This window comes from Perognathus longimembris, chromosome 6 (assembly GCF_023159225.1).
Source record: "Perognathus longimembris pacificus isolate PPM17 chromosome 6, ASM2315922v1, whole genome shotgun sequence".
In the NCBI taxonomy this organism is placed as follows: domain Eukaryota; kingdom Metazoa; phylum Chordata; class Mammalia; order Rodentia; family Heteromyidae; genus Perognathus; species Perognathus longimembris.
Genome location: NC_063166.1, coordinates 86388358 through 86450652, shown reverse-complemented (window position 1 = coordinate 86450652; position 62295 = coordinate 86388358). Strand labels below are relative to the sequence as shown.

General features: G+C 52.1%; 1 protein-coding gene across 4 annotated transcripts; it reads left to right on the top strand.

The window, feature by feature from the left end:
* Positions 1-19074: 19074 nt before the first annotated feature.
* On the top strand, positions 19075-61710 carry Zbtb46 (zinc finger and BTB domain containing 46). Of its 4 annotated transcripts, XM_048349754.1 has the most exons (6): positions 19617-19885; positions 31346-31500; positions 31617-32582; positions 41622-41906; positions 56233-56408; positions 58267-61710. In XM_048349754.1, the coding sequence occupies exons 2-6, from the start codon at positions 31350-31352 to the stop codon at positions 58666-58668; spliced, it is 1980 nt and encodes a 659-aa protein (XP_048205711.1). In that variant the 5' UTR covers positions 19617-19885; positions 31346-31349; the 3' UTR covers positions 58669-61710. The 4 variants fall into 4 exon arrangements, with proteins under 4 accessions (XP_048205712.1, XP_048205711.1, XP_048205713.1 ...); XM_048349755.1 differs by lacking the exons at positions 19617-19885; positions 31346-31500 and adding an exon at positions 19075-19123; XM_048349756.1 differs by lacking the exons at positions 19617-19885; positions 31346-31500 and adding an exon at positions 27928-27996.
* Positions 61711-62295: the final 585 nt, after the last annotated feature.

The following is a 62295-nucleotide window of genomic DNA, read 5'->3' as shown; positions in this document are numbered from 1 at the left end:
AGAGGCGAAGGCTGCAGGAGAATGGAAGGTTACCCTCATATGAAGGACTTAGGTCGAACAATCTTATGTGGATGTTGTGGACACCAAGAGATGAAGTCAAAATGGTCATTTTAGAGTATGTGTTTGGGCAACAACAGGCTCAACCTGAGAATGGGTGGGAGAATGTGAGGTGGAGCAGTCTATATGACATCCTAGGGTGGTTTAGGATTTATTACCTGCCCTCTCTAAAGAGACAAGGGTGAGGTCTCCAACCAGCTACATCACCTACAACACCTCCATCTCCAGCTACACCCACAGCCATGCCCACTGCCACCTGCCCCCACTCACCATCCATGTTACTGCCTGCATTGCCTCCAGTTCCATATTCACTTCTCCCTTAGCACCACCAAACTTATCACCTAGGCACTGCCATCACTCATAATTCACTCATTCAGCGGACAAGTCGATGTCAACAATATTCCCTTGGAGCTAGGTGTGGTGGCTCATGCCTATGACCCTTTTTCCCCCCCCCCGCTGGTTCTAGGGCTTGAACTCTGGGTCTGGGTGCTGTCCCTGAACTTTGGTGCTCAAGGCTAGGACTCTACCACTTTGAGCCATAGCACCATTTTTGCCTTTTTGGTGGTTAATTGGAGATAAGAATCTCAAGGACTTTTCTTCCTCTGCTGGCTTTAAACTAAGATCCTCACATCTCAGCCTTCTGAGTAGCTAGGATTATAGGTGGGAGCCACTGATGCCCCACAATCCTGTAATCTTTACTATTCAGGAGGCTAAATTATGAGGATCACAGTTGGAAGCCAGTCTGGGGAGAAAGTTGGTGAAGCCTCATTTCACCCAATTAGCTGAGCCTGGCTGTGGAGTCTGTGATCCCAGTAGTATTAGAGGCCACAGGTAGGAAAACTGGGGGCAGAGGCTGTTCCTGGCCAAAACCATGAGACCTTACCTGGAAAAATAAGTACAATGGGGCTGGTAGCATGCCTCAAGAGGTAAAACACCTGCCTAGCAGACTTGACACCCTGAGTTCAAACCTCAATACTGTCTAATAAAAGCTGTGAAGCCTCTCCTCCAGGGCAGTAGATTTGCCTAGAGGAATGGGATTCTGAGTGAGAGCTGGAGGCAAACCCAGCAAGGGCCATCTGGGCCCTATTCCCTCTCACGTATTGTGGACTTCTGAGGATGGGTGCCAGAGGCGGTACTGCACTGGGCAGCTCCACAACCTGACTGGCCATGGTGGAATCCAGAGACTGGGATGCCCACCTGTCATCCCCTCCATTCGCTTGAGGTGCCCTGGACCGGCCATTGAGGCACGGCCCCAGGCCCCAGTGACCTGCCCTGCCCTGCTCCCCCTCCCTCCGTGGACTTGACACTGTCTGGTAACCTCCTGTGTCTTGTCAAGAGGCTGTCCTGTCTTCCTCCCAGGAGCTGCCTGGGGCCTCCAGGGCTGAAAGGTAGGTATGAAAGAATTGGCCTCCTGAGCCCCATCTTCTCCACCTCCCTCTTTTTGCTGTGTGAAGTGGAGGGGCCCCCAGTGATCCTCCAGTTCCCTTTCAGGTCAGGGGTTAGCTGCACTAAAGAGTAAAGGCTGACATGTTTTCTCTCATATGCTGAAGCTAGATCTAAAATACACTGAGAAATGCCACCCAAAGGTAATAAACCAATCACTAAATGGGCAAAGGACCTAAGGAGAGAATAAGAATGGCAAAGAAACACATGAGGAAATAAATGCTCATCATCCCTGGCCATGAAGGAAATGCAAATCAAAACAACTTTGAAATTCATCTTGTCCCAGTTAGATTGGCCAACATAGAGAATTCCAACAACAAATGCTGGTAGGGATGTGGGAAAAAAGGAGTCCTAGGGGCTGGGAATATGGCCTAGTGTTAAGAGTGCTTGCCTCATGTACACAAAGCCCTGGGTTCGATTCCTCAGCACCACATATATAGAAAAGGCCAGAAGGGGCGCTGTGGCTCAAGTTGGCAGAGTGCTAGCCTTGAGCAAAAAGAAGCCAGGGACAGTGCTCAGGCCCTGAGTTCAAGGCCCAGCACTGGCAAAAAAAAAAGGAGTCCTATTGCACTGTTGGTGGGAAGGTAAACTAGTACAACCACTCTGGAAAGCAGTCTGGAGGTTCCTCAGAAAACTAAACATAGACCTTCCCTATGACCCAGCCATACCACTCCTGGGCATCTACCCTGAACATTATGAACCAAGATACTGTAAAGACATGCACATCCATTTTCACTGCTGCACTATTCACAATAGCCAAGTTGTGTAAACAGTCCCAATGCCCTACAATAGGTGAGTGAATCCAAAAATGTGGTACCTCTACACAATGGAATTTTACATAGCCATTAGAAAGAATAATTTGTCATTGCAGGGAAATGGATGGGCCTAGAACAAATCATGTTAAGTAAGGTAAGCCAATCTCAGAGACAAACAGTACATGTTCTCTCATATGCAGAAAATTAGATCTAAAATACACTGGGATATGATAAATTATACAGGACTCTAGGCATTCACACAGTGAAACTAAAAGCAGATATTCTCTGGAGAGGAACACTGAGGTGCAATGCCTATGTGCATTTGCTCATACAAATAATAGTTATCAACATGAACTCCAGGAAATGATAATGAGGTTTTTCTTTGTTGTTTTCATTTTCTTTTTGTCTTGTTTGTTTATATGTCTGGGAGGGTAAGAAGAGGCACAGAAATGGAGGGACAAAGGATAAACAAATGCAGCAAAGGTACTCACTGGACACTATGTTGAAAATGAACTATTTAGGGCTGGGAATATGGCCTAGTGGTTGAGTGCTTGCCTTGTACACATGAAGCCCTGGGTTCCATTCCTCAGCACCACATATATAGAAAAAGCCAGAAGTGGCACTGTGGCTCAAGTGGTAGAGTGCTAGCCTTGAGCAAAAAGAAGCCAGGGACAGTGCTCAGGCTGGCGCAAAAAGAAAAAAAAAAAGAAAATGGACTATATAATTTGTGAGTGGGGATGGGAGGGAAAAACGGGGAGAGGGGGGAGAGGTATCCAAAAAGAAACATACTCTTTATCTCACATAGGCAATTGAAACCCCTCTGTACATCATCTTCATAATAAACACATTAGTAAGATAAAATACATCAAAACATGATAAATTACACAAGACTCGATGCATTCACACAGTGAGACCAAAGGAGGATGCTCTTAGCAGAGGAATACAAAGATGCAATGCCTCTGTGCCTCTAGTCAAATAAAATTTTATATAATTTGTTTTTTTGTCAGTCATAGGATTTGAACTTACAGCTTGGGTGCTGTCCCTGAGTCTCTCTTGCTTAACTCTAGCACTACCACTTGAGACACAGCTTCACATCTGTCTGTTTTTTGTTTTTCTTTTTCTTTTTTTCCTGAATAGTTTATTAGCGATTAGAGCTCATGGACCTTCTTGCCAGGACTGGCTTTGAACCACAACCCTTAGATTTCAGCCTCCTGAGTAGCTAGGATTACAGATGTGAGCCACTGGTCCCCAGCTAAAATACTTATCAAAATGAACTCCAGAAAGTAGAAACGAGGCTTTTTCTTTATTGTTGTTTTTGCTTTCTTTTTGTCTTGTTTATCTGTCTTAGGTAAGGGGAGCAGAGAAATGGAGGCACAAAGGCTGAACAAATGCAGTTGTACTCAATAGGCACTGTTGAAAATGAACCATACAATTTGTAGGTAGGGAGGGAGGGAAGGGGTAACATTGTCCAAAAAAAGTTTCATGGGCTGGGAATGTGGCTTAGCGGTAGAGTACTTGCCTAGCATGCATGAAGCCCTGGGTTCGATTCCTCAGCACCACATATACAGAAAAAGCTGGAAATGGCCCTGTGGCTCAAGTGGTAGAGTGCTGGCCTTGAGCAAAAGGAAGCCAGGGACAGCGCTCAGGCCCTGAGTTCGAGCCCCAGTACTGGCAAAAAAAAAGTATTCATGTTGGCTGCTGGTGGCTTGTGCCTCTAATCCTAGCTACATAAGAGGGTGGCATCTAAGGATCACAGTTCAAAGCCAGCCTGGGCAGGAAAGTCCATGAGATTCTTACCCACTATTAACCACCAGAAAACTGGAAGTGGAGCTGTGGCTCAAGTGATAGAGTGCTAGCTTTGAGCAAAAGAGCTCAGGAACAGCATCCAGGCCCTAAGTTCAGGCCTAACAAACAATAACAAAAAATGTGCTCATCACCTGAAATATGAAACAGTAACCCCTCTGTACATCACCTTTATGATAACAAAAATATTTAATTTTTTGCCAGTCCTGGAGCTTGAACTCAGGGCCTGGGTACTGTCCCTGGCTTCTTTTTGCTCAAGGCTAGCGCCTCTTGAGCCACAGTGCCACTTCTGGCTTTTGCTGTTTATGTGGTACTGAAGAATAGAACCCAGGGCTTCATATACACTAGCAAGCACTCTACCAAGCAGCCACATTTCCAGCCCTTGTTTAATTTTTTAAAGAGCAAAGGCCAAGGAAAGCAAAGAAGGATGGATGGAACAGGAAGAAGAGAAGGGAATATGATGACGCTCTCTGAGCTGAGCCAACCTGCCATCCCCTCTCTTAGGGTTTTCTTTTCTGAGCATGTGGGGACAGGGACATAGCCTGGCACAGAGACTACCAAATTATCCCAGGTTCCAGTGCAGTCCTGCCCCTCATGGTGAGAGAGAGCTATTGGTGCTAAGGTGGGAACGGAATGTCCGTTTCCACAGCAATCCCTCCTCCAGACTGCAGGGAAAGTAGGCTGGTTCTCTCTCTCTCTCTCTCTCTCTCTCTCTCTCTCTCTCTCTCTCTCTCTCTCTCTCTGTCTGTCTGTCTGTCTCTCTCTCTCTGTCTCTCTCTCCTCCCCTTCCCCCTCCCTTCCTCTCTCTCCCTCCTCCCCTCTTCCTTCTCCCTCTCCTCCTTCTGCCTCTCATTATTCTGGTCTTGAGACTTGAAGGTAGGCCTGAATACTGTCCTTAAGCTTTCTTGCTCAAGGCTAGCACCCTACCACTTGAGCCACAGAGCCACTCCAAGCATTTTTAGATAAGCGTCTCATGGACCTTCCTGCCCAGGCTGGCTTTGAACCAGATCTCCTGAGTAGGATTACAGGCATGAGCCACCAGTGCCTACTTCTGGTTCTCTTCATAGTTCCCCAACAGCTGATGGTCTTTGGCATCTGCTTGTCTTTGTGTCTACCTGTGCCCGTGTGTATGTTTACATGTACAAATGTCTATATTTGTCTCCATGTGTCATGTGTGTTCATGTGTATGTGTGTGTGTGTCAGGCACTATGAGTGTCTCCAGGTGGGCGTGAGTGCCTAGGTGTTTTTGGAGAACTGTGTCTCTGGGTACCCTCATTGTTCACACCTGTAGTTATCTCTCAAGTTCCTGTGAACCTAAAATGGCCTGGTGTGTGTGTGTGTGTGAGAGAGAGAGAGAGAGAGAGAGAGAGAGAGAAGAAAGGAAATGTGGATATATGTCAGGTGTGTGTGTTCTGTGTTTGTCTCAGGCATGCTTCTGAATCTCAGATCTGTCGTCGTTGGTCTTTCTGGGAGATTGTGATGGTGAGTGGAATGTTATCTCCTCTCTAAGGGCAAGAAAGCCCAGTCTACCCTAGAAAGCCTGATACCCAGGGAGGGTGGGGACAGGGCAGCAGCTGCTAGGCCCTCTTTCCTGAGCACAGCCCCCCCCACTTGGTCCACCTTCAACTCTGGAAGCTCAGCCAAGTTAAAAATAGCCCCAGGGCCTCTGGAAGCGGAAGGGGTAGAGGCTCCAGAGGCCAAGACAGGAGGGAGGAGGCGGGAGACACCCCTCCTCCCCCAGCAGATGGCAGGCAGGTCTCCGGTCCTATGCCAGTGTGCCCTTGCCAGCTGCCCACTCCAGCCAGGCAGGCTCCTCCAGCCCCACCTGTGCAGCTGTGAGACCTCCCACCCAGGAGGCGCTTGAGACCCTGCAAAGAGGGCCCTGACCAGAGAGGCAGAAATGGTCTCAGGTTGGTTAGTCAGGACAACCAGGCCCTGCTCCAAGCCACAGCTCCTTGACTCACTCTGGGGTGCTCCTTCTTCTCTCCCTGCCCCCTCCTTAGAGGGTCTGGAACACCCTGGCCTCTTCCCTGGCTCCTAGCCCAGGGCCGCCCTGCAACTTCCCCGGAGGGAGAGAGGTCGCCTCAGGGGCTGGCCCAGGCAGGATGCAGGACAAACAGGCCTCAGAGAACATTCTTCTCTCAGGAAGGGGCTGGTAGGTTTTTTTGAGTGTTTTCTTTTTCTCTATGTAATTTATGATCACATGCTTGCAAAAAAGTACCCATAGCAAAGTATACAGCATAATGAAATTATGAAGGCATCTTGTCACAAGCACCTAGATCAGGAAAGCGTGTGTGTGTGTGTGTGTGTGTGTGTGTGTGTGTGTGTGTGTGTGTGTGTGCGCTCAGGCTGATGTGCAGGGGGCAAATGTACCCGGGGTGGAATTGACGTTGATGTGGTATACATCCCTGTGAGAATCTGACAAGGGGTACTGTGGGCTCCCACAGAAGGTGCTGGCCCTTGTGATTTCAGGGAGTGTGGTCCCAGGCCTGTGAATTGGCTTGTTTTTGTGGGCTGGGTGTTGGGCTGGGAGAGCCTGCCCCACCTCTAGGAGGAATAGCAGCACATGTGTACCCTCCACTGGGGCAGGCGCGGCTGTCCACCCAGAGGAGGGAGGTGGCTGGCCTGGAGCACACACCCACCCTCCCTTCCTTCCTCAGGAAACCTGTGGTCTGATGAGGCCTCCCACCTCCACCCCGGCAGCAGGACCCTGGGGAGGAAACAGAACCCCACTGCCTGGAGAGTGGGTCAGGGAGCATGACCTTTGGCATGCTGGAGCTTCTCACAGGGCTTCAGGAGAAGGTGCTGACACTCCAGATGGGTCTGCCGCAGAGGGGACCAAATCGGGTGGAATACCACTGCCGTATGCAGCCTGGTCCAGGAGCAGGCCCTTCCCTTCCCTGGAACGCCCTTCCAGTCCCTCACAGGAGCCTGTCCTGATGTGGACCCTTGGGGACAGAAGGCTCAGAGGAGGGGACCCTCGGCTCTTACTTGCTGCCATGAGTCACCTAGCTTCCACAACCAGGCAAGCCCTTTCTTCAACATGGGCCTTGGTGGTACCTGTGCTGTTAATACCTCCAAGAAACCCCTGGACCTGTGCTGTTAATACCACTGTACAGCTGCTTGTACCTGTGCTGTTGTCAATCTCCCTGAGACAGAATGCACACAAGATGGGAGAGATTTGAAAGTGCCTCATCAGGTGCAGACTGACTGCCATGTACCATACCATTGGCAACTCCAGCTTTGGGATGGCTCCAGAGCCTCAGAACTCAGACACACATGAACCAGGAAACATCGTGGGAAGGGACAGGTGTTAAGCTGTACATTCTGATGTTCAGAAAACAAAGTTGGGGGCTGGGAATATGGCCTAGTGGCAAGAGTGCTTGCCTAGCATACATGAAGCCCTGGGTTCGATTCCTTAGCACCACATATATAGAAAAAGCCAGAAGTGGCGCTGTGGCTCAAGTGGCAGAGTGCTATCCTTGAACAAAAAGAAGCCAAGGACAGTGCTCAGGCCCTGAGTCCAAGCCCCAGGACTGGTAAAAAAACAAAAAACAGAAAACGTCAGAAGTAGCACTGCGGGCTAGGGATATGGCCTAGTGGCAAGAGTGCTTTCCTCGAATACATGAAGCCCTGGGTTCGATTCTTCAGCACCATATATATAGAAAACGCCCAGAGGTGGTGCTGTGGCTCAAATGGCAGTGTGCTAGCCTTGAGCAAGAAGAAGCCAGGGACAGTGCTCAGGCCCTGAGTTCAAGGCCCAGGACTGGCAAAAGAAAAAATAAACTAAGGTTGGGTATCTGCTGGGGTCGCTGAAAATCACTGAGGGTGAACAAAGAAACAAAAAGGACCTTCATGACTGGAAGCTTGGCTCAGGTGGTAGAGTGCCAGGGAGTGAGTGGAAGCATCAGATACAGAGTTAAAGTCCCAGTCTTGGAAAAAAAAGAAAACAGATCTTCAGGTTTAATGCAATGGTAGGCACAGGGGCCAAGTGTAGGGAAGGAAGCCAGGCACCAGTGGCTCACACCTGTAATTCTATTCAAGAGGCTAAGATCTGAGGATTGTGGTTTGAAGGCAGCCTGGACAGGAAAATCTATGAGACATTAACCACCAAAAAGCCAGAAGTAGAGCTGTGTCTCAAGGACAAGGCCCAGGCCCTAAGTTCAACCCTAGTACTGGCAAAGAATAAAGGTGAGGGGGATGGAGGATCAGGTTGGAGCTGGGGCAGGGACATGGTGAGTTGCAGAGCTGGACCAGTGAACTGACCAACTCACTTGTAACAGCGTGGTAAAAGGCCTGGGATTCATGTTTCTCAAGACCAGTGGCAGGGGCTAACAGGATGGGTGGTAAGGGGTGGTGGGAACATCTGAGCAGGCTGATGGGAGTGGTATTGAATCTAAGGGTGGTGAAGCCAGAGGAGCCTTTCCATTTTACCTCCCCCTCTCAGACCTCAGACCTGAGGATCTGGAAGAAGTCCTGGAATCTGAGCCTTGAAGCCTCCAGAGGGGGCATCCAGCTGGTGGGGGTGGGAGGCTCAGCCTGAGACTTTGAAAGGGAGGAGATGGAAGGGGAATGATCTGGGCCCATATGGCCAGGACTGAAGATCATTTTGTATCTGTATTTTGCAGACACACAGAAGCGTAGAGAGCAGACCCTGATGTTCTAATCCTCACGCAAGGAGGGAGAATCCTGAATCCTGCTACAGACAACCAGGCCCCTGCAGTAGCACCATTTGTGGTCTGTGGCGGCTTCAGACAACTACTCAAGGCCCAGATGTCCTGAGGACAGTGCTCAGCCTGGGCCTCTACATGATGACCACTCTCCCAAGGGGAGAGAGAAGGTCCCTGAGGTGACCCCATCTCTCTATACCCTAGGGGTCTCAGTGTCCCATGCCCGCCCTCCTTGCTGTGGCTCTGGTCTTCTCCACGGCTTCCCTCCTCTTCTCCCCCAGTTAGCCTGCAGTACTGGCCTCTCTTCTTCCAGCCTGGCTAGTAACACCTGTGTGGTACACCCTCTTTGGCTTCTGGTCCCACAGTCAGCCATCACCTGGCTGCCTGTTTTCCCCTCATCCTCCACCTCTGCTCAGTACTAGGACACATTAGTCCTTCTCCTTCAACATTTCCTTCAATTAGTCATTACTAGATCACATCTATCTTTTGTTCAAGTCCTCAGGGGCATCCTATTGTAAAGCCCATGGAAAAGCCCAGAAGCTCCATTCTGGCCTTTGTTAGAGTCTGGCACCAGGAGGCCTTTGACTCTCATCTGACCCACCACATGCATGCTCAGATCTCAGTCCTATGGAGAAAACTCCTACCTGGCCTATGCTGAATACTTCCAGGCCCCATCCATGTACACAGCCACATTGAGCAGGAAATGGCCCCCAAGTCCCTACTTCCCCGCTTATAGATGCCTGTTGCCTTCAGCTCTGAGACTTGGTTCAAGCCTCTCTTCCTGGTGGAGTGGAGCCCTTGAGGTGGGACTGTTTCCTGCACATGATCCAGAAATGGGCTTGGCATGGGGCATGTGGGAGAGGAAAGTATACCTGAGTGTGTGAGGCACATCCTCAGACTCCAGTCAAACTTAGAGGTCACTTGTGAACAAGCACACACACCAGGCGCAGATGTATGCAAGCACACACAAACAGTGCACAAAGGTGCAGCAAAGGTTCATGAGCTGTCAGAGAGAAAGTCCAGACACTTGCTAAGGGCTTCAAGATAGACTGACTCAGAGCATGGCACTAGTGAAGATGTTACTGCAGACTCCCTGCCAACCCAAACAAGGCAGCTAAGGCATTGCTTTGATTTTTGAGTGAAACTCGGAGGGCGTTGGGCTAACCAAGAGGATGAATGTGGTCCAAGTAGATTGCAGCTATGAAAAGAGGACATTGAAATCTGTTGAAATTATTTTAATGAGTGAAGTGGGGACAGAACAGTGACAGAAGGGGTGAGATGGATTGGAACATATAAACAAGTGTGAAAATGTAACAAACAGGAGCCCTATATAGCTAATCTAAATAATTAAAAATAAAGGGTCTGGGAATATGGCCTAGTGGTAGAGTGCTTGCCTAGCATGCATGAAGCCCTGGGTTCACTTCCTCAGCACCACATATATAGAAAAAGCCAGAAGTGGCGCTGTGGCTCAAGTGGCAGAGTGCTAGCCTTGAGCAAAAAGAAGCCAAGGACAGTGCTCAGGCCCTGAGTCCAAGCCCCAGGACTGGCCAAAAAAAAAAAAAAAAAGAAGTAGCACTGTGGCTCAAGTGGTAGAGCAGCTTCTTTTGCTTGAGGCTAGCACTCTACCACTTGAACCACAGCTTCACTTCTGGATTTTTGGTAGTTAATTGAAGATAAGAGTCTCATGGATTTTACTGCCCAGCCTGGCTTCAAACCGTGATCCTCTGACTTCAGCCTCCTGAGTAGCTAGCATTACGGATGTGTCACCAGCACCTGACTGACACTGAAGTTTTTTAAAGGGAAAACAGATCCAGGGCTGTAGCTCACACCTGTAATCCCAGTACTCTGGAGGCTAAGGGGGAAGAACTCTGAGTTTGAGGCCAGACTAAGCTACATGTGATAACCTACCTCAGATAACAACAAAACAAAAGAGAGAAAAGAAAGGGACCAAAATAGGCTAAGAAAATAGAAAATTACAGAAAGGGAAAGTGGAAAATCAGTAAAAATTTGACTTGATAATGTGTGTTGAGATGAAATATATTTAGCTGTTTGGTAGCATTGTGTTTCCTTGTACAGGAGCTGGTGGACATGCTACTACAGGTCCTGAAACTCCAATTATTTCTCCTTTCTCCTTTCTCCACCCATCCCATCTCTCCCTCCCTCCCTCCCTCTCTCCCTTCCTTCCTTCCTTCCTTCCTTCTCTCTCTCCTTCATATTCTCTCTCTTTTTCCTTTCTTGTGCTGGTACTGAGTAGTTAGGATTACAAGCATGAGTCACTGGCATTCAGCCAACTTCTAAAACTATAAATGATTATATGGGCTGAGATAGACCTGAAGGCTGTTCAATTTCCAACACCAGAGCCCCAAACTAGTACTTTTCGTTGTTGTTTGGTTCTCTTTTTTCCTTTTGATAGTACTGAAGGGCCTTGAGCTGGCTGGGAAGGCCATGCCTCCAGACCCTTTTCCATCGATTATTATTTTATTTATTTATTTATTATTTTTTTTGGCCAGTCCTGGGCCTTGGACTCAGGGCCTGAGCACTATCCCTGGCTTCTTCCCGCTCAAGGCTAGCACTCTGCCACCTGAGCCACAGCGCCCCTTCTGGCTGTTTTCCATATATGTGGTGCTGGGGAATCGAACCGAGAGCTTCATGTGTAGGAGGCAAGCACTCTTGCCACTAGGCCATATTCCCAGCCCTTTTTCCATTGATTATTTTCAAGGGAGAGTCTTGGTTTATGCTTGGGCAAGCCTGGACTACAAGCTTCTTGATTGTACTTTCCCTGTAGCTACGATAAAAAGTGCATGCCACAGCCATTGGTGGATTCTCATATATATAATTTTTTTAACCAGTCCTGGGGCTTGGACTCAGGGCCTAAGCACTGTCCCTGGCTTCTTTTTGCTCAAGGCTAGCACTCTACCTCTTGAGCCATAGCACCACTTATGACTTTTTCTGTTCATGTGGTGCTGAGGAATCAAACCCAGGGCTTCGTGCATCCTAAGCAAGCACTCTACTACTAAGCCACATTCCCAGCCCCTCATTAATCTTTTTATGTCTGGACTCTTCTTGAACCACAATCCTCCATCTCTACCTCCCAGGTAGCTAGGATTATAAGCTTAGAACACCATGTCTTGCTCTCCCAATGCTATGTTGCACCGCTGTAGTGCACTTGTCAGCACTGAGATGTCTGTGTTGGTGTGTCTCTCCACTATGGTCAAATTTTCTTTGGATGTAGTAGTTCATCCTGAATGTCCTCCTGTTCCATGGTCCCCTATGAGGTACCATCATATCCTCCTTCTGTTCTGTGGTCTCTGTAAGGTTTGTCGGGAAAGAAAACCTACTGCATGGCTCAGGCAGAAATGAGTTTATTGAGGGGAGAGCAAACACTCTGCCTGCACAAGATGGAGGTGTGGGAAGACAGAGGGCAAGGATGAGGAGGGGGGAGGGGAGGGGAGGGGAGGGGAGGGGAGGGGAGGGGAGGGGAGGGAGAAGCGCTGGGGATATGGCCTAGTGGCAAGAGAGCTTGCCGCATATACATGAGGCCCTGGGTTCAATTCCCCAGCACCACATATACAGAAAAAGGCCAGAAGTGGCGTTGTGGCTCAAGTGGCAGAGTGCTAGCCTTGAGCAAAAGGAAGCCAGGGACCGTGCTCAGGCCCTGAGTCCAAGGCCCAGGACTGGCCAAAAAAAAAAAAAAAAAAGAAAGGGAATGAGAGAAAAGGGAAGAAAGAGGGGACTCGTGTTGAGCCGGATTATACAGGGGAAGGTGGGAGGTATGGCCAGGTGGAATGGATCTATATGATCTCAGAGAAGGGGGAGGTCACTGCCTCTAGGTGTGCCAGTTACCTAGGTAACTCAGGTACTAGGCGCAGAGTTGAACAGGCAGGAGGCTTCTGCATGGAGCCTCCCGGGGATAGACCTTACAGCCTCATCATGCTTAGAGCTGTCACATTGTAGGTTCTTCTAGGCAGAGACAATTTCGCAGACTTCCCTTGTTTTTCATGAGCTTCACAGTTCTGAGGAAGGCTGAAGAAAGTCCCTCACTTATCACGTGTTATTTCTCATGACTAGATTGAGGTGATGAATTTTAGGGACAAATCTCACAAAGATGAGGCACTCTTTGGTCACATATAAAACTCCCATAATCACCTGGTGGGGCTTATCTGTATCATCTAGGTAAGGTGGTACCTGCCAGGTGTCTCCACTGTAAAGATGGTCACTTTTCCCTTTTCATCCCTGTTCTTTAAAAGGGAACCCTCTACCTACTCCTTGCTGGAGGTGGTGGACACGGGGCTCTCCACTTGCTGGAAGGGGAAACTGATAGATGCTCTCTATGGAGGTCTCCACAAGGAAGGCCCATCTCCTTCAGCATGTGGTTGCTTGTGGTTTTCCTAGCAGTGTGCACTCAGACCTGGGTGTATGCAGCCCTAGGTGACCGGTGTGAACGACATGTCATTGGTCTTCCTTGCCCTTCATGGACTCCTCCTGCCTATCCCCAGCCCTTTCTCTGAAAAGTCCCACCCCAGGTCCTTGTTATAACTGGAAATGCTCTTTATTTTTGCTGGCCATCCACTGGGTCACTCTCCCCTTGCACCCAGGGGTTTCATGGGTTCTGCAGCACATCCCGGCAGGAATGAGGCTACATCTGTTGCCCAATATGTGAGTAGGTGAATGAATGAATGAATGAATGAAGTCGAGGCAGCAGGCCAGTACTACATACAACTGGGGCCCCTCCATACTTTAAAGGACCTAGGACATCTCTTGGTGGAAGGGGAAACACCTGAGTCCTGGGCAGATCAGAGTCCTTCCCCCTCAGGGGGCCATGGCCACTCCTTTTGTTCCTCCTTTCAGGTCTGAGCATAGTAGGATAGGTCATATGACCTAAGGAGGGCAGGCCATATGACCCAGGACATGTGCTTCCCTTTCCTGCTCCTCATACAAGGAGTCTCTTGACGTCATGTTCTGTCTCTCCCCTTCCTCCTGGAGCCAGCCTGACTCAACAAGTTGCCACAGCCACCATACCTCCTTCCTCAATACATTCCAGCCTGAGGGGCTGACTGCTAGCTAGGCCTGGCAGCTCCAGAGCCAGACACCGGGGAGAGCCAGGTGTCTCTTGCCTGTAGTGCTATCTGCAGAGTCATCAGCCTGTGCAATGTGAGCCTGCTCATGGCAGCCCCTGGGGAGCAGTGACAGCCCTCAAGCCAGGACTAAGGCCCAACCCTCATCACTCCTCCATGCTACTGAGCTGGAATTACAGACTGGACAGCAGTGCCTTCCCTAGGACGCTCACATCACTTGCGTATGTTCCCGAGCCAGCCAGGGCCAAGGATGGAACCCAGTAGGCTACAGATAAGCTATGGAGGTTCCCACATGGGAGGGCAAGTGTCCCTCAGTGGAAGAGATGCCTGGCAGAGCCACTGAATGAAAGGGGAAGAGAGGCCTACAAGGGGTTGGAAAAGGGCTGGTGAGGGACCTGGGGAAGTGGCCAGAGACTGTGATGAGTCATCCTAGAGAAGGCAGCCTGGGCTGGCCCGGGACAGCTGAGACCCAGGAACTGGGTCCATCTTCAGTTGAGGAAGCCCTGTGGGCACCTTGGAGAGAGGTGGGAGGAGTAAGTGTCCTCCAGGACTTTGCCAGGACATTCTACGGCTTGGGGTCCAGTTGAGCTGTTCACAGACCCTCAAAGGAAAGGCCCACAGACAGGCTTCAGCTCCGCCCCATGGCCCAGGGAGGCCGACTAGACTGAAGCCCTCTCAGTCCGGATGCTTCCTGGCCCTGTGCTGGACCTGGTTGTAGCAGCTGGCACAGAGATCAAGCCCCTTGGGCTCAGATTCTGCCCCCTCGTGCCTTCCCTGCTGTCTGCTGGGGCCTACCCTCTAGCCTCCTCATGGCTTTTTGTCCTGCCTCCTACACAACTGCTCCCCTGGTCCTCTAGGCCTCCCACCCCCATCCCACCCTCACCAGTGGCCTCTCTGTCTTGGCAGTGAACCGGAGAAGTCTGGAATGCAGAGTCCTGGGGGTGGGGGGTGTGCGGAGTCCTGGAAGGGGCAGGGCTTGGGAGTTGGCAGTGGCACTTTGGAAGAGAGGATTGGGGTGAGCAAGTGCTTGGAAAGGAGATGGGGTGACAGTTGGCAGTGGCAGCTGGAGTAGCAGTTGGGACTTGGCAGGGGCATAGGCCCAGAGGACAGTTGGGGTGGGGCAGCCGGAGGGTTGGCAGGTAGCCCCTGGTGCAGCTCTAGAAGGTGGTCTTAGGAGGGAGGCCTGGGTAGAGGGCAAGGGTCCAGCTGGCACTGGATCTGCCAAGCGATGTCCAAGAGGAGGCCCACCTCACTCCAGCCTGGGTGAGCTCCACCCCTAGCCCGTGGGTGGGTCTCTACTGCAGCCGAAGGTCTGCCTCCAGGCCGCTACCACAGAACCCAGAATGACGTGTGGTGTGGTAAGTGTTTCCCTGGGCAGCCCCAGCACCCTCCTGAAGGCAGCAGGTATCGCCCTACCCTCCCTGCCTCTGCCTTTCTCTGTGTGAGCTTTAAGCAGAGGCCTGGAGAGGTCAGGGGCAGGCTCTGGACCGTTCCCTGAGAGAGGGCAGGACTCCAGGGGCTGTTGCCATGGGGATGACTGAGCAGTAGCCCTGGATGGAGAATAAACAGGCAAGTTCTGTGACCAGTGATGGAGACAGAGTAGCCACGGAGAAGCTAACTGGGGGTGGAGGGGCGGGTGAGGAAGTGCTGCCGGACGGAGAAAGATGAAGGCGTTGGTGAAAACGTTGGGGAAGGAGGGAGGGGTGTCCCCAAGGGACATTAGGGAGGAAGATTCTTGGAGGATACTTGCTGATCCTCTGTACTTTCCTTTCCCAAAGCTCCTCCCAGGCCATTCCTCACAAAAGCCCTGAGGCTGGGGGCAGGTGGTATTCTTAGTGGTGTCAGAGCACCTGGCATAGGGCTAGCCCCCTTCCTGCTTTCTTCCCTCTTGAAGCTACATGGTGGGGGTGGAGGGCAGGCAGTCGGCTGGTAGAACAAGTAACACGCCTATGTCTGTGGACATAGGCTTACAGAGGTTGTGTGGGCCCAGCCAGCTACATGGTCTCTGCTTTGTGGAATTGTTCCAGGTCCCTGGGGTAGGAGTGTGGGGGCATGTTCTGAGGGGCTGCCATTGGCCAGGATATTCACAGCCGAATCAACTTCTGTAACCTAGTGTTGGTACCCAGCGTGCCTGTCCTGACTGTCCTGACCACTGTCCATTCCTCACTTGCTTAGGGGTGTCTCTTGATGGGCTCTAGACATGCTCACAAAGGTGGATGGCGTGACTTTCTGCAATGACTATAATGCATAGCATGGGTAAGTATGGCCTGCAGGACCCTGGCCCACCATTCACCTGTCTTCTTCACTCACTTGGTGAGAGCAGGAACCATGTCCAGTCTTCATGGCACCTCAACTGGTGCCTAAAGATTGGGATGCATGCTGTGGTCAGAGTGCCACTGAGCCAAGCCCATACACTCATCTTCCAGGTTCTGAGAGATGTCTCTAGGGCAGGGCTGCTAAGGGCACTGCGGAGGAACTGGTTTGCAGATCACCTCGGGAGGAGCACCCACGTTAACAGCGACAGTTCTTGCTCCCCAGCAAGAGAGCGGCTTTGAAATTCAGCCTATAGCACCTGATCCTGTAGCAATTTTCTCAGACACTAGCCCCGATGAAGGTAGGTCCCTAAGCCATGTTGGTGGCTTGACTCAGCAGATGCATCAAGGTGGCTGCACCAGTCCACTACAAGACCTACACCCTGCAGGCACTGGGGTAGATGTCTATAATCCTAGCCTAGGAGACTGACACCTGGAGGACTGCAGCTCAAAACCAGTTTAGGCAGAAAAATCTACAAGACTCCATCTCCAAGCAACAAGCAAAACGCTGGACTGGATGTGTGGCTCAAGTGGTAGAGTGCCTGTGGTGTGCAAGAAAGCAGGAACAAAGAAAGGAGACCCCTGGCCCCATGTCTGTTTGAGGCTGCCGCAACTGCTACTGGCTTAAAATGTTAAGGGGCAGGAGACAGTGGGTGTCTCGTGGGCAGCTCAGGAGGCTGAGAGCAAAAGGATTTAGGTTAAAGGCCTGCTGGGACAGAAAAGTTCACAAGATTCTATCTGAAAAATCCACAGCAAAAAAGCAGGGCTGGAAGAATGGCCTAGCAGGTGAGGGGCTTTGAGTTTAAACTCCAGTACTTAAAAAAAAAAAATCCTAATAGGGTTTACTAGCTTGTAAAACAATCAAAGTATGGCTTTGTGTCTGAGCTGCCTGGCCTGTTGGTTTTTGGAGCAGAAGAATCTTGTTCCTTACTCACTGCCGGTCTGCAGGGGAGTGCTGCCTCTGCTCCCAGCTCATTCTATAACTCAGGGAGTTTGTACCAAGGGAGACAGCTCCCGCACAGCAAGGGAAGTGGGCCCTGGAGTTGTGCTGTTCAAGCTTGTTTTTCACGGGCAGGTTCCCAGAGCAGGGGCTGGGCACCACTGTGTGATCTGACGGTGGGACACGGCAGATCACTATCATTCTCTGGGGGAAAACACTCTCTCTCAGGAAGGAGAGTGATTTAAAAGGTCTCTTCGGCCCTTTCTTCCTTAAGAGCTGCAATGTAGCTCCAGATGGGCAGGGGGTCGGCATGTAGGGTCATCCGCAGGCAGGGTGGGCGCAGGGCCTGGAACACCCTCCTGGAGATCTCTAGGCGGCCTCTTCTCCCCGTGACTGGGCCCAGGCCACACTGGGGACCCCTGGGCTGGTTGCTTCAGACTGACCAAGGCAGGGGGCTCTAGCTGTCGGGGCCAGCGGAGCCGGCTCGGGCGCCGCCGGAGGCGAGGTGGGGGCGGGGGCGTCGGCACAGCCTTTTCCAGGCGCCAGCGCGCAGCTAGGGAGTGTCCCCGGCTTTCACCCCGGCTGCCCGACCTCTCACCCGGGTCCACTCAGGGAGGATGCCGCCCAGCCTGCCCTCCCCCGCTGCCCGGCCAAGGCCTCCTTACACATCACGAGGAGGCTTCCATCACGGCCCGCAGCCTCCCACCTCCCTAAGAATCCGAGGCGCGGGCCCCGCGGGGAGGCCGGGCGCCGCGGGGCCAGGGCGCTCCGCGATTGGTTGGCTCGGCCCGGCTGGACTCCTCGGCGCGGCCGGCGAGCCACGGTCACGCTCCCTTCCCGCCGCCGCGCCCGGGCGGCGAAACCCCGGAGGCTCCAGCCCCACGCGGCCGGGAGCGCGAGACCGCACTGTGGGTCCCTCCCACTCGGGGGTCGAGGACAGCGGAAGCGGGGGGGGGTGGCGTGTGGGCCTCACCCCACCACTGGGGGCGAGGTGGGAGGGGACCCAGCCCCGGCCGCACTCAGAGAGATGCGGTCTCCGGCGGCGGGCTCCCCGCACGGCCCCCCGCTTCCGGAACCCGCCTGCCCCGCGGGCGGCCGTGAGACCCGAGGGCTGACGAGCCACCGCGGGTGCTGGTACTCGGCCAAAGCCAGGCCCCGGTGGCGGGCGTCGCCACGTGTCCCGGGCCCGGCAGCCGCCCCGGGGCGGGGGCGCGGTCCGCCGGGGCGCGGGCGCAGAGCCCCCGGGGCGAGGCGCGGAGCGAGGCGCTCCCGGGCCGGGGCGCGGTCCTCGCGGGCCCGGGCGCCTCTCCGCCGGGGCCTCGCGCGGACCCCGAGTCTCCCCGGGGCGCTGGGAAGTCGCGAAGTTTGCGAGACGCGCGCACCGCGACGACTCTCGGGTGTTCGGGGACGGCTGCGAGCCGGTGCGCGCGTCCCCAGCAACAGGCCCGTAGTCAGGCGGGGCCGCCGGGCGCCCAGACCGCCTCCCTCATCAGGTGGTCTCTGGCTACGCGACGCCCACGGGTAAGGGGCGCCGGGCCCAGAGACCCCCGGCGCGCTGCCCCCGCGCCCGACAGCCCCGGGGAGGGGGCTTCCCACAATGCCCAGCGAGCTCCAGCCGGCACTTCCGCTGTCCGGCGGCCACGGGGGTGGGGGGCGCCGCGGGAGCCCCGGTGGCCGCGCGGTCCCCTCCGGCCGGCGGCTCGGACCCAGCGGAGGGGGGGCGGGGCCGGCGGCCGGCGGCGGGGGCGGGGCCGAGGCGGCGGCCGCGGCCCGGGCGCAGCGCGGACCAATCAGCGGCAGCCTGGCGCGCGCCGGGGGCGGGGTCGGGGTCCGCGGGCGGGGCGCGCGCGGGCGGCGGGGGCCGCGGGGCTGGAGCGGCGCGGGGGCGCGCGCTGGCCTGACGGACCGACGGACGGACGGACGGACGGGCGGGCCGGCGGACCGAGCGGCCCTAGCGAGCGCGCGAGCCAGAGCCGCCTGGACGCGGCGCTCGCCCGTGGCGGCGCGATCACCGGCGCCGGTCTGCGGCCCCAGCGCCCGCCCGCGCCCGCGCCCCATGGGGTCACAGGTAAGCGGCGCCGGCTCATTGTCCGCTCGACCGCGCTAGCGCATCGCCGCGGGGCCGGGACCCGGCCGGGCAGCCTCGGCCCCGGCGGCCGGCGAGCCAGGGCGCGACCCCGCCCCGCCGCCCGCCCCGCCCCGCCCCGCCCCGCCCCGCGGGGGCGCCCTCCGGGGGGCGAGGGGCGCCGGTGCGGGCTGGGGGCGGCGCGGGGACGCGGGGCCCGAGCCGGAGTGGCGTGGGCGGGGCGGGGCCCGCGGGGCCGAGCGTGGCGGCGGCGGCCGCGGCGGCGGCACCGGCGGCCGCGGCGGCGGCGGCGGCGGCGGGGTCGGCGAGCCCCGGGCCCGGCGCCTCCCGCCGGCGCGGGCCCTCCCCCCCGCACCTCGGACAGGGAATTTTCCAGCTGGTAATTTCTGCTGCGTCAACGCCCGGCCCCGGGAGGCGGCCGGGGGCGTCCCGGAGCCCCCCGCCCGCGCCGCCCCGCCGCCCCCGGACCCGCCCGCGCCGAGTTTGCCAAGAGTCGGAACTGCGGGAGGTGGGCGCGGACGGGTCCCCGCGCCCTGCGGGGCCCGGGGTCATTGTCTCCCCCGAGCTGGACGCCGGTGGAGTCTCCATTTTAATTACTGGCCGAATCGGAGCTCCTTCCCCCCGCCCCCGGCGGCGAGGGAAGCGCCGGGCGGACGCGGCGCGGGGCGCGCTGCGCTCGGGTCGTGCGGGGGAGCGGGTCCCCCGCCGGCCGTGGGTCCTCCGCAGCCGCGTCTTTGTTTCCCGGTAAATAGACTTGTCAGTTCCCCGGGGCGACGTGGGTCAGGGTCTGACCACTCCATCCCGAGGGCTGAGCGGGGACTTGGGCGCCTGGGCGCCGGCGCCGGCTGCTCGGGCGTCCCCGGTCCCGCTGAGGATTTCACGATCTGCGGGCTCCACCGGCCACACACAATAGGGTTGGACCGGGGCGCCCACTGGGGCGAAGAACAGACAATTTTATGGTGGCAAAATAAAAACAAAAGAAAGTTTGAGATCCTTAGCGGATTCCTCCTCGATCCCACGCCACCACCTCTGCGAGCACTGGGGACAGTTCCGGTGGCGAGATTCCTGGCGGCCTGGCTTCAAGAAATGCTGATTGGGAGGTGTGTTTAGCCGCGGGCCTGGGCGCAGACACCTGTGCCCGCCGAACCCTGCCACCCGAGCTGCGTCCGTCATAGCGCGCCTTCCACGTTCTGCAGGCAGGGCACAGACTCCCTCGTGCTGTGTGCTGGCTCCCTCGTTGCGTGTGCAAGGCAGTATTTACACTGGCTGGAGTAGGATATAGTTTGCTCACCAAAGGAAACTTCCAGAAGAGGGTTTTCACGCGAATGATGCAGAATTATTCCATTTGAGGCATTTTGTGACAGTATTAGATACTTAAGACTGAAAGCTCTAGGACACATCGACCTTACTGAAGAAAAGGTTAAATAATGGGTAAACTTATGCATAAGTTGTTGCAGATGTTAAGTAGGAATTTAGGAATATCCCCTAAAAAGCGTGTAACTATTTGCATGTTATTTGCTGTAGAGTAGAAGATAGGGGAGTTCTTGAGTTTTCTCTTTAGAGTGGTGGAATGCACTCACTTTGAGGTGTCAAAAATCCAAAGTCAAGTCTTGCCTCAGTCCTGCCTGGGGACATTTAATCTAGCCTCTCTCACGGACATTATCCTGGATGTAGAAGTTTTGCTTAATTTCTGTTCAGGTTTAGCTTCTTCTGTGTGAACATAGGTTGTCGCTGTGCTGGGACTTAAGTGCTACAGCTTCCTTCTGACTGGTCAGCAGCTACCTGAGAACATTGTCTCCTGTATCCCACTTCATGCATGCCAGAGTTAGGCTGACCCACTGCCCTAGTGACACGAGATGTCCCTTGCTTACATGGACGTCAGGACAGAAACACCACTAGTAGCGGTGACACTGCTCCAGCGATTCAGAGAAGTACTCTGAAAAATGGATAGTCACAAACTATAAAACAAGGGAAGAATGGACAGTTATTGTAAGACATAGTATTTACCAAGACAGTAAACTGAATTACAATTTAGTGGCAAAGTTCCCATTATTCTCCTTATGTGGGGTTTTGTGCATAAAGGGAAATTGGGCCACTCTGTCCCTGTGGTCTGGTTTCTGGGGCGCTGTTCACTGTTGTGCTCTGCTCTCCATCAGAAGACTTAGACCAACCTCCAAGAACTGAGGAGACCCATTTAGTGTGTAGTGCTAAAGAGCACCAAAAACCCATGAACTTGAGCTTGTTCTTCAAGGTCAGTTGCTTTCTGTGCTCCAGTGCCCCACTTGGCCATTGTGTTAGCAAAAGGAAAGTTCTAGAAAACACTATTGCCACTCACCTTTACACCAAAATTCAAGCACCCACCACAGGCAGCTCTGTTTTGAGGCCCTATTATTCCCAGCTCTCATTGGCATAAAAACAGAGTTTTTCCTTTTGCTTTGTAAACATTTTACCTTAAATTGTGTGTAGTGATGGTGATAGGAGATATGTCAAGACCCCCCCCTGGGGGGGTAGTAGTGGGGAGGAAAAGTGGGAGAAAAATGAGGGAGGGAATAACAAGTTTGACAAGAAATGTGCTCACTACTGTACATATGTAACTGTAACCCCTCTGTACCTCACCTTGACAATGAAATTCAATTAAAAATAAAAGAATCCCCCTGTACATCTGTTCTCTCACCTGGGGGAAGAGGTAAGATTGTTTTTGTTGCTGGTTTTCTGGATGGCCTGGGCCCTAAGAATAAATGGATAATATTTATTAAGGCTATAGATTTATGTAAGTCTTGAAACCCCATTGACTCATCTTAATTGTGGTTTCCTGTGGTTGCTGCTCTGGTCTTCCTTCTTCTTTCCTGTCCTGGGGCTTGAACTCAGGGCCTAGGCACTGTCCCTGAGCTTCTTTTGCTAAAGGCTTGCACTCTACCACTTGAGCCATAGTGCCCCTTCCTGCTTTTTTGGTTTAATAACTGACCTTCCCAGCTTTGCCTTGCCTTGCCTTGCCTTCCCTTGCCCCGCTCCCTCCTTCCCTTCCTTTCTCTCATTCTTTCTCTTTCTTTGTTGGTCATAGGGCTTGAACTCATGGCCTGGGCACTGTCCCTGAGCTCTTTTGCTCAAGGCTGGCACTCAAACACTTTGAGCCACAGTGCCCCTTCTTGTTTAATTGGAGATAAGAGTCTCCTGGACTTTTCCTGCCTGGGCTGCCTTTGAATAGCAAGCCTCAGATCTCAGCCTCCTGAGTAGCCAGGATTACAGGCATAAGCCACCGATGCCCAGCTCGCTGTGTTTGTTATGAATAGTTCTGGCCATGAACTGGTGCTGGGTGCTGGGGTCTGAGACCATAGGATTAATGGGATTTTCTTGCCATTCTTGATTAAATAACTATGCCTTACGTGTATACTCAGGCATGGGTGAAAGAGAGAAAAAAAAAACTAACAAACTAACAAGTTCTGTTAAAGACTGAAAACAAGCTAGACACTTGGTGGCTCATGTCTGTAATCTTAGCTACTCAGGAGACTGAAATTTGAGGATTGTGGTTCAAAGCCATCCTGTGCAGGAAAGTCCCTGAGAATCTTATCTCCACTAAACTACCAAAGCAAAAAACACACAAAAAACAAAATGCTGGTAATGGAGTGGTGGCTTATAGGGTAGAGTACTTTGAACAAAAAGCTTGGAGCAAAAGTAAGTTAGGGACAGAGCTCAGGTCCTGAGTTCAAACCCAGGACTAGCACACACACACAGAGGAAAGACCAAAACCAAGCAAGATCAGTCAATTTTAACCTAAGTATGGCTATGCAAGATTTTCTGTTGAATAGTTGAATTTCACCGGTCATTTAATTTAGATTAAGAAATCATTAAGTTTATTTTAAGCATCATTATTGTATAAAAAATTACCGACAGAAATTTCACAGGATGTTGAGGAATGTGCTGCAGGTAGCAGGCTTAAACTCAGGACTTTGAATTTATGCTTGGCTTTTTTCTATCTTGATGCACTCTACCACTTGAGACATGCCTCCAGTTCCAGCTATTTCCTGGTCAATTGGAGATAAGAGTCTGCCAGGGGTAGCTTTGAACTATGATTCTTAGACCTCAGCCTCCTGAGTAGCTAGGGTTATAGGTGTGAGCCACCAAGTTTGTGCTTTAGCACACAGCCCCTTCCTGTGAGTCCACAATGGAAGAACATTTGTCAGGTGTTTTTGGCAAGTGGCTGCGTGTTCAGGTCTCCAGGACACATCAGCTTCCTCCTGTTTCCTTCCACTGACACCTCTCTGACTTGTGTCTCCATCATTCTACCTGCCCACAAAATAGAAAGATCTACAAGCTCAAGTGAAGGATGAATTTTCAAAAAGCCTTAATCTGTAAAAAGTTAAGCAACATTGCTCCTTGTAGGGGATACAACTTTATTTTCGCTTGTTTCCTGTGCTTACTAGAAACTCTTCCCCTTCACTAACAGTTCATGTATATTGCCTGTGTAGGGCTTTTCCTTGTAGGTTTCCACAGAGGGCACCTCTGTGGCTTGGGTTATGGGTTTACGTGTGTGCGCGTGTGCGCGCACGCTGGTTCTGGGGCTTGAACTCAAAGCCTGGGCACTGCCCTTGAGTTTTGCTTTGCTCAAGGTTAGCATCTACCACTTGAACTACAGCTCCACTTCTGGCTTTTTAGTAGTTTATTGGAGATAAAGAATCTCACAGACTTTCCTGCCTCAGTTGGCTTTGAATCTCAATCCTCAGATCTTAGTCTCCTCCTGAGTAGCTGGGATTATAGGTATGAGCCACCTGTACCCTGCCTGTAATTTCTTTTTTAAAATTAGTATTATTTGTTTTTGTTTTTAACAGTGGTAGGGTTGGAGCTCAGGCCCTTGTGCCTGCTGGCAAGTACTCTAACCATTGAGCTGCATACCTCCATCCTACGGTGTAAAGTGTTTTGTTTTTGGTTTGGTTTGTTTTTTTGCCAATCCTGGGGCTTGAACTCAGGGCCTGAGCACTGTCCCTGGCTTCTTTTTGCTCAAGGCTAGCACTCTACCGCTTGAGCCACAGTGCCCCTTCTGGCCTTTTCTGTAAATGTGGTACTGAGGAATTGAACCCAGGGCTTCATGTATACGAGGCAAGCACTCTACCACTAAGCCATATTCCCAGCCCCCAGATGTAAAGTTTTAAGAGCTGCCTCCATGACAGGTGTAGATACCTGGTTGATACAGTTTGTGTGGTTTGAGTAGGCTCCTTTCTCAGTATTTGGCACCTGGAAAACCATGGGTTTGACCAGCAAATTTTGATTCCTTCTCCCCACCCCCTTGTTGAACCGAGGGACCTGAGTTTTCTAAGCAGGTTCTCTACCAGTTGAGCCATGCTCCCAACCCTTTTTTGCTTCCAGTTATTTTTCAGACACAATTTTGTGCTTTTGCCTGAGACTGATCCTCCTACATAGTTTAGCTGGGATTACTGGTCTGTATCACTTTGCCCAGCATATAGATTTAAATGGGATTCTTGCTAACTTTTTGCCTGGTTTGGCCTTGAACCACAATTTTCTAGATCTCTGCTTCATGGGTGGCTGGGTACAGGTGTGCACTATTGTGCTCAGACTTCTATTTTTATGTTCAGTTCTAGGGCTTGGAGAACAAAAGCAATGAGCCTTACTTGGACAGAATAGCATTCATTTCTCTAGATTCAACATCTGTGTAGATGCAGAACTGGTTTGATGCTTTCCTGACTGATGCTCCTGAAATCATCCCACCTGAGGTTAAAGAGATAAATAATCATGCTGGGTTCTGAAGTGTGAAGACCTGGCTGTAGGGTACACCTTAGATAGCAGGAGTTGTAGAAACAGCTCCCAGAATCCCTGGTCAATCCCACCTGCCCACTCTGCAGAGGTGGAAAAGTGGAGCAAAGGGCTGAGGATGTGGTTGCGTGCCAGTGTGTCCCTGACTGGTGCGAGGCCCTGGACTTGAAGTCCTTGCAGCCTTGAAGGCACTAGAGGGGATGGAATGAGGCCGTTCTGGTTCAAGGGAAAGTGCGAGCAGTATGGAACCCAGGAAACTATCCATGTGGATCAGGGCAGCTGGGTAGAGTGGGGAGCATTGGCTCTGGGGTGCAGGCACGAGGAGGGGAGTTGGACCATGAGGGGAACAGGCACGCATACTTTTTGGTGGAGCTGTGACCACTGTGTTGTCCTGTAGATCCTGAGCTGGCAGGATAGTTAGGGAGGGCTCTGGTCTGTGTCCCAAGATAGGACTGTACCTCCAGTATAGGCTTAATAGAAACAGAGGAGGTCCAGTCTTGTCTTGATACTGCCCTATGTGAATATTAAAAAACTTGTTTTGCATTCTCATCCCTCCCATTGAAAGCACTGAAGCTGGAACATGGCAGCATGCTTTTGTTTAGGAGGCTCAAGGCCATCAATTTTGTTTTGTGTGGTTTTTATGGTGCTGAGAATGGAACTCAAAGCTTTGCACATGTTAGGCAACCACTCTACCACTGAACCATGTTCCCAGTCCCTACTCCATCACTAAGCCACGTTTCCAGTCCTCAGCTTGGGAACAACAGCATCAGCGTCATCAACATCATCATTATTGTTTGTGCCAGTCCTGTGCTTGATCACAGACCTCAGGCTCTCTCATGTGTATGTGTGTGTGTGCATGTATATGTATATATGTGTACACATGCATATGTACATATACATGCACATATATATAATTTTATTATCTTTAGTTGTACAAAGGGGTTTCAACCACATGCTCTTGCTTAGCTTTTTTGCTCAAGATTGGCATTCTACCACTTAAGCCACACCCCACCTCCAGCCTTTTGCTGGTAAACTAGAGATAAGAGTCTTTCTGATTAATCTATCTGGGCTGGCTTTGAACCTTGTTCCTGAGATTTCAGCCTCCTGAGTAGCTAGGTATAAGCCACTGGTACCTGACTTCGGCTTGAGGATTTTTAAATGAATAGAAATTACTCAACTTCATTTGGAGATGAGAATGAAGTGTCTGAAAAAGGTAACAATCTGCTGGTGTGTCTGGCATTTGGCTTTATTCTTCATCCAGTTTCCAGTAGTATCTGGATCTCCAGGGCACTAGTGGTTTCCTGTGCTTCAAGAAGACTTGCTACTCAGGTGTAAACCAGAAATGCACAACTTCAAGGTGGTCCTGATGCCTAGAATTCACATATATCGTGACTCAAGGAAGCTGGACACCATCCTTAGACCTTACTTAGAACACCTGGTTTGTAAGGAAACATGATGTTGCCCAAATTCTTCTGGACACCCATCTCCTTCCTCACACCCTCGCTTTCCAAATGTAACTTGGTTGCTCATTTAGTTGCCCCTTAACCAACATCCCCTCTTACTAACAAAAAGTAAGGAGTCATGCAGACCCAGTACACAGTTCAGAGAGGGCAAAGGTCAAGCTAGGAATCAGGACAGAGGGAAAGGACTGGTAGATGACGACGGGAGAAATATTTCCCTAGGGAGCATCTGGTCAAGCGCAGCTCCCAGCGTTCACGCTGGGGCACTGTAACCCTCAGCCTTAGTGCGTCCTGTGCTGCCTGTGTGCATGCATGTGTGCATATTGGTACTGTTCTGGTTTTCTGCACACTGGCCATTCCCTGACGGGTGCGTCTTCCTTTCAGATCCAGGCACGGGAGTGTGAGGAAGCCGCCAGTCCTGGCAGGAGACGGAGCCTCGTCTTGTGGCCTGTCAGAGAACTGGAAGGCTTGCAATGGGAAAAGTGCTGAGCTCTCCCCTGTGGCCCAGGAGGTGCTCACTCCCCACAGATTGGCTTTGCATTTGTGCACAAGCCACCTCGGGGGACATTTGCAAGACTTTCTGCAAGTGTTCAATTGGAGCCTGTGTCACATGTGAAAAGGCTGCGGCCCCAAGGATTGTTGTGAGGTTACTGCAGGGTGTGGGACTCAGGTGGGCCAGGCTAGCAAGCACCTGGCCCGTGCTGTTCCAGAGCCACCTGGCTGAAGTTATGGGGCCATGTGTTAGTACTTCAGTGCCCCAGCCTGTCTCAGAGGAGCCACTTCCACTAGCTCAAAGCTGCTGTCCTGTCCTCTTGTCCCCTCTGTTACTAATGGTTAGAATTTGTTACAGACTTGAGTTGTAGGCAGAGGGTTTTCTGTAACAACCTTTCACTAGAGAAACTTAAGAGTTGTTGGCAGTTACTGTGTCTGCTGAACAGATTTTCCTGACTGGTAAGGCTTTGATAGGCTGTGTGTGCTGGTATTGAGGCTTAAACTCGGCCTGGTCACTGCCTCTGAGCTTTTTTGCTCAAGCCTAGCAATTTACCACTTGAACCACAGCTCTACTTCTGGCTTCTTGGTTAATTGGAGATAAGAGTCTCACTGACTTTCCTATCAGGGCTGACATTGAACTGTGATCCTCAGATGTCAGCCTACTTGTGTAGCTCGGGTTATAGGCGTGAACCACCAGCTCCCAGTTTAAACAGGCTCTTAACAGACTCTCTGGTCTTACGTTCCAAAAAAATTTAAGATTTTGGATGTGCTGCCTGCTATTATTTAAAATAACTCTTGTTTTGTTTTGTTTTTAGCCAGTCCTGGGGCTTGAACTCAGGGCCTGAGAAGTCCCTGGCTTCATTTTGCTGAAGGCTAGCACCCTACCACTTGAGCCACAGGGCCTCTTCCGGCTTTTTCTATGTATGTGGTACTGAGGAATTGAACCCAGGGCTTTGTTACGGGGTTCGAGGGAGGAAATTCCACATCCCTCCAGGAGTCCACCACTCAGAACCAGTCTCAAGCAAAAAGATGGATTTATTGGGGAAGCATAAAGCGAACTGACCGGCCAGGGATGCAGCACCGACTCGGGAGCTGAAACGACACCCCCCACCAATCCTCGAGCTGGGGTTTCTCAAGGTAAAAGCGTAGCACAGATGTAGGGGGTTGATGCAGGGGGTAGAACACACAATAAGTTCACAGGTGTAGGAGGTTGACGCAGGGGCTAGAGCATACAACAAAGCAAGCGTGGCACAGATGTAGGAAGTTGACACGGGGCAGAGCAAATAACAAACAAGTTAAGCAAGCCATTTACAGAAGCAGAATTTTGGGGTCAGGTTGACTAGGTTGACTCAATAATCAAGATGGAGTCAGCCCTATTCCCCCCAACATTTCCTACCATGTTTCCCCAATCAAGATGGAGTCAGCTCTACAACAGCTTCTTGTATATGAAGTGAGTACTCTACCACTAGGCCATATTTCCAGTCCTTTAAAATAACTCTTAATGACTATAAATTCATTTACAATTTGACTTCTGAAGGGAAACTAAGGAATCTAAAATATTTAAAACCATACAGGTACTGATAAAGCAGTACTAATATTCTTTTTTTTTTTTTTTTGGCCAGTCCTGGGCCTTGGACTCAGGGCCTGAGCACTGTCCCTGGCTTCTTTTTTGCTCAAGGCTGGCACTCTGCCACTTGAGCCACAGAGCCACTTCTGGCCATTTTCTGTATATATGGTGCTGGGGAATCGAACCCAGGGCCTCATGTATATGAGGCAGGCACTCTTGCCACTAGGCCATATCCCCAGCCCCAGTACTAATATTCTTGTCTGAAGCAAATAAAACATTTGAGGTTAATGTCACTACATTTAGGTGTTTCTGATTAGTGTTATATTATAAAAATGTACTGTTGTGTGTTTTCACTCTGGTTAAACTTCAATAACTCCATAAATAGGAAGTTTGCATGTTTTTCCATAAGGAGATGATTGTTACCCATTCCTATGGGTGGTGTAGAAACACAAATATATCACCGCCTTGTTTTGTTTGAAGACGTATATGAGAGAGAGAGAGAAAGAAAATGTGAGTGCACACTAGTACAGAAGAGTTTGGGCACTGTCCTTTAGATTTTTTTTTTGCTCAATGCTAGGGCTCTATCACTTGAGCCACAGCCAAAGAACCTTATGGTTCTTTGCTGGTTCTTTGCTGGTTAATTGGAGATAAGTGTCTCATGAGCTTTCCTGCTTAGGTTAGCTTCAAATTGTACCCTCACATCTCAGCCTCCTGAGTAGCTAAGATTATACTCATGAGCCATTGGTGCCTGGCTAAAGATCCTTTAAGTTCAGGGTGTTTTGAAATTTTTTTCAGAAATTATTAGCAGACTTGCCCTTTACAGGGCAATAAGACATGACCCATGGCTGGCCCACTAGGCAGTTGAACAAAGTTGGTTTTGTTTGTTTTGTTTTGCCAGTCCTGTGCCTTGAACTCAGGGCCTGAGAGCACTATCCCTGGCTTCTTTTTGCTCAAGGCTAGCACTCTGCCACTTGAGCCACAGCGCCATTTCTGGCCATTTTCTGTATATGTGGTGCCGAGGAATCGAACCCAGGGCTTCATGTGTATGAGGCAAGCACTCTTGCCACTAGGCCATATTCCCAGCCCCCAAAGGTTGTCTTCTTGTGGGCCAGTCCTGGGGCTTGAACTCAGGGCCTGGGTGCTGTCCCTGGCTTCTTTTGCCCAGGGCTAATACTCTACCACTTGAGCTGTAGTACTTCCAGCTTTTTGTGGTTAATTGGAGATTAACCACAGGCTTTCCTGCCTGAGCTGGCTTTGAACCACGATCCTCAGATCTTTTCCTCCTGAGTAGCTAGGGTGACAGGTGTGAGCCACCGGTGCCTGGCTTCCAGCTGATTGGAACCTGTCAGGAAGGCCCGTGCAGCACCTCTCACCCCAGACCTCTTACAGAGCCTCATGAAGATGCACTGTGTGGTCCGGGGTGGAGACCACTAGAGGGCCATAGTGGACATGTTTTCTGCTCCCTGGGGGGAGAGGTGGATGGCAGGAGGTTGTTGGTACAGTTTCCTAGGGCTGCTGTAACCAAGTGCTGCAGGCTGGATGGCTGAAAACAGTGGAGGATCACTTAGGACTTCTGGGGTCTGAAGTCCAAGATCAGCATATGTGCCAGACTCCCTCCCTCCCAATCTCTAAGGGGTGGGGGGGTCTTCTTGGCCTCCTCCCAGCTTCAGGTGCCCTCTCCAGCCGCTGCCTCTCACATGTCTGTGTCTAAAGTGGGTTAGGCCCACTTGTCCGACCACACCAGACCTGGTATTTTGGCTGTTTTTGTCCCTGGGGCAGCTGATAAGACCTATGACCCCTTTCAGAATGGCTTTTCCTCCTCTGAATATGCTGGAGATTGAACACAGAACCTGTAAGGCAAGTGCTCTACCACTAAGCTCTACCCCCAGGATAGCCTTTCTCATTCATTCATTCATTAATTCATTTTATTTTATTTTTGTGTCAGTCTTGGGACTTTAACTCAGGACTTGATCTCTATCCTTGAGCCTTTTTTGCTCAAGGCTACTGCTGTACCACTTGAGTTGCAGCTCTACTTCTGGCCTTTTGGTGGGTAATTGGAGATAAGAGTCTCACACTTTCCTGCCTGGGCTGGCTTCAAACAGCCGCCCTCAGGACTGGGAATGTGGCTTACAGGTAGAGTACTTGCCTAGCATGCATGAAGCCTTGGGGTCAATTCCTCAGTGCCACATAAAACAGAAAAAAAAATCAGAAGTGGTGCTGTGGCTCAAGTGTTAGAGTGCTAGCTAGCCTCGGGCAAAAGAAGCTTAGGGACAGTGCCCAGGCCCTGAGTTTAAGCCCCAGGACTGGCAAAAAACAAAGATCCTCAGATCTCAGCCTCCTGAATGACTAGAATTACAGATGTGAGCTGCTGGTGCCGGGCTTCTTTTTTAATTTTTATTTTTTCTGCAGTGATGGAGTTTGAACACAGGACCTCTTGCGTCCTAGACAGATGCTCTGCAGCCATGTCACACCTCTGCCCCTTGTCCTCCTGGTTCCTTTGTGTGTGCCTGTTCTCAAGGCCTGGGCCTCTGTGCTTTTTTTGCTCAAGGCTGGCAGTCTAATACTGGAACCACACCTCTACTTCTGGATTTTTGCTGGGTGCTGTTTCTGAGCTCTTTTGCTCAAGGCTAATAACGCTTTATCCCCTTGAGCCACAGCACCACTTCCAGTTTTCTGGTGGTTGATTGGAGATAAGAATCTCACAGACTTTCCAGCTTGGACTGGCTTTGAATTGCAGCCCTCAGATTTCAGCCTCCTGAGTGGCTAGGATTATAGGCAAGTGCCACTAGTGCCCAGACAAACAAACAATTTTATCTGATGAGCAATTTTATTTTTCTGTTGTAAGTGTGATCCTACATGTCCATATATGAGTCCCATGTCCACTCTGAACTTAGGAACTTGGTTCAGGTGTCTCTTCAGGGACATGGTCAGTGCCTCTCTTGTTTGCTGCTCCCCGAGGCCCAGTGCATCTTCTGTCTGCACTCTGTGGTTGAGCTTTGAGTCAGCACGGGGCCCCCCTGAGTCTACCCGTCCTCATGGTGGCTGTGCTGCTGTGGTCCACCCCTTGCTCTGTGGTGAGTCCTGGGAGGACGATGACCCTCCTCAAGTGCACAGCTTCCTCCCCCAGGCTGATTTTTCAGGGTACTTATCTGTACATGTGGGTAACTCTCATTCTCCCTTCCCACCCCAGAGGCTGTAGAAGAAACAACAGAAGACTTCCAGATGAACAACCGAAAGGAAGATATGGAAATTGCATCCCATTACCGGCACCTGCTCCGTGAGCTGGATGAACAGAGGCGGCACGGCGTCCTGTGTGATGCTTGCGTTGTGGTGGAGGGCAAGGTCTTCAAGGCGCACAAGAATGTTCTGCTGGGCAGCAGCCGCTACTTTAAAACGCTCTACTGCCAGGTGCAGAAGGCGTCTGACCAGGCCACGGTCACCCACCTGGACATCGTCACTGCCCAGGGCTTTAAGGCCATCATTGACTTCATGTACTCCGCCCACCTGGCCCTCACCAGCAGAAACGTCATTGAGGTGATGTCTGCTGCCAGCTTCCTGCAGATGACGGACATTGTGCAGGCTTGCCATGACTTCATCAAAGCCGCGCTTGACATCAGCATCAAGTCGGATGCCTCCGATGAGCTTTCGGAGTTTGAAGTTGGCACCCCGGCCAGCAGCAGCACAGAAGCCCTCATCTCGGCGGTGATGGCTGGAAGGAGCATCTCCCCGTGGCTGGCCCGGCGAACGAGTCCGGCCAATTCTTCTGGAGACTCAGCCATCGCCAGTTGCCACGAAGGAGGGAGCAGCCATGGGAAGGAAGACCAGGAGCCCAAAGGTGACGGCCCTGAGGACGTGGCTTTTCCATCTCTGTGGCCTGGAGATGTGGGCTATGGATCCCTGCGCATCAAGGAAGAGCAGATCTCTCCATCTCATTATGGAGGGAGTGAGCCGCCTTCCACCAAGGACAGTGCAATTCAGAACTCTCTCTCAGAGCAGGGCTCCAGCGATGGCTGGCAGCCCTCTGGCCGGCGGAAGAACCGGAAAAACAAGGACACTGTGCGGCACATCACGCAGCAGGTGGAGGCTGACAGCCGGGCTGGCTCCCCGGTGCCCTCCTTCCTCCCCTCTTCAGGATGGCCCTTCAGCCGAGACTCAAGTAAGCCCTTCATTGGAGCCAGGCAGGGTGCAGCCCCCTCAGGGCCCAGTGGCAGTGGCCCTGCGGCGATGGGTAAAGTGGTGCATTCCAGGCTCATGCCAGTGGCTTCTCTCATTACCCCCTTTCCTGGTAAATTGTTGCGACCATGGGGTCGCACCCCATGGGGTGGGGTGACCCTGGGGCTCTGATGGAATGCCCTCATGTCCCTTCCCATTGACATACAGAGGTTGCCAAGGGCACCAGCTGTGGATCCCTAGCCTTGGCCCCTCTCATGGCACACCCTTCCTGGCACCCAGACTGGGTGTCTGCTAGGTTCTCTGGCCCAGATTTTGGCCTATGGTCCCCATTATGCTTGTGCTCAGTCCCTCAGCCTGCATCAGGAAGAATGTTCAGTGGAAAAGAGCCTCTCAGGAAGGGGTCAGTATGTGGCTTTTACTGGCAACTGTGAGTTCTGTGTACACGCTAACTGACAGGCCTGTGCTCACTCCTGCTGCATGGTGCCAGGGAGTGAGTGTCTCCTTCCTTCTGTCCTGCATGCACTGCACTGTTGTGGAGCTGCTGAGCCTCTATGCTGGACCTGGTTCTCACAGCCCACGTGTCCACTGGGGGTGTCTGCATCTCCTACACGAGCAGCAAGAAGACCAAGTGCTGACTGAATACCTGCACTGAGCACCTTCTAGTAACTGCAGCTTTTACTGGGTCTGCTGTCTAGCCAGCAGCAGCAAACATCCTGTCCTTTGAGGGTCTGCCTTGCCCTGTCTCTGGGGCCCAGGCCCTTGATTCTGGTCAGGGGAAGGAGGTCGATTAGGCTGGTGTAGAGGGTTCCTGAGCAGTGCCCGCTCCTGGAGGTCCTTTTAGGACAAAGGTTAGAAGTCATTCAGGGAACAAGGCATGTGGCCCATGCCTGTAATCCTAGCTACCGAGGAAGCTGAGATCTGGAGGATGGTAGTTTAAGTCAGCTCAGGCAGAAAAGTCCACGAGATTCCATCTCCAATTAACAAAAAAAAACACTGGGCTGAAACTGTGGCTCAAGTGGTGAGCACAAAAGCCTACTGCACAAAAGCTGAGTGAAAATGGGAGGTCCTGAATTCAAGCCCCAGTACTAACAAAATAATAACATGTGTGTATATTTATTTTCTTTTTTTTTTTTTTTTTTTTTTTTTTGGCCAGTCCTGGGCCTTGAACTCAGCACTGTCCCTGGCTTCTTTTTGCTCAAGGCTAGCACTCTGCCACGTGAGCCACAGCGCCCGCTTCTGGCCGTTTTCTGTATATGTGGTGCTGGGGAATTGAACCCAGGGCCTCATGTATACGAGGCAAGCTCTCTTGCCACTAGGCCATATCCCCAGCCCATGTGTGTATATTTATTTAAGTCATGAACACACAGTAGTAGGCAGAAGGCAGCCAACTGTGGAGGTCCTAATCCCTGAAAAATGCTGAAAATCCCAAGGGTGCTGTGTGGTAGGCTGGTGTGTGGTGGGCTGGGGAGGGCAGCCTACTTGTCTCTTCAGAAGGTTTCTTGGGGGCAGACTTGGGGGGGTGCATCCTGAGATCCTGGTTTCCCTTCTGCTTGATTGAGGCATCTCAGGACCCTGGAAAAGTTCCCCAAGGCTTCAGGCCTGGCAGGGAAGCCAGACCTTGATATTCTGTAGCTTCTTTATTTTTCCTATATATGTGGTGCTGAGGAATCAAACCCAGGGCTTCATGTATACGAGCCAAGCACTTTACCACTAGGCCATATTCCCAGCCCCAGCTTTTTTATTTTCTGGTGCCATTCCTGCGACTTGAACTCAGGGCCTGGACACTGTCCCTAAACATTTTTTTGTGTGTGTGGCCAGTCCTGGGCCTTGAACTCAGGGCCTGAGCACTGTCCCTGGCTTCCTTTTGCTCGAGGCTAGCACTCTGCCACTTGAGCCACAGCGCCACTTCTGGCCATTTTCTATATATGTGGTGCTGGGGAATCGAACCCAGGGTTTCATGTATACCAAGTAAGCGCTCTTGCCACTAGGCCATATTCCCAGCCCCCTAAACATTTTTTTTTTTTATTGGCCAGTCCTGGGGCTTGGACTCAGGGCCTGAGCACTGTCCCTGGCTTCTTTTTGCTCAAGGCTAGCACTCTGCCACTTGAACCACAGCACCACTTCTGGCCGTTTTCTGTATATGTGGTGCTGGGGAATTGAACCCAGGGCCTCATGTATACAAGGCAAGTACTCTTGCCACTAGGCCATATCCCCAGCCCCCCCTAAACATTTTTTGATGTTGTTGTTTGTTTGTTTGTTTTTTTGCTGGTCTTGGAACTTGTACTCTGGGCTTAGGCACTGTCCTTGAGCTTCTTTTGCTCAAGGCGAATGCTCTACCACTTGAGCCACGGTGCCACTTCTGGCTTCTTTTGAGTGGTTTATTGGAGATAAGTGTCTCAGGGAGTTTCCTACCCAGGCTGTCTTTGAACCACAGTGCTCAGATCTCAGCTTCCTGAGTAGCTAGGGTGACAGGCTTGAGACACCCAGCACCTGGCCCTAGCTTTTTTTTTTTTTTTTTTGCTTTTTTGGTGGTTAATTGAACTCATGAACTTACTGCCAGGGCTGACTTTGAAGCTTGATCCTCGGATCCTCGGATCTTGGCTCCCTGAGTAGCTAGGGTTACAGGCACGAGCCCCAGGCACCTGGCCAGGCCGGGTAATTCTTTGCGGGTCATCCTGGGCAGGGCAGGATGTTCAACAGCATCCCTGGCATCTACTGGCCAGGTGCCAAGAGTGCCAGCCTTCATCCTGACAGCAAGGTGTTCCTGAGCTGGGTGGATATCCCCAGCTCCACAACCGTCAAGGCCAAACTGAATGGAATCAGAAGGATGTTCCTGAGTTGAGGGAAGAGCAATGGTTTCTCTGCTAGCTGTTCCTGGGGACAGGGACAGTAATAAGCCACCTGCTCCTGATTTTGTTGGTTTTCGCCAGCTTGGACCAAAACTAAAAAGCATTAGCTCCTAGTGAGTGCTGAGACTTTGTAGTATGCTCTGACCTGGATAGGCCAGGAAGGGAAGAGGTGCCCCCACTTGTCCTGCTGACAGGCACACATAGGGGACCCTTTGAGGCCTGTATGTCGTGTGTGTGGATTGGCCTGCAAGGAAGTGGAGGGCTCCCAGAGCCTGTGGTTAGGTCTCAGATGCACTCAGTGAGCAGAAGGTGTTTTCAGAATCCAACAAGTGATTCTGGCTGTGTACTTTCCTTAGTCTTAAATCCTTGGGTTGCCAAGGCAACTGTGAACCACTTCTGCTCAAGGATTATGAGGACTAAGACGAGGACACAAGGTGTGGGCTGGAGTGTGGGTGATTCCTGCTAGGTTGTGGTTGATGGCCAGTCACTCCCTGAGCCTCTGTCCTCCACCTCATCTCTCAGGCTGCTTGGAAGTGTAAAGTATGTTTATCAGTGGAGGTCAGTTTGTTTTCACTACAGATTTATTATAGAGAACATTTTTTTCCTCATCCCATTTATAGAAGAGTCCCTTCCTTCCTTCCTTCCTTCCTTCCTTCCTTCCTTCCTTCCTTCCTTCTTCCCTCCTTCCTTCCCTCCCTTCCTCTCTTCCTCCCTTCCTCCCTTCCTCCCTCCCTTCCCATCCTCCCTTCCTCCTTCCCTCCCTCTTTTTTTTCTTTTCTTCCTTCCTCTCTCCCTCTCTTTTCTTGTCCTTTCCCCCTCCCTCTCTCTTTCCCTCCCTCCCTCTTTCCTTTCCTTCCTTTTGTGCTGGTACTAGAGCTTGAACTCTGGGCACTCTAAGAGTTATGCCTTTGGTTGTGCCTTTTTTTTTTTTTTAAAGCTAGTGCCTTACCATTTGAGCCATAGCTCCACTCCTGACTTTTTGATAGTTAATTGGAGGTAAGAGTCTCATGGACTTTCCTGGCTGAGTTAGCTTTGAACCATGACCCTCAGACCAGCCTCCCGAGTAGCTAGGATGACAGGAATAAGCCACTGGCACGGGGCTTCTGTTAGCTTTTAAGAGTGTTTTTTTCAAGCAGAGTCAAATTCATTCTAACCTACCAGTTTCAAAGAAGCAGTGTCGGTTGAAGTTTACTTTTGTGTAGAGCTTCAAGGGAAGCAGGTTAAAATGTACAGATTTACTGTTGCGGGCATGTGGCTTCAGGATGGTAGATTGGGAACCACGCTAGTTGAAGAGTGGTGAAGGAATAGCCCGGCCTGAGCCAAAACACACACTTGTTCCTAAAAGCTAGTGCAAAAGTACCGCTGTTGCTAGTTAGAGCTCTGTAAATTGAGCTTTTACATTTTTGTTGGTTCACTGTGTGCTTTAGTCAGGGCCTCTTGCTCTCTCTTAGCTTTCTTTGCTCATAGCTGGTGATCTACCACTTGAGCCCTACCTCCACTTTCCACTTATTGCTGGTTAGTTGGAGATAAGAGGTTGCCTTCAAACTGTGATCCTCGGATCTCAGCCTCCAGAGCAGCATGAGCCACCAGCACCCAGCCAAACCATATATATATATATATATATGTATATATATATATATTTTTGGCCAGTCCTGGGGCTTGGACTCAGGGCCTGAGCACTGCCCTGACTTTTTCTTGCTCAAGGCTAGCACTCTGCCACTTGAGCCACAGCGCCACTTCTGGCCATTTTCTGTATATGTGGTGCTGGGGAATCGAACCCAGGGCCTCATATATACGAGGCAAGCACTCTTGCCACTAGGCCATATCCCCAGCCCCACCAAACCATATTCTTTAAGAAGATGTAGAGAGCACAGCACAGCTCCACTTGGGCCCCTAATGGCCCAGTGTAGTCCTGGCAGCCCCTGTCCTGCTTGGGAGGCCAGGGTTCAGAAGGTGGCCTAGTGATAGAGCACTCGCCTCCTATACATGAAGCCCTGGGTTCGATTCCTCAGCACCACATATATAGAAAAGGCCAGAAGAGGCGCTGTGGCTCAAGTGGCAGAGTGCTAGCCTTGAGCAAAAAAAAGAAGCTCAGGGATGGTGCTCAGGCCCCGAGTTCAAGCCCCAATACTATATATTATCCATCTGCCTACTCAAAAGCCCACCTGAAATTTTGCAATACATTCCCAAGTAAGTGGTGCACCGCTGGCACGCTTCGCCCCAGATATTTGATCCCACTGTCACCAAATGGGTTCAGAGTGCTTAGTTTTGTTGTTATTGTTGTTGCTTTTTGCCAGTCCTGGGGCTTTGAACTCAGGGCCTGAGCACCGTCCCTGAGCTTCTTTTTGCTCAAGGCTAGCACTCTGCCACTTGAGCCACAGCGTCACTTCTGGCCTTTTCTGTTTCTGTGGTGCTGAGGAATCGAACCCAGGACTTCATGCATGGAAGGCGAGCACTCTACTGCTAAGCCATATTCTCAGCCCCAAGACATAGCTTTCTTTGTTTTGTTTTTGTGCCAAAACTCATTGGAACAATTGGAAAACATATGCAAAAAGTAAACTTCAATTGTACACACATACAAACAGCAACTTAGAAGCTGGTATTGTAGGGCAAAGCTCAGCACAGTCTGGGCTAGGGCCATTGTTAAAATAGCAGCGTTCGTAGCCAAGAGATACACTGCTGCTTTTCTTACTTCTCTCTTCCTTTCCTTTTTCTTTTATTCATTCATTTAAAAAATGCTTGCTGAGTTGGTTTGGGAGTACACCTCAGTGTTAGATCCTTAGTATCCCTGCCCCCAACACACATACTCACACTCACACACTGAGGATATTACTGTGGTCCAGGCAGAACTTGGTCAAATAATAAAAATACTGCCCCGTTTTGGTAGGACATAGGCTTTAAGCATAAATTGTGTGTATGACTAGAGGTGAGCAGGACCCAGGGCAGGTAGGTGTTGTGGGGGCATCCTCAGTGGTATATGCTTGTGTGAGTGTGCGTGATCTCGTGTGTGTGTGTGTGTGTGTGATATGTGCACATGTATTCAGGAATGTATTGTAATACCATGTGTGTGTACATGTGTGGTGGCGGCCAAAGGAGAGAATGCCCTGAATTACCCGCGTAGAAGTGCCTTGATAGAGCCTGGCCTGACCTCTGACCAGGAAGTGAGCATCTGGCACATTTCCGCGCCTTTTGTGAATGGTGCCTCTACTTCCTGTGTGGTGTCCTCAAGGGGCTTGGGGGGGCCACATCTGGTGCCAGTCACTGGTCACTCGTCAGGCTCTGACCTTCACAGTGTGGTTATTCAAGGATCCCTCTTTTCAGAGAGAGCTGAGCCTTGGAGTGGGCACCTCTGAGCAGCTTCCCTGGGTTCTCGCCAGGACTGCAGCAACACTGAAGAAGGGGTTTGCAAGTGGCTGTGGATATTGCTGCTGGAAGAATCCATTATGGCTCAGAACAGTCAACCACTCACATAAAAAGCCATCTTCCTGCTGCTGGGGTGTAACTTAGGGTCTTGTGCTTCCTCGCCTTTAGATTGTTGTGTTTACATTTTCTTAAAAAGGTAGTCCTTTTATTTTTTGGTGCTTCCTGAATAGCTAGGATTACAGGTGTGAGCCTCTGACACCAGGCAGAGGCTACGGTCTTGCACACACCTGAGCCTCAGTCTACACACTTTCAGCTTCCTCGTATAGCTGAGAACACAGGTGCTTCACTTTGTCCAGCTTCCCTCTCGGGTGTCTGTTGCCCTCCCCCTCCCCCAGAGTGGCCTAGCAGTGTGAGCCTCTCATCTCAGCTTCTCATACACCTTTTCAAGGACATGCTACTCTGCCCAGCTCTCTCGCTCAAGGCTGACGCTCTACCACTTACGCCATGGCTCCACTTCTGGCTTTGAGGGGGAATTGGAGGTGACAGTCTCATGGATTTTCTTGCCCAGACTGGCTTCAAACTGCAGTTCTCAGATCTTAGCCTCCTGAGTAGCAAGGTTACAGGTGTGAACCACTGGCCCTGGCTGTTTTTGAGATAAAGTCTCCCTGTGTAGCCCTAGACTGGCCTTGAGCTCACCGTCCCCCTGCCTCAGTCTCCCCAGTGCTGGGATCCCAAGTATGTATTACCGTGCCTGGCTTAGCTTCTTATTTTTTAACATCACCATTAAAGTTTTGTGTTTAATTGTTTTTAGTTTAGTCTGACTTTTTTGACATCAAGTTTAAGTTTACTACCCATATCTTCTCAGAGGCAAATGGTTGAATCATTTGTTAGCATAGATCAACTCTGACAGCTCAGTAGAGACAGGTCCCGGCAGTGGGGATTTCTGTGCACTGGCGCTCCTGGACAGGTCCCGGCAGGACCTGTGGTACACAGCCTGCTTATCTGGGACCCGTGTTTTGGGAAAAGTGTGGGCACTTTTTGTCACATTGGCTCAATGTTCTCAGGGTGAGGCCGGGTGCCACCTGTCCCAGTGCTCCCAGGCCCCCGTCTCAGCCTTCCTCCTCTCTGCTCAGCGAGGAGAGCCCACTGCCTGGGGCCTGCATGAAGTGAGGGACAGAATGCTCTCTGAATCCTCGTTAAACCTGAAATGTCTAGTTGCTGAGGGGTTGTACCAGTCACAGTCTCTCTCTAGTATCCCAGCTTTTTTATAACAACAGCAAAAGTGCATTCCCCAGAATATGGGGCCCTAGCTACACACGCACATGAATGAGCTGATTTCAGCGGCCCGTTCTTCTTTTGACATTGTCTTTCTAAAATGCCTTGTTCTGAATACTGGCTGATCTAGGAGGCCCTGGACAGACAAGGATGGGCGTTTTACCTCTCCAGCCTTTGAGGGGCACCGCCCCTCTCTCTGTCAGACATCCATTCATGTGACATTTCCTTCCTTCACATTCTCCTCTGAAGGGTGAGGAATTCAGTGACCACCAGTCGTCTTGGTCTCTACTGCCCTCAAGCACCTTTGCTGGTCACCTGAGGAACTGTTAAACCTTCCTCCATGCTGCTCAGTCCTCACCCTTAGAAGCTCTGGGTTCTCCGTATCCTTGTTGATATTTATTATTTTCTGATTTTTTTGGTAGTGGCTCTTTTCATCTGTACTGCCTTCATGGCTGATGATTAGGTATCTTTCTGTGTGCTCATAGGCCATTTAGTTTTGGATAACTGTAGTGAGGTCTGTCCATTTTCATTTGTCTTTTTGAGTGAGAGATTTCTTCTTAGCTCCATGGATTGCAGATCTTTTCTTCCAGTCTATGGGTTGTCTTGTCACTTTCTTGACAGAGTCCTGAGTGTGTGTGTGTGTGTGTGTGTGGCTGTCTGTTTCTGTCTCTCTCTCTCTCTCTCTCTCTAGTCCTGGGGCTTGAACTCAGGGCCTGGGTGCTGTTCCTGAGCTTTTTTGTTCAAGTCCAGCATTCTGCCACTTGAGCCACAGCACCACTTCCCTAATGTGTCTCTTGGTGCCTGGGCTTGCCTGGCTGTGCTTCACACCCCCCGCCCCCGTGCTTCTCGATGTTGCTGGGGATGACAGGTGTGCACCCCTGAGCCTGGCTATCGGGCTTCCCCCCCGGCCAAATGACTTTTGTGTCACTACCCAGCCATTGAGTGGGATGGGAGTCTCCTGAACGTTATGCCGGGGCTGCTCTGAAACTGCCGTCCTCCTGTCTGTGTTCTCCAAGTAGCTAGGATGAGACATTTGAGCAGCTGTGCCTGGCAGAAGGCTTTAATAATTTGATGAAACCCAACATACCTGTTTTGTTGCTTGTGTTTCTGTACCTTATCTATCAACCCACTGCCAAAGCTAAGACCACACGGAGTTCCCCTGAGCATTTTATAGTTTGAACGTCCAGGTAGACCGTGAATGCCTAAGTGTGTCTTCTTGGAGAAGTTGAAATTCTGAGCCCCAAGAGCTGTCCTAGGCTCTCTTCCGGAGCCAGGTGGGGGTGGGTGACCCTCCCCCATTGTTGTGAGTGCAGCTGTGATTTTGCCGTGGCCAAGATTTGCACAAAGTCCTGGGTGTGGGCTGGTGGGGCGGGTGTGCGCAGTGCTGAGGCAGTCACCTGGTCGTGTCGTGCCGTTGCGTGTAGACTGTATGCAACAGAGCCTGGCGGGACGCTCGCCTCGCATCCCCCACGCGACGGCACAGTCTTGAAATGACTCACTACTAACGTGCTAACGTGTGTCTCTCCCAACCCCAGATAGAGACCTGACAGTCACCGAGGCCAGCAGCGGGGACGGCCGGGGGGAGAGGACGGAGCTCTATGCACACGTGGACGAGGGCCTCCTGGGAGGAGAAGCCAGCTACTTAGTCCCTCCACTCACCCCTGAGAAGGACGAGGCACTGCACCAGGCCACTGCTGTGGCCAACCTGCGCGCGGCACTCATGAGCAAGAACAGCCTGCTGTCTCTGAAGGCGGACGTGCTGGGGGACGACGGCTCCCTGCTGCTGGAGTACCTGCCCAAGGGTGCACACGCCCTGTCCCGTAAGTGCAGCCCTTGCTGTGTTGCTGTGACCTGCTGTGGTTTCCGTCCTTGGGTCTCAAGTCTCAAACCCAGGTGCCAGTGCGGACGAGGGCGCAGCCTGCCCATCACAGATGGCAGTGGGTGGCCACCCCCTTAAGGCCGAGTGAGGTAGCAAGGCCACACAGCCTGCATCGGCCTCTCAGGTCCCTGGGACCCTCACACTTGCTTTACAGGGTGTGTGGTCAGGCGGCAAGGAGGGAGCAGCAAGGGCTTGTTGGGATGTTTGTACTCCAGTTGAAGGTGTCTAACCCTAAAACCCTCTGAACTTACAAGTGCACACAGTGATTAAAAAACTGAAAGCTCCCGCCCGGTGGAGCCAGCCGTGGTAGGGGAGCAGAGGGTCTCTGTGTCTCGGAGTGGAGAGGGCCATGCTTTGCCCTCTGGGTGGGAGATGCAGGAGCGGAGCTGAGTGCAGCTTTGACCTAGGCCCCGGCTTGCTTTGTTCTTGGGAAATAGCACTGGTAGAAGGGAGGCTGCCCTATAAGATGCTGATGTTGGGGGAGGTGCCAACCTGGCTGTAGTGTCCTGTTGGATTGGTACTCAGTGTGAGCGTGAGCCAGGCTGAGCCGGGCCTGGTTCTCTTCCTAGGAGGGAGGGGCACATCCCAAACCAGAGACTTGGAGCTGGAGCGGGAATGGTGCCCGGTCCCTGAAGTCCCAGCACAAGTGGCTAGTTGTGCACCCTGCATGCCACAGGATGACAAAAGAGTAGTCAGGCACCTTGGATGCGAGGACTTTGGGGCCAATGTGTGTTTCAATTTTACTTTTAAAAAATAGTACTTTTAGTTTTGTTTTAATGAATACTGAACCATCTGTAGAGATTTTGTATTGGTTTGAGGAAGTTATGCAAATTGCTATGGCGAATAAAGACTAAAGGTGGAAATCAACTCTTGTTCTCTTTATTCCCTGTTCTTAGATAAATGATGCTGATGAGTGCTAGGTTATGCCCTGAAAATGGGCCAGGGCTGAGCACCGCAGGCAGTGGGCACTGCAGCTGCCTGTGCTTTTAGAAATATCCCTAGGCTGGCACTGGTGGCTCATGCTTGTAGTCCTAAGTATTCAGGAGGCTGAGATCTGAGAATTATGGTTTGAAGCCAGCCCAGGCATGAAAATCTGTGACACACATCTCTAATTAACCATCAAGAAGCCAGAAGTAAAGTTGTGGCTCAAGTGGTAGAGTGCTAGCCTTGAGCAAAAATCTCAGGGACAGTGCCCAGGCCCTGAATTCAAGCCCCAGGACTGGCACACATACAAAAAAGAATTATCTTTGGGCCTCATTTCCCACATCTGAGAAGTGAGGACAGCAATACTCATACAATTGTCGAGGTTTTTAAAATACAGTAGCACATTAGTAGACATTGAACACAGGATAGGCCGACGGGTCTGACCAATATTCAAATGTGGGAAGACATTGTGCGGTTTGTCAAGACCCCAGGGTGTGGGGAGTCACCTCAGAGGTGGTTTCAGGGGATTTGGAACCTGGGATTCACAAGGTCGGGAGTTCTGGGGCAGGGCCAGGTCTGTGGCGTGGCAGGGTAGGGGAGCCGGGGCAGGAGCCCCATACCTCCGACCGCCCAGACCATCCTGGATTCCGAGGTGCTTCTGCTCGTGTGTGACCCACAAAGTGCAAATTCTTCCTTCAGAGTAGAGGTGGCAAGAACCCCTCCCAGACAGTGTGTGTGTGTGTGTGTGTGTGTGTGTGTGTATGCACGCACGCGCGTGTGATCGTGTTCTGGGCCTGGGGCTTGAACCCTGGGCCTGGGCACTGTCTTTGGGCTGTTTTGCTCGTGGCTAGTGCTCTGCCATTTGCCTCAGCTCCACTTCCAGCTTTTTGGTGGATAATTCAAGAGAAGAGTCTCATGAACTTTTCTGCTGTAGCTGGCTTCGACTCATGATCCTCAGCTCTGTCTCATGAATGGCTAGGACCACAGGTGTGAGCCACTGATGCCAGCTGCCTTTTTTACCAAGAATGATTTTGGGTGCTGGTTTGGTGACTCAGTAGTAGAGCACCTGCCTGGCAAGTGCAAGGCCCTGAGTTCAGTCCCCAAAGAATACCTGAAAATAAAGTGAGCATCTTTTGGTGGCTGAGCTGTGAACTGAATGACTCTGGCTGTGTGTGGAACTCGTCCACTTGTAGGTTGTCTTACGCTAGGGAAATAAGAACACCCTAAGTGTAGTCTGCCTATCTTTTTGCAGACTGAAGTACCCAGAACACTTAATTCCAAAACGTGGCCTACCTCCTGCACTAGACCACAGGATCCAGCCAGGAGAGTGGCAGTGGGGCCCTGGTGTCGGGTGAAGTCAGGGCAGTGGCTGGGTCTCAGGTGTTGCATTGTGGGTCAGTGCATGCGTGTACCTGAGTGAGTCAGGAGCTGAACACCAGGAGAGCTGGGCTCAGCTTCCCTGCACCTGACGTCTGTTCTGTCACCACTCCCCGCAGAATGTTAGCCACCTCCACGCTCTGTACTTCTCTACTGTAGGCGGGCAGTTGACACAATCATGCAGCTGCCTGTGGGCTGGGACTGGGTCGTGATATGTGGGGGCACGGCTGATCACGGGGGGCTCAGCCCCAGCACCACCTCACAGTTCTGGAAACTGAGCCTTAGGTGCACAGCCCCCTCCTCTTGAGGCGCCAAGCTGTTCTGGCTGGCATGCTCCACATGTTTGAAGGAAGAGCATACCTCATGCCCAGGCCTGCTCTCTCTCAGCTCCTGGCTGGCCTTAGCCAGGGCCGAGACTTCCGTTAGAGCCTCTCAAAGACACACATCACAATGGGCGCCTTAGCGGAGAAAGGGGACAGTAGTGTGTCTCAGTGCTGTGGTTGGCAGCCCACCTCTCCTTGCCGTTTGCATACTGTGTCGGTCTCTGTGTGGTTTAGTCATGGCAGTTTTGTACAAGAACAAGATAGTAGCTACAGAGTTTTTAGCTGAGAGGAACATTAAGTTTGTGGCAAGTGTGCCCATAGTACGAAGCAACAGCTATTTAGACAGTTCTCTAGATGGCTCTGGGATGTTCTAGAAAAGCTGAATTAACTTGCTTGTTTTCATAGGACTAATAAAATTCAACAGATGGCAGATTCATCACTGGCTCATCAATCTTTTTTTTTGGCCAGTCCTGGGGCTTGGACTCAGGGCCTGAGCACTGTCCCTGGCTTCTTTTGCTCAAGGCCAGCACTCTGCCACTTGAGCCACAGCGCCACTTCTGGCCATTTTCTGTATATGTGGTGCTAGGGAATCGAACCCAGGGCCTCATATATACGAGGCCAGCACTCTTGCCACTAGGCCATATCCCCAGCCCTCATATCAATCTTTTAACTGACCTCTTCTGAAGAGGTCATTTCCCATTTGACTTAGGTTAACTTGGTTTTCTTACTTTCCTTCATTTTCTAGCAGTAGGCTGACTGCTGACTAGAAAGCATGAGAAGTATCATGGAAAGTTGCCCAGAGTGCATGCATTGATCCACCCAGGACCTTGGTGCCGACGTGGCCTTTGTGGGCCCTGGAGAATTACCATAAGAACAAGAGTGACTTTGATTTACTCAAGCGAATTGGAGACAGACCAGCTGACCTTCAAGTGCAGGAAGCTGCCACGGAGCAGCCACGGCCCCATTCCATCTGTGGTGACCCAGGATGCTAAAAGTGTCCCCCTTGAGTGCTGTGGGTGCGCTGCCCAAGTCCTGCAGAAGGGCCAGGCTTCTACATCAGCATTTGTTGAAGTTGGCCCTGGAGCCATCAGGGCTCTGGGCTGTGTGGAGTCTCTTTCCCAGGCCTGTGGCCTGCAGCTGGGATGAAGGTCTAGGCAGGAGGCCTAACCGTGGAGGATGTGACTTGTTTTCATTTCACTTTAAAGAGTTATTTCATAAGCCAGGGGCAATGGCTCATACTAGTAACCCCAGTCCTTGGGAGGCAGAAGGAGGATTCTGAGTCCCTGAAAAGCCTGGACAGAGGTAGTGGCAGAACCCTATCTTGAAAACAAAAGGATTGCTGGGGGGCTGGGGATATGGCCTAGTGGCAAGAGTGATTGCCTTGTATACATGACACCCTAGGTTCAATTCCCCGGCACCACATATACAGAAAATGGCCAGAAGTGGCGCTGTGGCTCAAGTGGCAGAGTGCTGGCCTTGAGCAAAAAGAAGCCAGGGACAGTGCTCAGGCCCTGAGTCCAAGCCCCAGGACTGGCAAAAAAAAAAAAAAAAAAAAAAAAGGATTTCTGGGTGCTGGTGGCTCATGCTGTAATCCTAGCTACTCAGGAGTCTGAGGTCTGAAGTCTGAAGTTAGCCTGGGCAGCTATGATTTAAAAAACAAAACAAAACTCTGAGATTTTTTTTTTTTTTTGCCAGTTCTGGGTTTGAACTCGGGACCTGAGCACTGTCCCTGAGCTTCTTTTGCTCAAGGCTAGCACTCTACCATTTGAGCCACAGTGCCACTTCCAGCTCTTTCTGTTTCAAACCCAGGGCTTCATGCATGGTAGGCAAGCACTTTACCACTAAGCCACATTCCCAGCTCCTCTGTGATACTGTTGTCTCCAGTTAACTAGCAGGAGGCCCACAGTGCTTCTGGAACTCTCTAAAGCTTGCTAGTTGGCATTGGTCCACATGGGTGACACTGGTTTCCTGTGACCCTGAGGCATGAATCACTTTTGAGGGACAGACGGCAGACATCATCCACCTTCTCTTCACTCAGCGCCCCAGGATGTCTCTATGAACCTCACCAAGTTGCTGTCAGTGTACCCATAGCCAGGTGATACTTCAGCCACATCCCTAGGTATCCTGGAAGCAACACTGCAAGGAGCCACCTTGCTTTTCCATTGAGCAAGTTCCAGTGGATGTGGGACTATGAGCTCCTGTATCCACTGTTCTGACAAGCTTGGAAGCAACGTTGGTATGAGAGCCTGATTCCCCTCTTCCCTCTGGCTCTTCCTCCACAATTGGCTCACGGTTCTGGGTGATCAAAGACACTGGCTTTTACTAATGCTTGCTTCACTCTTACAATGACATGGACAAAGTTAATTTGCTTTATGTTTCATTTAAAGTATTTCTCTAGGGCTGGGAAATGTGGCTTAGCAGTAGAGTGCCTGCCTAGCATGCATGAAGCCCTGGGTTCAACTCCTCAGCACCACATAAACAGAAAAAGCTGGAAGTGGTGCTATTGCTCAAGTGGTAGAGTGCTAGCCTCAAGCAAAAAGAATCCAGGGACAGTGCTTAGGCCCTGAGTTCAAGCCCCAGGAATGGAAATAAATAAATAATAAATAAATAAAGTATTTCTCTCATGCTGGGCACTGGTGGCTCATACCTGTGATCCTAACCACTCAGGAGGGTGAGATCTGAGGATTGTGGTTTGAAGCCAGCCTGGGCAGGAAAGTCTGTGAGACCCTTATCTCCAATTAATTACTAGAAAACCAGAAATGGCACTGTGGCTCAAAGTGGTAAGCACTAGCCTTGAGCAAAAAATCTCAGGGACAGAGCCCAGGACCTGAGTTCAAATCTACAATCAACAGAAACAAAAGTAAATAGAATTCTTCTATAAGGTACAAAGTTCAAGACCAGCCTTGGCAACACAGGACACTGTCCAAAATAAAGAAGACGTTTCTTTGCTTTTGTTTTCAGGTTTTTTTTCCCCACATAGGTGGGGGCTGTACAAGGCCTGTGAAGTCATTCGATATGTGACAGAACAGATAAATATGTTCCTCCTCTACTTTTGACTGCCGGCATTGATGATTTTGTAGGGGCTGTGATGGTGTCATAAATATCCAAATAGTCCTTAGCAGAAAAAAGCATGACATTTGATTCACACAGAAGCAGGTTAAAAATATCAATTCCTAAACTAAGAGCCATGGTCACCTCTAGTGGCTCCTGCCTGCTAGTGGCTACTGTGTTTCTGACAATTGCAGCCTCAGAGCCCATGTCCCTCTTGCCCCCACAGAGAGCTGTTGGAGCCTTCTGTCTCTGAAGCTATGGGGGTCACTGCGATGGGACGGCCTGTTTCTTGGCTGCCATTCCTGAAGAACTATAACCACGTGCCTTGGATCCTGAAGTGAGCCAGGTGCCCCTCCTACAAGGGTCTTCCTAGCATAGCTTTGGGTATTCTGTGATGTTCTGTTAATGACTTCCTTCTGCGCATCTATCCCTTGGGAATTAACAACAGCCTTCCTTTCTAGGTGGCCAGTGACCAGTTATCTTTGTAGAGGCTGGACAGGGACCAGGTGAGTGAGAGGTGACAAAGTATTGGCGGTAAAAGTCTTGTCCAACTTTCTCACATCCAACAGTTTATAACTTGTCTGTCTGCCTCTAGATAGATGTCTCTTGTGGCCTGGATGCTGGGCTGGGCAGTCCTCTCTGGGCTGACTCTGAGTGGCCCTGTTAAATCCTCTCTGACTTGACTGTGCAGTCCTGTTAAGGATGCTGGGTGCTTCCTTCCATATCCCTTCCCTAGGCCTGGGTGTTCTTGCTCAGCCTGGGTGGCTAAAGTCAGCTACGGAGCCAACAGAGAAGATGGGCCAGAATATCTCCGCCACTCGCCCGTGTCCTTGTGGAACCGGCTTCGGTGGGCCCCTTTCCTGTTCTTATTTGCCTTGTACAGCACTCATCCACCTGCAGGAGGGGTGACCACAGAGCCATGAGTGACGGGTCTCGTGGGCCTCAGTGCAGTCATGTCCTGGATCCTCCCTCAGTGCCCATAAAGGCCTGTCCTTGTCCCGTCAGCACGCGGGAGTTAGGCACACACAGGGGTTCCAAGTGGAGTCACAATGGCTTGCCAGCTTAAGTCATATGGGGACAGAAAGTTAGGTAACTGTCTGTGGGAAGCAGAGCCAAGCTGTTCTGACCTAGTAATTTTCGAGAAGTATCTGAGGACCAAACCCAGTATTTGTGGGACACCAAGGGTTGGGTGCCAGCTCACTTCCTCAGAGCAGGTGACTGTGTACCTGGGATGCTCCAGGAACCCTTTGCCAAACAGCAAAAGGTGGGCTCAGCAAGGCTCAGGCTGGCCGGCCGCACTCCAGTGGGGGGAGCAGGGGCTCAGCAAGGCTCAGGCTGGCCAGCCGCACTCCAGTGGGGGGAGCAGGGGCTCAGCAAGGCTCAGGCTGGCCGGCCGCACTCCAGTGGGGGGAGCAGGGGCTCAGCAAGGCTCAGGCTGGCCGGCCGCACTCCAGTGGGGGGAGCAGGGGTCTGGGTCAAGGCTCAGGCTGGCCGGCCGCACTCCAGTGGGGGGAGCAGGGGTCTGGGTCAAGGCTCAGGCTGGCCGGCCGCACTCCAGTGGGGGGAGCAGGGGCTCAGCAAGGCTCAGGCTGGCCGGCCTCACTCCAGTAGGGGGAGCAGGGGTCTGGGTCAAGGCTCAGGCTGGCCGGCCTCACTCCAGTAGGGGGAGCAGGGGTCTGGGTCAAGGCCCTGGCCTGTCAGTCTGATCACGCCCAGTATTTTTACGCCACCCTTATTGCTCATCTGTGTGGAGTGTGAACTGAAGATAGAGGGGCTATGCTCTTGGACTGCCTCTTAACTGCCCTTCCTGGAGAAGGGAGTTCTTCAAGAGGGTAGCCATGTAACTTGGATCTTGAAGTTGATTAGGTACTCTTTCTACAAAGGTCTTCCTAAGTGTAGTTTTGTGAGTACTGATATTCTTTTATTGGCTTTTTCCCCCTTGCGTCTGTTCCTTGGGAATTAATGCCGATCTCCCTTTACAGGTGGCCAGCAGACACCGTGAACCTGTCCCTGCAGCCCTTCCATCCCAGTTACTGGGACCTACTTACATGTTTCTTTCCTCTCTTTGTTGGTCACCATGGGTCTGTTCGCCATCGTAACTCAAAGCTCACTTGTGCAGCCGGGCACATGAGGCAGGATGAGTCTACCCGAGGTTGGAGGGCCTGGAAAGTCCTTGAGTGGCTAGGCAAAAAGTGGCGTTAGAGGCCATCAGTTGCTTGCCTTTGTTCTCTGAGGCAGGATCCAGTGGTACGGTGTCTTGGGGAGTCATGCAAAGCTGCATTGTGGCGATGTCTGGTGCTCTTGGCCAACAGAATTTGGTTGATTTTTGAAAACAATTTTAAATTTTAGACATGTTCCAAGAGAAATGAGTTTGTGGTGGAGTTAAAGGAAAAGGATGCAGAAAACATAGTGGCTGTGTTTCATTGGTACATCTGACATTATTTCTTCTAAAACAGCATAGATACCCAACATGTGAATCTCGAGTGGGCTCTTTAGAAGTTTTGTCTCCCATACTTGGTTCAATTTTTTTTTTTTTCCAGTCCTGGGGCTTGGACTCAGGGCCTGCGCACTGTCCCTGGCTTCTTTTGCTCAAGGCTAGCACTCTGCCACTTGAGCCACAGCGCCACGTCTGGCCGTTTTCCATATATGTGGTGCTGGGGAATTGAACCCAGGGCTTCATGTATACGAGGCAGGCTCTCTTGCCACTAAGTCATATTCCCAGCCCGGTTTAATTTTTTTTATTGAAGAATTTCATTAAAACATTGTGGTTCAAGAATTGGCTTTTCAGGACTTGGAATATGGCCCAGTGGTTGAATGCTTGCCTCGTATACAAGAAGCCCATTCCTCAGCACCACATATATCGAAGAAGGCCAGAAGTGGCGCTGTGGCTCCAGTGGTAGAGTGCTAGTCTTGAGCAGAAAGAAGCCAGGGACAGTGCTCAGGCCCTAAGTTCAAGGCCCAGGACTGGCAAAAAAAAAAAAAAAGTGTATCTTTGAATCTTTCTTGAAAACATAATTTCAATCATAAAAGACAGTTGTGTAGGTCCATCTGCTCCCAGAGACAGAACAAGCAGCACAGAAACGTAGTCCTCGCAGTCTTCAGGAGATGATGTTATTCTGAACTGCCTCCTCGTTTCCATCCACCTGTTGGGCATCTCATGGGAGGTTACCACATGTGCTAAATACCAACATCCAGCGCATGGACCCGCCAGGAGTGATGGCAGACACTGCTGCTAGGAGATGGGCTCAGGAGGTCTAGAGCTAACATAGTCAAAGAAATGGACATGATAGATGAAAAAAGGTGGAGGATTTCAGGAGGAATCTGAAGGAGAATCAAGCAGACTTTTTGGACCTAAAAATATATCTGAAATTAAGAATTCAGTGGATAGCTTGAGAGCAGTGTGGACATGTCAGAAGGCGACAGAAGGTAGGCTGGTGAGCTGGAGCAGATGGCAGGAGAATTTTGTGCTAAAAACACAGAAGCAGGAAAAGAATGGGAGTTAAGCAAAAAGACATGGCTAATGTATGTGTGCTGGGTTTTCCAAAAGGGAAAAGAGAAGAGGCAGAGGCAGTAGTGGAAGAGACAGCAGCTCAGAATTTTTCACAACCAACAAAGGATTTCAGTGCCTCCAAAAGCTCAGTGAAGGCTGGGAATGTGTCTTAGTGGTAGGGTGCTTGCATGCATGAATCCCTCAGTTTGATTCCTCAGCACCACATAAACAGAAAAAGGCAGAAGTGATGCTATGGCTTAAGTGGTGGAGTGCTAGCCTTGAGCTCGGAGAGGCTCAGGAACAGTGCATAGGCTCTGTGTGCGCACACACACACACCAAACAGAAAACAACACCTAGGTACATCATGGCCAAACTTAAAAAGCCTAAGACAAAAAGAAGAATCCTAAAAGCAGCCACAGAAGAGGGGCCACCGATGGCTGTGCTGCCCACAGGAGCCTCCAGTGGGAGGCGGCGCTGCCTGCTGGAGTGCCCCAGCTGCAGGCAGGCCCAGGCAGCGAGGAGGAACGCGCAGTGGAGGAGAGCCAGAGGGGCCCGCCTTGGGGGTCGTAGAACTGAAGAAAGGAAGTGATGGACAGGTTGTGCAAATCAGCTGCAAGTTTCCTAGAGTTTGACATAAAAACTAAAGGCGCAGGTTACCCATGGCGTTGAGCTGTTGACTGCATTCTCCGAGCACTCACAGTAAACGTGGACTGGTCGAATATGTAGAGCCTTCATGATGAGAAGAACAGTGATGGCTGATTAACTTGAAAGAGGGAAAGAAAGGGGGGGGGGGGGCGGTTAAGGAACAGAAAATATGAAGGACAAATAGGAAAAATATGTACCTTAAGCCTGGTTCTTTCATAACTACATGACATGCTCCAGCTGCCCCCTCAGGAGGTGGAAGCAAGCTAACCTGGCTTACATGAAAACACCTTGTCTCTAAAGAAAACCAGTAAAAGCCGGATGTGACGGTGCATACCCACCTGACAGCCCAGCCACAAGGGAGGCATCAATAGGATTGAATTCTAAGCTAGCCCTGGAGTAATGATGGCTCACGTGGTAGAATGCCTGCCTGGCAAATGGGTGAGGCCTAAGTTCAAGTCCCAGTGAAGTTCAGACTTTCATCTTTTCCTGTAGCTGGCCAGTGGCAGGGAGTTGCAGCTCCATCAGCCACGATTTCCAGGGCAAACAACCATTATTGGACTACACACTGTTGCTTAGCTGTAGTGTCTCGTAGGTTAGGCACACTGAATGCTTTGTGTACTTGAAGAGTGCAGTCCCTTTGTACGTTGGATGTCTGTACTTTGCCTCTAGATTTGAGAGTGAGAGCATGCTGTCCACATGACCACGTATATCCAGTGCTGCTGAAAGTTCTAGATGAGGCTAAGTGGTATGAGAAGCCCCCTGAAATCTTGTGCTAGGCCTGTCCCTTGTCCCAAACCAGGCCCTCTATTCATCCTCAGCAGTATAATAAAGAAGTCAAAGGACTAGAAATGGTGGTGTGTGCCTGTAATCCCAGCACTCATGAAATTGAAGCAGGGGGATCATAAGTTTGAGGCCAGCTTGGGGGAGTGGGGATGGGGGGGGGGTTCCAATACTGCTCGGCCTTGGCCCAGCCTATGGGGAGAGGGGAAGAGACAGGTAGAGCTTTATTAGGTGTCTGTAGGAAGAACCAGTCTAAGGGTAAGCAGGTTTAATTCTGAATCGTTTTACCCTGGGGACTGCCCAGGCTGCTGGTACCTGCCTGGGAAATTGAGGCAGGGTCCCATGGTCCTGCAACCCCCTGGGAGTGAGGAAATTGGCTGGTTGGTCACACACAAAAGATGTGCTGGTAGGCCTGTCACTTCCTCTAGGGCCTGGCCAGCCCTGGGAAAGCCAAATCCAGAGGAATGAAGGCCACGCGTGATCCCGAGTGGGGAGAGTAGATGCAGGGCACTGGGCCGCCGCGTGGAGGCTCTGGGGCGGGCAGCCTGGGCCGTGGAGGGCCGGCCTGCTGCGGGGCGTGCAGACACCCGCCATCCTGTTGGGGTCATTTCAGCACATGACACCGAGCAAGCTGGACATCCTGGACGTCCTGGAGGAAAGTTGATCGTGAGCCTTTCTGTGTCACTGTGAGGGGACCGAGGAAGAGCTGCGGGGCAGGGGGGACTGGCGTCAGGGACGACGTGCCTCGTGTGGGAGCGCCTGGCCACGTGTGGATTGCTGGGTGGTGTGCTCACAGTCCTGTCACGCTCAGCCAGTCATCGAGCTCCGTACTTCAGGTAGGATGCTGCCAACCTCGGCATCCTGCTTGCCTTGTTTGACCCAACAACACTGGATTCCTGGCACCTTGGCTCAGATTTAGCACACACCGAGAGACCGCCTGTTTCAACGTAATGATCCTTTGTGTTTTTCAGTTTATGTGAATTACTCTTTTATTGTGGATTGTTTTGTGTGCCAGTACTGGGACTTGAACTCAAGACCTCATACTTTTGCTTGACCTTTCACTCGTGTCTGGTGCTCCCCTATTGAGCCACACCTCCAGTTCTACCTTTTTGCTGGTTAATAGGAGATAAGGGTCTTGGATTTGTCTGCTTGGGATGGCTTTGTGGTAACTGTGATCCTTAAATCTCAGTTTCTTCAGTAGCCAGGGTTACAGGTGTGAGCCACTGGTTGCTCGTCTTCATGGGGGTTTAAAAGACTCTTAGTGGGCTGGGAATGTGGCCTAGTGGTAGAGTGCTTACCTAGCATGCACGAAGCCCTGGGTTCGATTCCTCAGCACCACATACACAGAAAACGTCAGAAGGGGCGCTGTGGCTCAAGTGGCAGAGTGCTAGCCTCGAGCAAAAAGAAGCCAAGGGCAGTGCTCAGGCCCTGAGTCCAAGGCCCAGGACTGGAAAAATAAAATTTTAAAAAGGACTGACTCAGTGTTTACGAGACGAATTGTATGCCTTCGTCACTGGTGCTGCTGTAAGAAAAGCAGACTGGGGTCTGCTGGTTTGTTTTTGGAGATAGTCTTGCTGTGTAGCCCAGAATGGCCTCTAACTCATGATTCTCCAATCCCAATATTCTCCAACCTGTGATTTCAGGTGTGCACCACCAACAAGAATTGTTTTAAGAAGTGTATGCTGGTGGCTCACACCTGTAATCCCAGCTACTCAGGAGGCTGAGATCTGATAATCGAGATTTTGAAGCCGGCCCAGGCAGGAAATTCTGTGAGACTCTTATCTCCAATTAGCCACCAAAAAGCTGGAAGCAGATGTGTGACGTAGGTGCTAGAGTGCTGGCCTGGAGCACAAAAGCTCAGGGATATCGCCCAGGCCCAGAGTTAAAGTCCCAGGACCAGTGCACATGCATGCACGTGCACACGTGCGTGCACACACACACAGATAAAATGATGTGAAAGCTACTTTCCTTGTTCTTGTTTCCCAGTTGAGAGTGGCCCTTTGCTGTTAGGTGTAAAAGCCTGGAGTCCAGGAAGCACAGGGCTGAAAAGGGCTGTGTGGTAGGAGAGAGCAGAACAAGGAGTGGTACTTTAAGGTCTGGTGTGGGTGCTGAGTGGAAGAGCTCAAGTGTTTCCTGATACTGGGCTTGAACTTAGGACCTTGAGCTCTCTCTTGGCTTTTTCACTCGCAGTTGGCCCTATGAGCTTTTAAGCTCTGCCTCCAGTTCTGGCTTTCTGCTGGTTATTTGGAGATCCGTGTTTGGGATTTGTCTGCGTGCCCGGGCTGGCTTTGAACGTTGGTCCTCAGATCTCAGCCTCCTCCTGAGTCTCTAGAATGGTAGATGTGAACCACTGGCGGCTTCAGGTTGTTCCCTCTGGGGAGACGTCGGGTGTGGGTGGGAAACGGTTGGACAGCTGTGTGTCACTTGTCACCTGCCGTGAGTGCCCCACTCGTGACGTGCCCTTTCACTCTCACCTAGCGGGGGCACCCAGCGTGAGCGCCCAGGCAGGCGCCAGCCTCCCTGGGGAGCCTGCTCTTGGTGCTCGCTGAGCTGCGCCCATCTCCAGGAGGCCTGCCCCCGGCAGGGCCCTGAGTGGCGCTGGGGCTGACCACAGGAGCTGCCGGCGGCCACAGCAGTGCGCAGGTTCTTTCAGCAAGGCAGATGTGGTCGGGGACCCCAGCAGTTCAAAACTAGAAATGTCTTCTAACAAGTTATGTTATATCCAGACATTTAAGCTACAGTTTGAATAATATTCTATACCATGTACATGTTAGGATTCTAGGTTTGTTTGTTTGTGGTTTGGTGCCAGTACTTGAATTCACTGCCTTGATAGGGTGGGGTTTTATCTCTCTCCTTCCTATCATGTCTGACCTGCCCTGGGCCTTGCTCTACTTGCATAGTCCATGGGGTCCGAGGGCGTGGGCGGGGCTGACCGTGGGGTCCGAGGGCGTGGGCGGGGCTGACCGTGGGGTCCGAGGGCGTGGGCAAGGCTGACCGTGGGGTCTGAGGGCGTGGGCAGGGCTGACCGTGGGGTCTGAGGGCGTGGGCGGGGCTGACCGTGGGGTCTGAGGGTGTGGGCGGGGCTGACCGTGGGGTCTGAGGGTGTGGGCAAGGCTGACCGTGGGGTCCGAGGGCGTGGGCAGGGCTGACCGTGGGGTCTGAGTGTGTCAGGAGGGCTGACCATGGGGTTGACCGTGGGGTCTGAGGGCATGGGCGGGGCTGACCGTGGGGTCTGAGGGTGTGGGCGGGGCTGACCGTGGGGTCTGAGGGCATGGGCGGGGCTGACCGTGGGGTCTGAGTGTGTCAGGAGGGCTGACCATGGGGTTGACTGTGGGGTCTGAGTGTGTCAGGAGGGCTGACCATGGGGTTGACCGTGGGGTCTGAGTGTGTCAGGAGGGCTGACCATGGGGTTGACCGTGGGGTCTGAGGGCGTGGGCGGGGCCGACCGTGGGGTCTGAGGGTGCAGTGGGGGTGGGGTCTGGCCAGGGGTGAAATTTGGCCTCCCTGTGGCTCAAGCCCACTTTGACGTGTCTCCCGCTTGTCCTCCGTGCGGCGATGGCTGACGCTGAGGGGTTCCCCTCCCGCTGAGTCGTGCCCCGCGGGGCGGGGGGAGCCCGGCGGAGACAGAGAGAAGGTTCCCTGCCACGTCGTCTGACGCCTCTGCCTCTGTCTTTCAGTGAACGAATTCACGGTCATCAGGAAGAAGTTCAAGTGCCCGTACTGCAGCTTCTCTGCCATGCACCAGTGCATCCTCAAGCGCCACATGCGCTCCCACACCGGGGAGCGGCCCTACCCCTGCGAGATCTGCGGCAAGAAGTTCACTCGCCGCGAGCACATGAAGCGGCACACGCTGGTGAGTGGGGGCAGCGCGGGGGGCAGCCCCTGGGGGCAGAGGTGGGCAGCGCCGGGGGCAGCGCGGGGAGGCAGCGCCGGGGGCAGCGCGGGGGGGGGGGCCGTGCAGGGGACATCTCAGGCTCTGGCATTCAGCCTTGAGGGAGGGGGAGGGGGAGGGCGGCAGCCTGGTTACCTGCAGCTCTCTGACGGTAGTGGTTGCCAGGGCTGCCTGCCAGGGCACGTTTGGGGCAAGAGGGTTTTGAGGCATGCCCTTTATCATTCTGAGAACAGAACGGCCCCAGTGGCCAGGTCTCAACCCCTGTGGAGTCTGTGCAGTCCCCCTCTGCGCCAGTCAGTGTGCTTTGCATACGTGGGCTCTGTCACCCCATAGGAGTCCACCGCGCGCACTCCCCACAGTGGCGACAGTCCCGCCCTGCTTGTGTCCTGTGGCCCAGGGGCTGTTGGTAAAGCGCCCCCAGCCTGGTTCCAGCCTTGAAGGGCTCCTGGGCAGACCTCATGGATGGCATCTGAGCCATACCTCCACTTTGGGGTTGTTGTTTTGCTTTTTTTTCCAGTCCTGGGGCTTGGACTCAGGGCCTGAGCACGATCCCTGGCTTCTTTTTGCTCAAGGCCAGCACTCTGCCACTTGAGCCACAGCGCCACTTCCAGCTTTTTCTGTTTATGCGGTGCTGAGTAATGGAACCCGGGGCTTCCTACACGCTAGGCAAGCGCTCTACCTCTAAGTCACATTCCCAGCCCCACCACTTTTGGCTTTTTGCTAGTTAGCGGTAGGAGTTTCTCAGATTTGTCTGCCTGGGTCGGTTTTTGAATTGGGATCCTCAGATCTCAGCCTCCAGAATAGCTGTGATTATAGGTGTGAGCACCAGGGCCCAGTCCAGTGGCTGCTGTGCTGGGGCTAGCTGCCGCTCCAGAGCCTCTCCTCCCAGGGGCTTCTTAGCAACAGGTTGTCATGGCACCCTGCCTTCTCCCCTCTTGCTTCCTTCCGGAGCATGTTTTAGTTAAGCCAGTGACTGCCCCACCATCTGGCCCTGGTGAGAGATTCTGAAAGCAGCCCCATTCTCTCTAGGGGTGCAGCAGAGTCCCCAGCTCATGTAGAGTCCCTATGGCCTCCCACATAGCTGAAGGTCACAGACACCATCACGCCTAGCTTATTGATTGAGATGGGGGTCTCATTAACCTTTTGTCAGGCTTGCCTTGAACCGTGACCTCTTGATCTTCACCTCCTGAGTAGCTGGGATTACAGGTGTCAGCTGCCACACCCAGCCCCCCTTTACTCCCAGTCTTTGGCTCCCTCGCTGCCCCGTCCATCACGACGTATGCTGGACAAGTTCCAGTTGCTGCTTGCAGCCACAACGAGGGCAACAGCGCTTCCAGCCCAGCCTGTTCACCCAGGCAAGCGGCGTTATCTTTCTCAATGGGGCCTCTGTCTGGGCAGCCAGCCCAGCTCCCTCTGCCCTGTGTAGGGTGAGTGGCGAGGCGTGGGAGCAGCCGTGCGCCCCAGGGTACTGGAGGGGAGCGATAGGGCAGTGAGGGGGGAGCCACAGGCCGGGGGGTGCGCTCTGGTGGGTCGCCTGGGCAAGTGTGTACCGCGACCTGGCCCAGCTAGAGGCTCGTGGGGCTCTCTCCTGCGCTAGTGCCCGGCCTCCCTCGGGTGAGGACTGCAAGGCTTTGCTCAGGTGCTTCCTGCAATCCTGCTCATGCGGGCTGAGCAGGACCCCAAGGCTGGGGCTCGGGAACCTGAGATCTGTCACCCCAAGGCTTGCCGAGGGCCTTCGTTCCTCCTATGCTTGCTTAGGGCCCTGGCACAGACTGCTGGCCAGAGGCCCTGACCCTCTGCTGCCCGCCCTGTCCCCCAGGTCCACAGTAAGGACAAGAAGTATGTGTGCAAGGTGTGCAGCCGTGTGTTCATGTCCGCCGCCAGCGTGGGCATCAAGCACGGCTCGCGGCGCCACGGCGTGTGCACCGACTGTGCTGGCCGGGGCGTGGCCATGCCCCTGGACCACGGCGGCGGCGAGGCTTCCCCAGAGCCACTTTTTGCTGGCGAAGGGCCCTACCTGGAGGACCCAGATGACCCACGTGGAGAGGGTGAGGAGGAGCTGGGAGAGGAGGAGGAGGAGGAGGTGGCCAAGTGGAAAGGTGACGTGGGCCTGGCCCATGAGGACGCGCTGCTGGGCGAGGACAAGGAAGATGAAGACTCCCCCCAGGGGCCCCGAAGCCCCTCTGGGGACCCTGACAAGGACTTTGCCTGGATCTCCTAGGGGCCTCTCCGGCCGGAAAGGCGGCTGGTGGCTGCCTTGTTTCGTCCACCCGTGTGTGTGTCTTGTGGGTCTTTACTCACCTGGGGGGGGCAGGGCAGGCCCTCCCCTGCCCCGAATACCCCACTGAGTGGGAGCCCTGGGGCTTTGGCAGGGGTGTGGAATAGATGTGGGCACCGGGAGGGGCTGCGCTCCCACCCATGCCCACAGGTGTGTGCAGTGTGCGGGCGGGGCTGGGCCCGGGCATGCACTTGAGGGTGTCAAGCCCTCTGCTGCCTGCTTGGTGAGGGATGCAAGATGGCTCTGTGGACAGGTCACAGTGAAGGCAGTTCTGCAGGCCACTGCTCCCAGCAGATGTCGAGTTTTGCGTATACCTGAGCTGTGTCTGCCTGCAGCACTGCCCACGCGGCTCCGCTCCCAGCCGGCGAGGTAGCTCTGTCCCCGCCTCACCAGTGGCCCCTTCTCAGCTCCTGCCACCAGGTCCAGTGCAGAGTCCTGTGATCTTTTTACCTCCACGCTTTGGTGCTTAACACAAAATGGCTGCAGATTCCCACCTGAGGAGGCCCAGCTGCAGGTGCTATCTCTGGTGGAAGCAGCCCAGCCCCCAGCCAACAGGGTGAGGGGCTGCAGCCCTCCAGAAGGGTCCTGTGCCCCCAGGTCAGACCCCCGTGGGTTCCAGTGGGTGGGCCTTAGCGCTTCATCCTCCAAGCACCTCTCGTCCACCCTGGGCACCAGCTAACTCCGGGCTCTGCCCTGGTTGCTGCTAACACTGGAGGAGAACGTTCCCGCTGCAGGTGCCACCAACACCTCCCTACCTGGGTAACCAGATTTCCAAGTAGTCAGAGGCTAGTGGAGTAGTTACGGAAAATTATTTTGTTTGGTATTATTTTTCACGTGACAAACGATATAGGGTTGTTTCCTTTAGCTCCTGTAGCTCACTGTCAAGTCTTCTTGCTGTATTTATAAAGGCGCTCACCCCACCTTCATTCTTCCCGAGTGAAACAGTGAAGGCCCACGTGCATCTTCCGCCCTGCGTGTCTGGGACCCCGAGGCGGGCTGCTTGCCCAGGCTGTAGGCCCCCCTGCCCCTCCTTCAGGCTGTGTCTGGCCGGGCTGTGGAGACACCCCACCCCTCCACCTCACAGGGCTCCTCAGGCTGCTGCTGGCACGGGATGGAGACCAGCTTTGCTTTTCTTTTTCAGACTGTAAGCCAAATGACTTTTACCAACTTTTTTACTGTGTCACATGTGTTCTCTTAGGCAAGGAAAGGAAAAGGCCCCATGGCTGTGTCCAGTGCCGTCTCCCTGAGCACCAGCCGCCCTGGGGGCTGCCCCGTCTGGATGTAGCTGATAAGGTGCTGTCCTTGTGGTCTGTGCCATGGGGAAGAACCGGGGCTCTTATTTAAAAATAAAGTCAGCCACTGTTTCCCCCAATATCGGAAAGCACTCTGGACAGCTTGCCTATACATCCTCAGGGGTGCTGTGAGCTCCTTGGAGCCAGAACTTCAGGATGCCCTGCTCGCCGCCCACTCAGTGGGTGCTCTGGGGGCTACTCCCCAGTAGGGCAGCAAAGCTAACCCAACAAAGCTCCGGGCTGGCTCCCTCCAGCCTTGCCAGACCCTCTTGAGGGCTCTCAGAACTTTCTACCCTTCTCCCACTTTTTAAATGCCTTTTCTAAACACTTACTTTCTTATAAAATGCATTTGGAAACCAGGCCTTTGCTACCAGTGTCTAGATTTTCTACCTGTCCCGCCTAGGACCTCCGGGCCGCCTCCCAGGCCCCTCAGCCTCTGCTCTCAGGATGTCTGCCCTCTGTGGGCTCTGCTCTGGCTTCCTTCCTGGGGGTTCTCTGCTGCTGCCACAGGGCAGTTCCTTGAAACCAATACTGTACTGGAAACCCAAGGGCCAAATCCCTGCCCCACCACCTTCCCCAGGTGCTTGCTATGCGAAAGGCTTTGTTCTAACTCAGTTTGCTACTGGAGAGTATGAAATTCAGAGACCCAGATGAATACATCCATCTCAGGAGTCAAGAGAGAAAAGTATGTAATGAAGGGGTTTGTTTGTTTTTTTACGTGACTGATTTTTTTTAAATCAATGTTCAAACTAATAAATATTTTTTTATGAAGAGGAAAAATGTGTAGATTACATTTCACATTTTGTATTTTTTTTTCCTGTGTCTGCGTATTTTGGTGTGACACCAAATGGAGAATGTGGTCCACAGGGAGGGTGGAGGGTAGGGAAACCACAGGCCTTTTCTACTGAGCCCTGGGTCCTGACCAGATTGTAGATGTGAACTCTCTGGGTTTTGGGAAACAGGACACTGCCAGGACTCGACAGGGACCTGAATCAGAAAACACAGCTTTGCTTCCAACTTTGCACATCTTCCTTTAAAAAAAACTGAGAAAAATGCAAAAACTGGAATTTTTTGCAATATTATGAAAGATAATCTTACTTTGGCTCATTCTGTGACATGTGCAACTCTTAAGAAAGCCATATTTAATGGTGGTTGTCTTTTGTTCTTAGACCCTGTGTTGTGTTTTGTATGTAGCCCTTTTAGAACCGCTGTAGTGAGGGTGCTGCGCGTGCTTTTCTGAAATATTTATTTTTTCAACATGCTTTCAACCTGTCAAAAATAGAATAGATAAAAAGGTCAGTGTTTGAAGATTGTTGATTTTCTCTGGAGATAATCTATATTATATTGACTTTATATTAATTATTATAAACCTGTGTTTGTACTGAAGATGTGTTTAATATTTGGGGGAGGAGGTTTTTCGTAATCAGTTGGTGGGAAATCACAGCTCTGTCCTTCTGCGTCTCTGTAGCCACGGGACAGGTAAGCATTACCTTCTCCAGTGGATCTTGAGGTTTCTTGTCTGCCTCCTGTGTTCCAGGCTGCCTGTGGGTTTCCTTTCTGTGATGGGATTAGCATAGACATTCTTGCAAATGATTGCTTTCAATAAATCCGGAAATGGCTGCTCCAAGCAGACGCCTCCTGTGTGTTTCACAGTGCCTTTCCGTGGCCTTGCCCTGGTGGGGGTGACTAGAGGGTGGCCCCTCAGACCCTGGGGCTCATCACTGGCTGCCCACCACCCCTGCCCAGCAGAGAGTCTTGGACCTTGTCATTACCCTGAGGAGGCAGACTCAGCTCCTGGGGAAAAAAATAAATAACCACCCCCTCTCAACTTTTAGTTGTTCTCCTTGCCTGATACAGTCCAGACATGAAGACACAAGTTTCACAAATGAGTTGAGATGTTAGCCCGCTCCTCAGGGTGACTCTATAGACTGGCCTAGAGCGGGTCCCATCAACACCCTTGCAAGTGTGTGGGCAGTGGCTGGCTGCCCCAGGGCCAAGGGGACAGTGGCGTGTGGTTTGCTTTTGGTGGTTCACACCTGGAATCCTAGCTTCTCAGGCTGAGATCTGAGGACTGAGGTTCAAAGTCAGCTGGGGCCAGAGTCTGTGAGGCTCATATCTTCAATCAACCCCCAGAAAACCGGAAGTGGAGCTGTGGCTCAAAGTGGTAGGGCACGAGCGTTGAGTGAAAAAAGCTCAAGGACAGCACCTAGACCCTGAGTTCAAGCCCCACAACCACAAAGAAAAAAAGAAAAGAAAAGAAAAAGGCTGGTTCCCTTAG

What these genes read in the sequence shown, in the direction of transcription:
- Zbtb46 (XM_048349753.1), top strand. Translation starts at nt 31,293, where the DNA reads ATGAGTCCCATGTCCACTCTGAACTTAGGAACTTGGTTCAGGTGTCTC. An exon ending in GGTCCACCCCTTGCTCTGTG is followed by an intron (nt 31,501 to 31,616) that starts GTGAGTCCTGGG and finishes TTCCCACCCCAG; the next exon opens with AGGCTGTAGAAGAAACAACA. An exon ending in ACATGAAGCGGCACACGCTG is followed by an intron (nt 56,409 to 58,266) that starts GTGAGTGGGGGC and finishes CCTGTCCCCCAG; the next exon opens with GTCCACAGTAAGGACAAGAA.